At 36.7% G+C, this 72,089-nt stretch overlaps 1 protein-coding gene across 1 annotated transcript; it reads left to right on the top strand.

The window, feature by feature from the left end:
* The first annotated feature begins 23,723 nt into the window (after positions 1-23,723).
* On the top strand, positions 23,724-52,252 carry LOC140163935 (5-hydroxytryptamine receptor 1B-like). The gene is made up of 3 exons (XM_072187237.1): positions 23,724-23,924; positions 30,126-30,325; positions 51,740-52,252. Exons 1-3 carry the CDS (start codon positions 23,805-23,807, stop codon positions 52,017-52,019), a joined length of 600 nt encoding a protein of 199 aa, XP_072043338.1. The 5' UTR covers positions 23,724-23,804; the 3' UTR covers positions 52,020-52,252.
* The last annotated feature ends 19,837 nt before the right edge of the window (positions 52,253-72,089 follow it).

Consider the following 72,089-nt stretch of genomic DNA (forward strand, 5'->3'; position numbering starts at 1 on the left):
TTAAAATTGTATACAATTATACCATATTTTCTAATTGGCAGTCAAGGTTTTACTTTCGATGTTACACGAGTCAATAACATCAATTACATAAAATTATATACGCCCTGTATTAAACAATTTCATTTTCTTGAAGAACGTCCCACGGATGTGGTACGAAATATACATGAAGTCCAATTTAATCTTTGTTTTTCAATGTTTTCGAAAATTGTTAGGAAAGTAAAGCTTATGAGCCTGAGCTTTTACTAGCACGTGTGTCGAACTGTTTAAAAATGTGCAATTTATATGATCACTTGTAATTACTGTGCTTTAATGGCTTTTTATGCCGAGCGCACGTCAGAAATGTATAATAATTTATACGATATAAATTGTGTGAAATCATTTCACCTCAGTGTGCCAAAAAAGATGACTTGCACATATTTTTAACTAGATACAAATAACATGCAGTGTAAATATTTATTTTGTTACAACAGATCATTGACAGATAAAAAAAACAGGCAAGTAAACAAACAAACAAACGGTAGGATGTATGACGTGTATATGTTTTAAAATATTAGGTCAAAATGATAATAAATAAAGGTCAAATAACTGTATGTGATAAGGCGACGGAAAAACCTGTTCTGCGGGCGGGCGGACCTTTCATTTCAAGTAGGGTCGGTGGCTCGGACAGGTTTTTTTTTTCTGGAGGCTAAAATTACCCTAAAATTTCACCAAATCTAAAAAACAATCAATCTGAAGATTTTTTTAACATGTTTTATGAACATTTTCAGCCAAAATTAGTCAATTTTGGCCCCAAAACGGCTGATTTTAAATGATTTTAGCGAAAGTTAAAAAAAATCTCCAAAACGCAAATTCTGGGTCGGTCGGGCCTGTAGAACATGTTTTTTTAATTGTCTTACAGATAAGTTAAACTAATTCACAGAAGCAAAGTTTAAAAAAGAACATATTTAGCATAAAAAGTGTCTAAAAAGTGTCTAAATTTATATACAAAGAACATACAATGCAGAATATATGTTTCGTAAAGAATATTGAGGAAAATAAGGGAAAAGAGAATCCCTCTAGGGAGAAAGGCTTTAAAAAGACTGTACTATTTGAGATTTCGGTCAAGACAGCTAGATTTCATTGCATTCATTTCATTCCCCAAGCGTCTCTCGGCGTTTCTAAGAAATCATCCACATTTTAAGGATACGGACGGACGGAGATTGGAGAGATTGCGATTTCCAAACGTAGCATCGAACGTATGTCGAATCTATTCAAAATCCCGTCACAGGGGAGTGGTTTTGAATAGATTCCACGTACTTTCGATACGTACGTTTTGAAATCGCAATCTCTCTATTATTTTCATAAATACAAATCAGGAACTACTTATCATGTTAACAGTAATTGTTTTCTAATAAAATTATGTTGACGACCTATATCCAAAATCCCATGTCGATGCAAAGTAAGCTTTCCAAAATGAAGTGAATTTGAAAAAAAAAGACCAGAGTTGTAAAATATAACACATTTGCAAGAAAGGTGTCCCTTTGGCTCAGAATAAACTAAACATCACAAAAAAGTACCCCCCCCCCGCTTAAATAATGACCATTATTCAAAAACGGGAGATTCTATTACAACTCTATAAAATGCGTTTGAAGCAGAATTTATGTCTGCACATTTTTCATTTGTTGCAATTGACTAAATATTGACGTCACAGCGTACATTTAAATCATTGTAACCCAAGATTTGAAAGTTGGAGTAATTATTGTATTGATTTTGTATACAGTATAATTGAAGGAAATCTGTGTAATGATATCTCAGTGTTTTTGTATTGTATGCAAGTGCAACTTTCAAATCTGGACCTCGCTACATTAAACTGGCTGGTGTTTGATTGTTTTCTGGGCTGTCGTATCAAATGAGGTGTCAAAATGCGCAGAAATAAATTCTGCTTCCAACGCATTTTACAGATTTGTAATACAACAGCCCGTTTTTGAATAATGGCCATTATTTAAGGGGGTAGTTACTTTTTTGAGGTGTTTGTTATTAATATTACTGAAATAAGAATCCTTTACATTGTAGATGCACTATGAATTTTCTTCCTGGGATATTCATTTTCAGAAAAAAATCATAAATTTGAAGGTGGCTATATACCTGCATCCAATTGAGGACAGATGTTGACAAAATATCCCGTGGCCTTAAATATAGGACATTTGATAGAATTTACTGAACATGCTCAAAAGGGATTGTAATGCGAAGCCGTGTCACAGCTACAGGCGTGCAACAGTTATTAAACAACGCGAGTTGTAGGACTTCATAACCGTACGTATTGGATATTCTTGATACCTCATTGAAGCAGCTTGAAGCGTTGAATGATCTATTTTCTTTCCCTTAACAGTACACTGAAAAATACCGTATAGATTCTTTTTCTGAATCCCTTGAACTTGATGAACAATTTGCATCAATTTTTACGAAAACCGAAGCATCTTTAATTTTCACCCCTGTATACACCAATCCGAGAAGCGTTTACTGTATTTGGCCCTCTATTGACGAAACCACAATTGTACCAGTGCGGGAGATTTAATTTGTTCAATCAATTCATGATCGTGTATTGAAAATCACTGATATGTACAATTCTGTATAGCACAGTAAGAAGTAAATGATGGAACCCCGACCTTGGGACACCGCAGTTTTACGTCGGGGACACCGCAGGAATGGCCTAGTAGGATTGGTGTATAACATGCAAATTAACTTTGAACTGTTGAGCATAGTAATTTGGTAGCTGTCTTACGCGCAAATATATATTATATTTTTGTAATCCTTACACCCAGACGAATATTTTGTCATGTTTTTTTAGTGAATTTTGAACGGTTTTTGCGGGGTCGTGTTCCAAGAGTACCGGAGTTCCAATATAGCTTGGCAGACACATTTTTGAATTTAGCATACCCGAATTAACCAAAATAATTTGGTTGACAGCTTTTAGGCGAACTTGCCGCTTGCCAAAATAGAACCATTCTAGTATGGCAAAACAATATAAACCAACAATTGAAAAGATAAAAAAAAACACAATATAAACCAACAAGTTATTGCATATTTTTGAATATTACTTGTTTTTTGTTAACTATTTCTTTAATTTTTATATGGAAAAATATATTACCAAACAGTAATTGGTTTACGCTTACATTTTGTCATTACATTTTGTTCAATAATTTTTATGCCTGTTGATATTTTAATCAACAATGGGCATTGACGTTGTTGCAGTTATTCCCCAATACATGAAAGGAGACGGTGAAGGGTAGCCTATAGTGAAGAGAACAAGACGTGCTATTCGAGACATAAAGACAAGGATAATAACTTAAAATGAAAGCACTTTAAAAGTTTGGAATATACAATAATAGAGTGGGTGTTTATTTGTGAGGTATGGTTGTAAAACGTGCGGCCAAGATGAAAGTAAGAATGGCATTTGATGTACAATGCCTATTGTTTGAAAAATAAAATGAAACGTCTCTTTTTGAAGAGACGTTATCTTATTTTTAAAGCGACGTTTCATCTTATTGTTCTTTTAAGAACAATAAGATGAAACGTTAAAGAACTTATTTTCACATCTAAATAATTATACAAACACTCTTATTTAAAAATTATTATTCTAAGCATGTCACGATACGGGAGCCATATTAGTAGCTGTTAGTTTTGTTACAACAAGGTGACCTATTATAAGTTAAAATTGAAGAAAACGTAAATAGAAGATTTAGAATGAAAACTGCTGAATGCGTTTCTACTGCTGAATGCGTTTCTATTATGGGGAAGTGCTTACCCTGTTGTCAAACTAAATTCCGAAAAATGCACAAATCGTTAAGTTTTGGTGTATATTGTTCTTTAACATAAAATCCGTCAATAAATACCGTGTAACTGATTTATTGTATACTTGAAACCAGTCGTTACTTCCCAGCAAACACAAAACGTTTTACCGAAAACGTTTAATGTGTGGTTATATAAAGTGTATAAAAACGTTCAAAAACATTCAAAAACATAATTAAACAGCATTCTGTTGAGAAAATATTTTGCAAACATGTTTGCCCAAAATATTTTACAATAACGTTTTAAAATATAACCTGACATTTAAATGTTATTAAAACGTTTTGAAAAAGCATTTTAAGAACATTTCTGTGTTTACTGGCTTATTTGTGCTTACATGTATTTGTCATTGTATTTTGTAAAAGTAATATATATCCCTCTACGAATCAGTCTGGATTGTTAGTAAAATGTGCCCTAGCCGGCCTTCCTTGTCAATCTCTGAACACTCTCGTCATAATAATCATAATATATCAGTGATTTTGTAAGCGGAGACAGGCACCGCCTTTTAATAAAACTCGATTTAGCCATATAGAAAGCTAGTCGATGTTTAGCTTTTGCGCGATGCTTATTCGCCTGGCTGATGCAACATAGCATATTCCAGACTCTTGATGCTTTATTGCTTGTTTGTCAAGCAGAACTCGGTCGGCTATACATTCGAGTAGCAAGTACCCTATAGATAGAATTTCGTGAACGGAATAAATACACACTTTTGAATCCGTATTGGATGTGTAATAAACGGTTTGCAGTTCTTCATCAACATCTTGTGTTTCAATGACTATGATCTAATTGATTGGATACAACTTGGCGCGAAACTCTATACGTCAATCTACTCTATCTTGGTCAAGATTTAATTGAACAGATAAATGGGGATTCAACCTGATTGAATGTCACGACTTTTCTGACAAATTGGTGATTTTCTAGGCCTATATCTGTAATGAGGTGTCATTTTTTATTCTATTAGAGAACCTTGCCTAGCTAAAGCTACACCGGATTTTATTGGCTACACGAGATTTGCCAATTGACATCTAACTTAACACCTCGGCTTATCATTAAATGCCGTACATTACAGTGTGTTTGTAACAGGAAAAACATATCTGTCATTGCGTCGTGAAATTGGTTTATCATCGTGTGAAATCCTCGCAAGTGAATTGCGTATCCAGCATGAAAGTGGTTGAGCATTGCAGTTGTGACTTTTTATTTATATATTTCCAGATGACCTTTGAAAATTTACGCATTGCAATGCAAAATTGAAGTGATCTGTGTGAGGAGGAAATGCAAATCATGGTACTTCGCTTGTTATTGCTTTGTTTGAATTATTAAAGTAAATATTTCTTCTGCATTTTGATTATTTGATCGTCTGGATGATATGAGTGACTGGCAATCACTTGTGTAGTTTAAAGATCCTGTTCCATTAAATTGCTTCTCTTCTGCTGCTGAATTAAGCATTAATTCGTTTTAAATGCTTAATTGTAAGTTTGATCTTTTGAAAAACATTCATTAATACGGACGTTATACGATTTTGAAAATACAATCAAATATTTTATTGCTTACATTGTCGAAAGTGAATTGGCGGAATAAAACTTGATCCATAAGCCATATTTGTTTTTATCTTTGTGTTGTATAAACAAGAACCAATATTTCGTCGTATTCAAAGTGGATACGGGCCTTCGGACAATGTATCAGAGACAGTCAAGCTTTCAGCCCAAATAGTTCGTTCAGACTTCATCAAGACAGATTGTTAGGATTAATACTGTCTTGATATTATATACTGGAAATGGATTTGAATAGGGCCATGTTAAATAGAATGACTTAACTGCTGCTTTTTAAGCAGGTTGAATACTGTGACGAATAAAATAATAAAGTCGGTTGGAGTGCGTTCTTCAGTTTTTGGAATGTGTTGACAGTATTTCCTCATTGTGGCTCACCCCTACAGCAGGTTCTTAAGGATTCTGTTCTTTAGGATCTGGTTCAACAGATTACCATTGGACAATTCGTTAACCACAAATCCTCTTGATCTATGATCGTCTATTTACATCATACACGTGACTCATCACGTGATGTAAAAGAGATTGTCCTTCGTCTCTGTTTATAGTAAACTTACACGACGATTACAATATTCCTTTTGGACTTCGAATTGTGTATTTGAAATGTGAAATTACGTTTGAACACACTCATATAAACACAATAGCGAGACTTGTTGACAAGGAAAAGATATTATTATTCACAATTAAGACTTGTTCTACCGGGATCACCAACAATGAGTTAAGTGGCCTGATGCCCTCAGGGTTTGACGTAGCGCTCATCACGAATACGCCAACGTGTGCGTATTTATATTAAGAACAAAATTGCACTGAGAAATCAACGTGTTGACTATTAAAAATCCATCCGGCAACTTGTGTTTTAAAAGAGAATTTAGAAACATCCAATAAACCATATAGATAACACGCTCTATACAGAAACACAGACAAAATGCAGGAGATATCGGACTTTCGGAATTGCAGTAACGGCGTCATCGTTGATCCTTCTCCTGTTGTACTTGCAATCTGGGGAACTATTCTCTCCATTTTAACGGTCATTGCAATCCTTTGCAATGGCGTCGTTATTGGGACTTTACTGCGGACTTGGAACACAGCAGGTACCAAACCTGGGAATCTACTCGCCTTTGTTTTAGCATGTTGCGATCTGCTCCATTCAACCATCAATACAGTGTTCATCCTGGCTGTTGCAGCAAATCCGTGCGTACACCCAATTGTGGTGAAAATCCAGTTTGGTCTGCTGGTACTTCTTGGTGGCGGATCCAACATGAGTCTCTGTGTGATATCATTAAATCGGTACTACGTCGTTGCTAAACCAAGTACAAATGATAAAACATCAAGGCTACGAGTGAAGAAGTTTCTCATCCTCGCTTGGGGATTGGTGTTCTGTTCAGCATTTCTTTGCATGGTCTTGTTTGATGTGGGTAGAATGCACTCCGATCTCCCATCCAAGATACCAACAGGTGTGAGCATGATGGTAGCTCTTTGTCTCTTGGTCATCCTACCTATTTTAATCATGACGGTCACTTATCTTCGACTCTTTCGACTGGTCAAGATGAGGTGTCAACCTGCTGCTATTGGAGCAAGATCGGTAGGTTTTCAGAATTTGTTCACTAATATTAGATTTTAATATTTTTTGTATCTGCCAGAGTGTGTGTTGTGCGGTGGTTATGTGGGGGTGGCGGCGTGAGGGTGTGTGCTGGGTAGTTGTTGGAATTGGGATGTTATTCTATGGTATTCCAAGAGATGGAAAAACTACATTACTTTGTGATGTTGCTTGTCCTTGAAACTTATTAATATTATTCTGGTTTGTTTTGGATATTTATATATTAGTCATTTGTGTGTATGGGGTGGGTAGGGATGGATTGGGTGTATTAGTTTTGTTTTTCGTGATACACAATAATTTTATCTACGGTACTCAATAAACCAAAAACTACAGTACTTTAGAATGTGCCTGTGTTCATTTGTGTGGTACAGTGTCTGGCAAAACGTCTGGGTGGCTGGATGTTTGGGCAGCGTGGTGTGTGTGCTGAATGGGTGTTAGGGTTGGGTGTGTATTGTCAGGTAGTGTCTGGGTTGGCCAGGTTAGGATGTTTGGGCAGCGTGAGTGTCACTAATGGTTGGGTGATGGGGTTGGGTGGGTGTGTATCGTGTGGTAGTGTCTGGGTTGGCTAGGTGGGGATGTTTGGGCAGCGTGAGTGTGTACTGATTGGGTGTTGGGGTTGGGTGTGTATCGTGTGGTAGTGTCTGGGTTTGATAGGTGGGGATGTTTGGGCAGCGTGAGTGTCATTGCTGGTTGGGTGATGGGGTTGGTTGGGTGCGTATCGACTGGTAGTGTCTGGGGTGGCTATGGAAGTTTGAACATCGTGAAGTGTGTGCTGATTGGGTTGTGTATTTTGTTGATAGGCTACAAGATCATAATAGTGACTCTATGATATTCCAACAGATGGAAAAACTACATTACTTTATGATATTAGATGCATATGTCCTTGAAATATTGAACGTAGGTAGTTTTTGTATGTGGGATGTGGGGTTTGTACGTTCCGTGACACAAAATAATGATATATATAGATCGAACAAATACAGTATTTTGTGATGTTCCTAGTAAATTTAGCCTTTTATACGCCAAGAAAACAATACAAAGCGACAAGTCCAGAAGCATGGCACATATCAAAAGTACAGTTTCTGATATTTAAAGAAGATCACGTGATATATTGAGCTATGTATAAGCAATCTGGTAATTCTTTAAATCGCTCCAATGTTTTATTAAGCCACGTAACCGGATACAAACAGAATTCGCAATAAAAATGTTCTCGTTTTTTACATGGATGCATCAAGGGGACGATGTTCGTATGACATTGCATGTAAGTTTGAAGATATTCCATATCCTTTTTTCAAAATTGTCTAGTCACTTTAAAATGTAGCTATTTTTATTTTATTTTGTACATTTGCTATTATATAAAGAAGCTGAAAGGCTGCAATAGCCATTGACTTAAAGACAAATACCACATTGAAATTCACAAAGCATTTGAATTGTCCTTGTAACTGTCAGCGCGCGTTCAGGAAATTCAACAAACTAGGAAATACCGATTTGAACAACATCGCACAAAATGTGTTCAACTCCATCGAGCATGTGTTTACCTTTACTGCCTGGCTTTAAGTAGCAGCCATTTGTATAACTACTGGGAAATGTTAAAGAACTTCTGTCTTTGAAAGAAATAAGAAATATATATTTAGAAAGCTTCTTTGAATATGTTTCTGTAATAATTTATATTAAAATGTAAAAGCACTCAACAAACGAGCTCGCACATGTGGACTGTAACAAGACTGATGACGCATGGGTCTGGAAGTATAAGCGTCATATGTTTGTATATTTGATTGTTTGTTTGGTTGTATGAGACATAAGCGATACATGATGATGGAGATGATTTGATTATGAATTATTTATTGTCCCGGAAATCACAACCCATACCTTCCCTCTTACCTAGACTTCCTTCTCCACTCACCTATATTACCTCCTATTCCCCTATTCCCTCTCCTCCTCTCCCCAGTGTCTCCTCTCCATTTCGCTTCTCCCCCTACACTCGATATCACCTCTCCCCTACACACTATTCCATTCCACTCTCGAGCTCTACTCTCCCCCCATCTTTCCCTTCCCTCTTCCGATCCTCTCTCCCCTCTGTTTCTTTTTCTCTCTCCCCTACCTCCCCCAACCCACACACCCCCATCTCTCCTTTAATTTCTTTCGAGCAATAAATAACTTGAATAAAAGTCAACTAGCATATATATTGGAAATAATATAGCTTCAGTTGTTCCTCATGCATGCGATATGTATATGAATAGACAGAGTTTCTACTCTTTTGTAAACTTGGTGGAAATATTTCGATGGTCTGTATTTTTTCACTGGGAAATGACCCTGGGATTATTCGGCGATCTAAACCACGCTTTCAACTGTAGATTTGGTTGTACGACTTTTCTGCTCGTGAATTTTACACCACGCCGCGAAATTTAAAAAACTTCTTTTGACAGGTAACTTCAAACGATTATGTAACAAACTGAAATGAACACCGAAACTGCTTTCTACAAGTTTTAAGTTTCTAACAAAGGGCACAGACAAAGGTATCGGTAATGACGTCAGTCAAGAGCTTAGGGACCGTTCACAAACACTTGTTAGGGTATGGCTGATGCCAAAAGGGGGGGGATGACATTTTTGACCTTCCTAAGGGGGGCCTAAAAATGACCACACATTTTCCTGTGAAAATTGAGTTTATATGCTTTTATATGGGGTTGACCCATAATTTTCATGTCAAAAAGGGGGGCCCTGAAATTTTTGAGGTCTGTAAAGGGTGGGGGGGGGGGCGAAAAACATTCGCGATGAAATCGTTTTGCATCAGCCCCCCTCCCCTAACAAGTGTTTGTTAACGGTCCCTTAGGTATGATAATAGGAAACCAAACCAATCCTGAAACTCATAACTTAAAACGACCAATTGAAGGCTTTTGGACACTTCAGTTTTTATGCATAAAATGTTGCTTGATTGGCGTAACATGCCAAAGAACTTTACATCGGTTGGTCGGTCGTTATTTTTTATTGCTGTTCGCTAAAGGAATCAATGTCTCGGCTGTGCATGTGTTTTTAAAGAATAATACAAACACTATGGACTGTATAATCCTCACAAAAAGTACGCACAATCTACAAATGCAATGAAATAACACCATATAAAATCATGCTCAAATAAAAATATCTTATTAAAAAACAAAATCAATTTTTCTCTTGAAAAGTAATAAAAAATATTTAGGTTGCGTGTTTTTTCTATGGTCGGTCGGGTTATGGCAAGCAAACAATTTTTTACGCCTTATAAGAGTTATCCTCAACAGTCCGACTGACAGGCATGAGCTATTTTAGCGCACACGTAAACCACGTTATTTGTTTGGAAATTGATCATATTGAGTGAAGTTCAACAATATTTTCTTGCAAAATCAGACTGAAATGCTATCTGACAATGAAGTCACCACTCAATATACATGTCTTTCATATTGTCACATTGATTCATTGGTCAATGACTTAACTGCTGCTTTTTAAGCAGGTTGAATGATGTGACGAATAAAATAATAAAGTCGGTTGGAGTGCGTTCTTCAGTTTTTGGAATGTGTTGACAGTATTTCCTCATTGTGGCTCATCCATACAGGAGGTTCTTAAGGATTCTGTTCTTTAGGATCTGGTTCAACAGATTACCATTGGACAATTCGTTAACCACAAATCCGTCTATTTACATCATAAGGTCGGGTAACTGCGTTGCACTGTGAGAGCATATGGTCGTAGAGATTAAAGTTAGAAACAGTGCAAAATATATATACCAAGAGGTATAGATAAACACGACGTTTCGGGTTGGACCCTTTGACAAGTGTGAGGCCAACCAGAGAAAAAACTTACACTACAATGCATCACAAACTAAAGTACAATTACACAACAATAAGAAAAATCATACACGTGACTCATCACGTGATGTAAAAGAGATTGTCCTTCGTCTCTGTTTATAGTATACTTACACGACGATTACAATATTCCTTTTGTACTTCGAATTGTATATTTGAAATGAGAATTTTTTTACGTTTGAACACACTCATAAACATACAATAGCGAGACTTGTTGACAACGGAAAGATATTATTATTATTCACAATTAAGACTTGTTCCACCGGGATTACCAACAATGAGTTAAGTGTCCTGATGCCTTCAGGGTTTGACGTAGTGCTCATCACTGATACGCCAACGTGTGCGTATTTATATTAAGAACAAAATTGCACTGAGAAATCAACGTGTTGACTATTAAAAAATACATCCGGCAACTTGTGTTTTAAAAGAGAATTTTTAAATTAGAAACATCCAATAAACCATATAGATAACACGCTCTATACGGAGACACAGAAAATGCAGGAGATATCTGACTTTCGAAATTGCAGTAACGGCGTCATCGTTGATCCTTCTCCTGTTGTACTGGCAATCTGGGGAACTATTCTCTCCATTTTAACGGTCATTGCAATCCTTTGCAATGGCGTCGTTATTGGGACTTTACTGCGGACTTGGAACACAGCAGGTACTAAACCTGGGAATCTACTCGCCTTTGTTTTAGCATGTTGCGATCTGCTCCATTCGACCATCAATACTGTGTTCATCCTGGCTGTTGCAGCAACTCCGTGCGTACACCCAGTTGTGGTGAGAATCCAGTTTGGTTTGCTGGTACTTCTTGGTGGCGGATCCAATATGAGTCTCTGTGTGATATCATTAAATCGGTACTACGTCGTTGCTAAACCCAGTACAAATGATAAAACATCAAGGCTACGAGTGAAGAAGTTTCTCATCCTAGCATGGGGTTTGGTGTTCTGTTCAGCATTTCTTTGCATGGTCTTGTTTGATGTGGGTAGAATGCACTCCGATCTCCCTTCCAAGATACCAACAGGTGTGAGCATGATGGTAGCGCTTTGTCTCTTGGTCATCCTACCTATTTTAATCATGACGGTCACTTATCTTCGACTCTTTCGACTGGTCAAGATGAGATGTCAACCTGCTGCTATTGGAGCAAGATCGGTAGGTTTTCAGAATTTGTTCACCAATATTTAACAATTAAATTTTTGTTTCTGTCTGAGTGTGTTGTGTGGTTATGTGAGGGTATTATGACGGCGTGGGTGTGTGTGCGGGGTAGTCGTTGGGTTGGAATGTTACTCTATGGCATTCCAAGAGATGGAAAAACTACATTACTTTGTGATGTTGCTTGTCCTTGAAACCTTTGATTTAAACTGTTATTATTCTGGTCCTGGGTTGGATATTTATATCAGGTCATTTGTGTATATGGGGTGAGTAGGGATGGATGGGGTGTCTGGGTTGGCTAGGTGGGGATGTTTGGGCAGCGTGAGTGTGTACTGATTGGGTGTTGGGGTTGGGTGTGTATCGTGTGGTAGTGTCTGGGTTTGATAGGTGGGGATGTTTGGGCAGCGTGAGTGTCATTGCTGGTTGGGTGATGGGGTTGGTTGGGTGCGTATCGACTGGTAGTGTCTGGGGTGGCTATGGAAGTTTGAAGATCGTGAAGTGTGTGCTGATTGGGTATTGGGTTGTGTAGTTTGTTGATAGGCTACAAGATTATAATTTGATTCTATGATATTCCAACAGATGGAAAAACTACTTTACTTTGTGATATTAGATGTCCTTGAAATATTGAACGTAGGTAGTTTTTGTATGTGGAATGGGGTGGGTGGTGTGTGGGGTTTGTACGTTCCGTGACACAAAATAATGATATAGATCGAACAAATACAGTATTTTGTGATGTTCCTAGTAAATTTAATCTTTTATACGCCAAGAAAACAAGACGCAGCAACAAGTCCAGAAGCATGGCACATATCAAAAGTACCTGATATTTAAAGAAGATCATGTGACTTATTGAACTGTGTATAAGCAATCTGGTAATTCTTTAAATCGCTCCAATGTTTTATTAAGTCACGTAACCGGATACAAACAGAATTCGCAATAAAAACGATGTACGTATGACATTGTATGTAAGTTTGAAGATATTCCATATCCTTTTTTTTTTTCAAAATTGTCTATTCACTTTAAGATGTAGCTATTTTTATTATATAAAGAGGCTTACAAAGGCTGCAATAGCCATTGACTTAAAGACAAATACCACATTGAAATTCACAAAGCATTTGAATTGTCCTTGTAACCGTCAGTGCGCGTTCAGGAAATTCAACAAACTGGGAAATACCGATTTGAACAAGATCGCACAAAATGTGTTCAACTCCATCGAGCATGTATTTACCTTTACTGCCTGGCTTAAGTAGCAGCCATTTGTATGACATATTAAAGTAACTACTGGGAAATGTTAAAGAACTTCTGTCTTTGAAAGAAATAAGAAATATATATTTAGAAAGCTTCTTTGAATATCCTTCTGTAATAAATTATAATTTATATTAAAATGTAAAATCACTCAACAAACGAGCTTGCATTATGCTATAATTAGCTTTTTATCTATGTGCATGTACTTTCTTTTAAAGAACCTTTCAACGTGTTCATTATAATTCCAACTCCGACCAATATAAATCAAAACGTCTAAATTTGGTTCAATTTTTATTTTAGCCGTTGATTCCTATATACGGTGTCTAATAAAAAGCGGGTTCCAACGAACATGGAGCAGTTGGGTTTCCACCGAATGCGGAGCAGTTTGAGTGTCAAAAACGTTCTCTAAAACCGACGCAAAATGAAATACAAAATATGCAAAAAACACGACACACCTTGATAGTCGCCATTGATGACGCTAAGCCCGTCAATTTGAGCAGAAACGCATTTTTTGTTGCGCACCGGATTGTATAAATGTCAGGCAAAAGAAAAATAAAGATATATATAGCTTCAATCGATCCTCATGCATGCGATATTCATATGAATAGATTTTGCAGTGTCTATTCTTTTATAATCTCGGTGGTCTGTATTTTTTACTGGGAAATAACCCTTAGATTATTCGGCGATCTAAACCACGCTTTCAAATGTAGATTGGGTTGTACGACTTTTCTGCTCGTGAATTTTACACCGCAAAATTTAAAAACTTCTTTTGACAGGTAACTTCAAACCTGGTATTCTGCGGTCACACGATTATGTAACAAACTGAAATGAAAACCGAAACTACTTTCTGCAAGTTTGAAGTTTCTAACAGAGGGCACAGACAAAGGTATCGGTAATGACGTCAGTCAAGAGCTTAGGCAGGATAATAGGAAACCAAAACTAATCCTGAAACTCATAACTTAAAACGACCGATTGAAGGCTTTTGGACACTTCAGTTTTATTTATACATAGAAATATTGCTTAATTGGCGTAACATGCCAAAGAACTTTAGATCGGTTGGTCGGTCGTTATCTCTGTTCGCTAAAGGAATCAATGTCTCGGCTGTGCATTTGTTTTGTAAAGAATAATACACATAGCGCGTATGTATGAACTGTGCAATAGTATATCTTTTTATGTAATTGCCCCAATGGGTTGGAGGAGTCACACCTTTTGGTGACAGTGTCTTGATGCTTCTGACTCTTCCTGGCTAGCCCATTGGGTCTATTTTTACTTTTGTTTCCTTTTGTATGTATTGCGTAATTTTACTTTGCTTTTTGATGTATTTTTAGCCGAATTTGTAAAATAAAATAAAATAAAATACTATGGACTGTATAACACTCGCAAAAGGTACTCACAATCTACAAATGCAATGAAATAACACAATATAAAATCATGCTCAAATAAAAATATCTTATTGAAAAAAAAATCAATTTTTCTCTTGAAAAGTAATAAAAAAATTTAGGTTGCGTGTTTTTTCTATGGTCGGTCGGGTTATGGCAAGCAAACATTTTTTACGCCTTATAAACAGTCCGACTGACAGGCATGAGATAATTTAGCGCACACGTAAACCACATTATTTGTTTGGAAATTGATCGTATTGAGTGAAGTTCAAAAATATTTTCTTTCAAAATCAGACTGAAATGCTATCTGACAATGAAGTCACCATGCAATACACTCATATACGTGTCTTTCATATTGTCACATTGATTCATTGGTTCATTTATTCATTGGATTTCATGGCCGTGTCTAATGTTTGTTTATGAACAATAAACGTATGGGGGATAAAGTACATAATCAGCGCTTTAAGAAAAATCCTTTTATATGACATGACAAAACTATTTTCACTTCTGAATAAATTTATTCTCATTTGAGAGACTTTCTCAAATCTTATCTAGAGCAAAGTTGCTAACAATGTGATATAAATTCGAGACCAACTAGTTTCTTGAAACAAATGTATATTTAATACTGTACGCTTTAAGGGTTGACTAGGTATAGTTGGTAGAAGCAGTAACAAAAGAAAAATCTATTTTCATTATCTAAATCAATATATTATTGAAAAATAACACTTTGTAAAATTTCATTCTACAAATCATATGCTTGAAAACGAAAACTTGCTTGATTTATTGTTGTTAATGAAATATGTACGTTTTAGAAAAGTGTTGTTGCTTCAGCCCTCTTTACAACATTAGACGCTTCATGTGCTGATGATGCGCATTGATTAGCACAGATCATCAATTGCTCTACATTTAAATCCGTGGAAAGGTTTGAAAATGAGGGAGTTTCGTAAAATTCTTAAGAACGGGTGGTTAATTGTCAAAATTCAAAAGGTATGTGAATACTGATTTATTCCTGTTATACCTGTAATTTAGTTACGTTTAGTTGTGGCGTTAAAATACCTTCCTATAGTGAAGAGAACAAGGCGTGCCATTCGAGACATAAAGACAAGGATAATAACTTAAAATGAAAGCACTTGAAAAGTTTGGAATATACAATAATAGAGTGGGTGTTTACTTGTGATGTATGGTTGTAAAACGTGCGGCCAAGATCAAGAGGGAAGTAAGAATAGCATTTGATGTACAATGCCTATTGTTTGAAAAATAAGATGAAACGTCTCTTTTAAAGAGACGTTTCATCTTGTTGTTCTTAAAAGAACTTATTTTCACATCTAAATAATTATACAAACACTCTTATTTAAAAATTATTATTCTAAGCATGTCAAGTTGCGGGAGCCATATTAGTAGCTGTTAGTTTTGTTACAACAAGGAGACCTATTATAAGTTAAAATTGAAGAAAACGTAAATAGAAGATTTAGAATGAAAACAGAATACAAAATACAAGAAAAACACACGATGAAGACATTGATCAACTATTTCAATGTTTTTGTTTCAAAAGTACAATCACTTGAAAACCGCTTAAAAAGAAATGGTAGAATCAGAGTCAACTTTAAAAAATGCTAAAATACTCAACCATTTGTAATGTCAAGTGTCTCTAAGATGTCACGACGTCCCACACGATGCCACATTGTGTGGCACATTATAGTCAAGTGTCTCTAAGATGTCACGACGTCGCACACGATGCCACATTGTGTGGCACATTATAGTCAAGTGTCTCTAAGATGTCACGACGTCGCACACGATGCCACATTGTGTGGCACATTATAGTCAAGTGTCTCTAAGATATCACGACGTCCCACACGATGTCACATTGTGTGGCACATTATAGTCAAGTGTCTCTAAGATATCACGACGTCCCACACGATGCCACATTGTGTGGCACATTATAGTCAAGTGTCTCTAAGATGTCACGACGTCGCACACGATGCCACATTGTGTGGCACATTATAGTCAAGTGTCTCTAAGATGTCACGACGTCGCACACGATGCCACATTGTGTGGCACATTATAGTCAAGTGTCTCTAAGATATCACGACGTCGCACACGATGCCACATTGTGTGGCACATTATAGTCAAGTGTCTCTAAGATATCACGACGTCCACACGATGCCACATTGTGTGGCACATTATAGTCAAGTGTCTCTAAGATGTCACGACGTCGCACACGATGCCACATTGTGTGGCACATTATAGTCAAGTGTCTCTAAGATGTCACGACGTCCCACACGATGCCACATTGTGTGGCACATTATAGTCAAGTGTCTCTAAGATATCATGACGTCCCACACGATGCCACATTGTGTGGCACATTATAGTCAAGTGTCTCTAAGATGTCACGACGTCCCACACGATGCCACATTGTGTGGCACATTATAGTCAAGTGTCTCTAAGATGTCACGACGTCCCACACGATGCCACATTGTATGGCACATTATAGTCAAGTGTCTCTAAGATATCACGACGTCCCACACGATGCCACATTGTGTGGCACATTATAGTCAAGTGTCTCTAAGATGTCACGACGTCCCACACGATGCCACATTGTGTGGCACATTATAGTCAAGTGTCTCTAAGATATCACGACGTCCCACACGATGCCACATTGTGTGGCACATTATAGTCAAGTGTCTCTAAGATATCACGACGTCCCACACGATGCCACATTGTGTGGCACATTATAGTCAAGTGTCTCTAAGATATCACGACGTCCACACGATGCCACATTGTGTGGCACATTATAGTCAAGTGTCTCTAAGATATCACGACGTCCCACACGATGCCACATTGTGTGGCACATTATAGTCAAGTGTCTCTAAGATATCACGACGTCCTACACGATGCCACATTGTGTGGCACATTATAGTCAAGTGTCTCTAAGATATCACGACGTCCCACACGATGCCACATTGTGTGGCACATTATAGTCAAGTGTCTCTAAGATATCACGACGTCCCACACGATGCCACATTGTGTGGCACATTATAGTCAAGTGTCTCTAAGATATCACGACGTCCCACACGATGCCACATTGTGTGGCACATTATAGTCAAGTGTCTCTAAGATATCACGACGTCCCACACGATGCCACATTGTGTGGCACATTATAGTCAAGTGTCTCTAAGATATCACGACGTCCTACACGATGCCACATTGTGTGGCACATTATAGTCAAGTGTCTCTAAGATATCACGACGTCCTACACGATGCCACATTGTGTGGCACATTATAGTCAAGTGTCTCTAAGATATCACGACGTCCCACACGATGCCACATTGTGTGGCACATTATAGTCAAGTGTCTCTAAGATATCACGACGTCCCACACGATGCCACATTGTGTGGCACATTATAGTCAAGTGTCTCTAAGATATCACGACGTCCTACACGATGCCACATTGTGTGGCACATTATAGTCAAGTGTCTCTAAGATATCACGACGTCCCACACGATGCCACATTGTGTGGCACATTATAGTCAAGTGTCTCTAAGATATCACGACGTCCCACACGATGCCACATTGTGTGGCACATTATAGTCAAGTGTCTCTAAGATATCACGACGTCCCACACGATGCCACATTGTGTGGCACATTATAGTCAAGTGTCTCTAAGATATCACGACGTCCGACACGATGCCACATTGTGTGGCACATTATAGTCAAGTGTCTCTAAGATATCACGACGTCCTACACGATGCCACATTGTGTGGCACATTATAGTCAAGTGTCTCTAAGATATCACGACGTCCCACACGATGCCACATTGTGTGGCACATTATAGTCAAGTGTCTCTAAGATATCACGACGTCCTACACGATGCCACATTGTATGGCACATTATAGTCAAGTGTCTCTAAGATATCACGACGTCCCACACGATGCCACATTGTGTGGCACATTATAGTCAAGTGTCTCTAAGATGTCACGACGTCCCACACGATGCCACATTGTGTGGCACATTATAGTCAAGTGTCTCTAAGATATCACGACGTCCCACACGATGCCACATTGTGTGGCACATTATAGTCAAGTGTCTCTAAGATATCACGACGTCCCACACGATGCCACATTGTGTGGCACATTATAGTCAAGTGTCTCTAAGATATCACGACGTCCACACGATGCCACATTGTGTGGCACATTATAGTCAAGTGTCTCTAAGATATCACGACGTCCCACACGATGCCACATTGTGTGGCACATTATAGTCAAGTGTCTCTAAGATATCACGACGTCCTACACGATGCCACATTGTGTGGCACATTATAGTCAAGTGTCTCTAAGATATCACGACGTCCCACACGATGCCACATTGTGTGGCACATTATAGTCAAGTGTCTCTAAGATATCACGACGTCCCACACGATGCCACATTGTGTGGCACATTATAGTCAAGTGTCTCTAAGATATCACGACGTCCCACACGATGCCACATTGTGTGGCACATTATAGTCAAGTGTCTCTAAGATATCACGACGTCCACACGATGCCACATTGTGTGGCACATTATAGTCAAGTGTCTCTAAGATATCACGACGTCCTACACGATGCCACATTGTGTGGCACATTATAGTCAAGTGTCTCTAAGATATCACGACGTCCTACACGATGCCACATTGTGTGGCACATTATAGTCAAGTGTCTCTAAGATATCACGACGTCCCACACGATGCCACATTGTGTGGCACATTATAGTCAAGTGTCTCTAAGATATCACGACGTCCCACACGATGCCACATTGTGTGGCACATTATAGTCAAGTGTCTCTAAGATATCACGACGTCCTACACGATGCCACATTGTGTGGCACATTATAGTCAAGTGTCTCTAAGATATCACGACGTCCCACACGATGCCACATTGTGTGGCACATTATAGTCAAGTGTCTCTAAGATATCACGACGTCCCACACGATGCCACATTGTGTGGCACATTATAGTCAAGTGTCTCTAAGATATCACGACGTCCCACACGATGCCACATTGTGTGGCACATTATAGTCAAGTGTCTCTAAGATATCACGACGTCCACACGATGCCACATTGTGTGGCACATTATAGTCAAGTGTCTCTAAGATATCACGACGTCCTACACGATGCCACATTGTGTGGCACATTATAGTCAAGTGTCTCTAAGATATCACGACGTCCCACACGATGACACATTGTGTGGCACATTCAACCACTCAATCCATTTTGATATGCGCATATTAAACTTCCTTTACCATTCTACTGCTGAATGGGTTTCTATTATGAGGGGAAGTGCTCACCCATTTATTCTGGACTGATTGAGAATTCAGTGGTGACCAAAGCGTTCAGGATGAAATATTCAATAGTCTCATGGAATATGACATGACTATTGAATTTTTAGAATCATGATGCGCATATCTCCAAAAGAATCCAGAAAGTCAATTTATTAAGAGGGGAAAACTGCTTCTCGTGTGTTTCCCTAGAACTCTGAACGGACACGTGCTCAGCCGTGTGAATTTTACCACAGATTATAGAAGTATAATCTGTGATTTTACTAACTCGGAAAGTACTATAAAAGTTGGTTTCAATCCTTATCATTATTATAATGTGTGTTACTTCAAGCTCTGTTGTAATACCGAAATTCTGATCAATGCAAAAATCATTAAAGAAAACTAAAGTTTTGGTGTATGCTGTTCTTTCATGTCTTTATATTGGAAAGCAGTCATTACTTCCCAGCAAACACAAACGTTTTACAAAAAACGTTTAAATGCCTGGATATATAAAGGGTATAAAAACGTTTTAGTAACATTTTTAGACACTTTTGACAAATTGATGGAAGTGCATTCTAAACAGAATTAAACAACATTATGTTGACAAAATATACTTGGAAACATGTTTGCCCAAAATATTTTACAATAACGTTTTAAAAACGTTTAATGACCTTTATATAACCTGACATTTAAATGTTATTAAAACGTTTTGAATAAGCATTTTAAGAACATTTCTGTGTTTGCTGGCTTATTTGTGCTTACATATATTTGTCATTGTATTTTGTAAAAGGAATATAAATCCCTCTATGAATTAGTCTGGATTATTAGTAAAATGTCCCCTAGCCGGCCTTCCTTGTCAATCTCTGAACACTCTCGTCATAATAATCATAATATATCAGTGATTTTGTAAGCGGAGACAGGCACCGCCTTTTAATAAAACTCGATTTAGCCATAATAGAAAGCTAGTCGGTGTTTAGCTTGTGTACGATGCTTATTCGCCTGGCTGGTGGAACATAGCATATTCCAGACTCTTGATGCTTTATTACTTGTTTGTCAAGCAGAACTCGGTCGGCTATACATTCGAGTAGGAAGTACCCTAGATAGAATTTCGTGAACGGAATAAATACACACTTTTAAATCCGTATTGGACGCGTAATAAACGGTTCGCAGTTCTTCATCAACATCGTGTGTTTCAATGACTATGATCTAATTGATTGGATACAACTTGGCGCGAAACTCTACACGTCAATCTACACTCTATCTTGGTCAAGATTTAATTGAACAGATATATGAGGATTTAAACAGATTGAATCTCACGACTTTTCTGACAAATTGATGATTTTCTACGCCTATATATCTGTAATGAAGTGTCATTTTTGATTCTATTAGAGAACCTTGCCTAGCTAAAGCTACACCGGATTTTATTGGCTACACGAGATTTGCCAATTGACATCTAACTTAACACCTCGGCTTATCATTAAATGCCGTGCATTACAGTGTGTTTGTAACTGAAAAACATATCTGTCATTGCATCGTGCAATTGGTTTATCATCTTGTGAAATCCTCGCAAGTGAATTGCGTATCCAGCATGAAAGTGGTTGAGCATTGCAGTTGTGACTTGTTTATATATATATTTCCAGATGACCTTTGAAAATTTACACATTGCAATGCAAAATTGAAGTGATATGTGTGAAGAGGAAATGCAAATCTTAGTACTTCGCTTGTTATTGCTTTGTTTGAATTATTAAAGTAAATATTTCTTCTGCATTTTGATTATTTGATTGTCTGGATGATATGAGTGACTGATAGATAGATGATAGATAGATAAATGGTTTATTAATATGCACTCGCAGTAAAAACTGAATTGCCACATATTTACAAAATATAATAAACATATTAACACATTATTCATTAAAATTGACATAAAAGATAGCATTTTAACAACACTCATGTACTCACGCTTCGAACAGTAAACTCACCACACTACTACGACTCACGACTCCTAACACATTCACAGCGCCCGTCTTCACACACACCCAACACATCCCCTTTACAAACACTCACACACCCCACACACCATCGCCAACACCCCGATCCACACCCACGACACTAAACGCACAACCACCAAACTCACTCAATCACACACCCACTCACACACCCACACTTAAACCATTTACTCCATAAATTCAAGGTGAAAAACATCAAAATACATATTTGAAACGAGTACCACAAATTGATGAGAACACATTTGCATCAAAATTGTTCATAATATTGCACATGATAACAATGATAAAAGATCACATTAGCTGGTCATTATACAGTAATCACTTATGTAGTTTAAAGAGCCCGTTTTGTTGAATTGCTTCTGCTCTTCTGCTGCTGAATTAAGCATTAAGTTGTTTAAGTGCTTAATTGTAAGTTTGATCTTTTGAAAAACATTCATTAATACGGACGTTATACGATTTTGAAAATACAATCAAATATTTATTGCTTACATTGTCGAAAGTGAATTGGCGGAATAAAACTTGATCCATAAGCCATATTTGTTTTTATCTTTGTGTTGTATAACCAAGAACCAATATTTCGTCGTATTCAAAGTGGATACGGGCCTTCGGACAATGTATCAGAGACAGTCAAGCTTTCAGCCCAATTCGTTCAGACTTCATCAAGACAGATTCTTTGGATTAATACTGTCTTGTTATTATATACTGGAAATGGATTTGAATAGGGCCATGCTAAATAGAATGACTTAACTGCTGCTTTTTAAGCAGGTTGAATGCTGTGACGAATAAAATAATAAAGTCGGTTGGCGTGCGTTCTTCAGTTTTTGGAATGTGTTGACAGTATTTCCTCATTGTGGCTCACCCCTACAGCAGGTTCTTACGGATTCTGTTCTTTAGGATCTGGTTCAACAGATTACCATTGGACAATTCGTTAACCACAAATCCTCTTGATCTATGATCGTCTATTTACATCATACATGTGACTCATCACGTGATGTAAAAGAGATTGTCCTTCGTCTCTGTTTATAGTAAACTTACACGACGATTACAATATTCCTTTTGGACTTCGAATTGTGTATTTGAAATGTGAAATTACGTTTGAACACACTCATATAAACACAATAGCGATACTTGTTGACAAGGAAAGATATTATTATTCACAATTAAGACTTGTTCCACCGGGATCACCAACAATGAGTTAAGTGGCCTGATGCCCTCAGGGTTTGACGTAGTGCTCATCACTGATACGCCAACGTGTGCGTATTTATATTAAGAACAAAATTGCACAGAGAAATCAACGTGTTGACTATTAAAAATACATCCAGCAATTGTGTTTTAAAAGAGAATTTTTAAATTAGAAACATCCAATAAACCATATAGATAACACGCTCTATACGGAGACACAGAAAAATGCAGGAGATATCGGACTTTCGAAATTGCAGTGACGGCGTCATCGTTGATCCTTCTCCTGTTGTACTGGCAATCTGGGGAACTATTCTCTCCATTTTAACGGTCATTGCAATCCTTTGCAATGGCGTCGTTATTGGGACTTTACTGCGGACTTGGAACACAGCAGGTACCAAACCTGGGAATCTACTCGCCTTTGTCTTAGCATGTTGCGATCTGCTCCATTCAATCATCAATACAGTGTTCATCCTGGCTGTTGCAGCAACTCCGTGCGTACACCCAATTGTGGTGAAAATCCAGTTTGGTCTGCTGGTACTTCTTGGTGGCGGATCCAACATGAGTCTCTGTGTGATATCATTAAATCGATATTACGTTGTTGCTAAACCAAGTACAAATGATAAAACATCAAGGCTACGAGTGAAGAAGTTTCTCATCCTCGCATGGGGATTGGTGTTCTGTTCCGCTTTTCTTTGCATGGTTTTGTTTGATGTGGGTAGAATGCACTCCGATCTCCTTCCAAGATACCGACAGGTGTGAGCATGATGGTAGCGCTTTGTCTCTTGGTTATCCTACCTATTTTAATCATGACGGTCACTTATCTTCGACTCTTTCGACTGGTCAAGATGAGGTGTCAACCTGCTGCTATTGGAGCAAGATCGGTAGGTTTTCAGAATTTGTTCACTTATATTAGATTTTAATATTTTTTGTATCTGCCAGAGTGTGTGTTGTGCGGTGGTTATGTGGGGGTATTGTGGCGGCGTGAGGGTGTGTGCTGGGTAGTTGTTGGAATTGGGATGTTATTATATGGTATTCCAAGAGATGGAAAAACTACATTACTTTGTGATATTGCTTGTCCTTGAAACCTTGACGTTAACTGTTATTAATATTATTCTGGTTTGTTTTGGATATTTATATATTAGTCATTTGTGTGTATGGGGTGGGTAGGGATGGAAGGGGTGTTTTAGTTTTGTTTTTCGTGATACAAAATAATTTTATCTACGGTACTACAGTACTTTAGAATGTGCCTGTGTTCATTTGTGTGGTACAGTGTCTGGCAAAATGTCTGGGTGACTGGATGTTTGGGTAGCGTGGTGTGTGTGCTGAATGGGTGTTAGGGTTGGGTGTGTTGTCTGGTAGCGTCTGGGTTGGCTAGTTAGGATGTTTGGGCAGGGTGAGTGTCACTGCTGGTTGGGTAGGTGTGTATCGTGTGGTAGTGTCTGGGTTGGCTAGGTGGTGATGTTTGGGCAGCGTGAGTGTGTACTGATTGGGTGTTAGGGTTGGGTGTGTATCGTGTGGTAGTGTCTGGGTTTGATAGGTGGGGATGTTTGGGCAGCGTGAGTGTCATTGCTGGCTGGGTGATGGGGTTGGTTGGGTGCGTATCGACTGGTAGTGTCTGGGGTGGCTATGGAAGTTTGAACATCGTGAAGTGTGTGCTGATTGGGTTGTGTATTTTGTTGATAGGCTACAAGATCATAATAGTGACTCTATGATATTCCAACAGATGGAAAAACTACATTACTTTATGATATTAGATGCATATGTCCTTGAAATATTGAACGTGGGTAGTTTTTGTATGTGGGATGTGGGGTTTGTACGTTCCGTGACACAAAATAATGATATATATAGATCGAACAAATACAGTATTTTGTGATGTTCCTAGTAAATTTAGCCTTTTATACGTCAAGAAAACAATACAAAGCGACAAGTCCAGAAGCATGGCACATATCAAAAGTACAGTTTCTGATATTTAAAGAAGATCACGTGATATATTGAGCTATGTATAAGCAATCTGGTAATTCTTTAAATCGCTCCAATGTTTTATTAAGCCACGTAACCGGATACAAACAGAATTCGCAATAAAAATGTTCTCGTTTTTTACATGGATGCATCAAGGGGACGATGTTCGTATGACATTGCATGTAAGTTTGAAGATATTCCATATCCTTTTTTCAAAATTGTCTAGTCACTTTAAAATGTAGCTATTTTTATTTTATTTTGTACATTTGCTATTATATAAAGAAGCTGAAAGGCTGCAATAGCCATTGACTTAAAGACAAATACCACATTGAAATTCACAAAGCATTTGAATTGTCCTTGTAACTGTCGGCGCGTTCAGGAAATTCAACAAACTAGGAAATACCGATTTGAACAACATCGCACAAAATGTGTTCAACTCCATCGAGCATGTGTTTACCTTTACTGCCTGGCTTAAGTAGCAGCCATTTGTATGACATATTAAAGTAACTACTGGGAAATGTTAAAGAACTTCTGTCTTTGAAAGAAATAAGAAATATATATTTAGAAAGCTTCTTTGAATATGTTTCTGTAATAATTTATATTAAAATGTAAAAGCACTCAACAAACGATCTCGCACATGTGGACTGTAACAAGACTGATGACGCATGGGTCTGGAAGTATAAGCGTCATGTGTTTGTATATTTGATTGTTTGTTTGGTTGTATGAGACATAAGCAATACATGATGATGGAGATGATTTGATTATGAATTACTTATTGTCCCGGAAAGCACAACCCATACCTTCCCTCTTACCTAGACTTCCTTCTCCACTCATCTATATTACCTCGTATTCCCCTATTCCCTCTCCTCCTCTCCCCAGTGTCTCCTCTCCATTTCGCTTCTCCCCCTACACTCGATATCACCTCTCCCCTACACACTATTCCACTCCACTCTCGAGCTCTACTCTCCCCCTTCATTCCCGTCCCTATTCCGACCCTCTCCCCCCTCTGTTTCTTTTTGTCTCTCCCCTACCTCCCCACCCATACACACCCCATCTCTCCTCTAATTTCTTTCGAGCAATGCATAACTTAAATAAATGTCAACTAGTATATATATTGGAAGTAATATAGCTTCGATCGATCCTCATGCATGCGATATGCATATGAATAGACATTGGAGTGTCTAATCTTTGTACATGTAATCTCGGTGGAAATATTTCGATGGCCTGTATTTTTTCATTGGGAAATGACCCTAGGATTATTCGGCGATCTAAACCACGCTTTCAAATGTAGATTGGGTTGTACGACTTTTCTACTCGTGAATTTTACACCGCGAAATTTAAAAACTTCTTTTGACAGGTAACTTCAAACCTAGTATTCTGCGGTCACATAATTATGTAACAAACTGAAATGAAAACCGAAACTGCTTTCTACAGGTTTTAAGTTTCTAACAAAGGGCAGAGACAAAGGTATCGGTAATGACGTCAGTCAAGAGCTTAGGCAGGATAATAGGAAACCAAAAGCAATCCTGAACCCCATGACTTGAAACGACCGATTGAAGGCTTTTGGGCATTTTTATACATAAAAATATTGCTTAATCGGCGTTACATGCCAAAGAACTTAAGGTCGGTTGGTTGGTCGTTATTTTCAGCTGTCTTTTGACTATAAAAGGAATCAATGTCTCGACTGTGCATGTGTTTTATAAAGAATGATACACACAATATGGACTGCACCATCACAAAAAGTACACACAATTTACAAATGCAAAGAAATCACACCATGTGCATATTTTTCTTCAGAATATTACTCAAATAAAAATATCTTATTGCGTTATGATTAAAAAAAAATTTCTCTTGAAAAGTAATAAAAATGTTTAGGTTGCGGGTTTTTATGGTCGGTCGGATTACGCCAATCAAACCATTTTTTACGCCTTATATGACTTTCCTCAACGGTCCGACTGACAGGCATGAGCTATTTTAGCGCACACGTAGACCGCGTTATTTGTTTGGAAATTGAGCGTATTGAGTGAAGTTCAACAATATTTTCTTTCGAAATCAGACTCAAATGCTATGTGACAATGAAGTCACCATACAATATACTTAATATACGTGCCTTTCATATTGTCACATTGATTCATTGGTTCATGTATTCATTGGTTTTCATAGCGGTGTCTAATGTTTGTTTATGAACAATAAACGTATAGGAGATAAAGTACATAATCAGCGCTTTAAGAAAAATCCTTTTATATGACATGACAAAACTCTTTTCATTTCTGAATAATAGTTTCTCGAAATAAATGTATACTTAAGGGATCCAAAAGAGCGTTTATTGCGTTTCGACAGTATTTTTTGTGGGACATGAGAACACCTCAGACCTATCAAATTGCATTCTGAATACGAAGCATGTCTTTCTGATATCAAATAATTTTCATTTTTTTAAAATCACAATATAACACAAATTTTATGACAAATTATAAAAATTTGATATTTTTCAAATTGTTGATATATAACATTCCTCGAAGTAAATTATATAAATCTAATGATATATTCTTAAAGTGTATGTAGCAGGAGGAAAAGCCGACGGTCAATTGAAAATTTTGACCTTTCATATTGAAGATATGAATTTTTTCCCAAAAAAAGACCTAATTGTTTTTGGTGTTTTGGGAAAAAAATCCATATCTTCAATACGAAAGGTCAAAATTTTCAATTGATCGTCGGCTTTTCATCCCACCTACATGCACTTTAAGTATAAATCATCAGATTTATAAAGTTTACTTCAAGTACTGTTAAATATCAAAATATCAATTTTAATGATTTGCCATAAAATGTGTATTAAATTGCGAATTTCAAAAATCAAAATTATTTGATACCAGAATGACATTCTTCGTATTCAGAATGCAATTCGATATGTCTGATGTGCTCTAATGTCCCACAATAAATACTGTCCAAACGTTCATACCCCAGCCCTTAATACTATACGCTTTAAGGGTAGACTAGGTGTTGTTGGTCGAAGCAGGTTTTCATTATCTAATACTGTATTATTGAAAATAACACTTTGATGATTTGTAAAAGTTCATTCTACATATCATATGCTTTGGAAACTTCGGCTTGATTTATTGTTGTTAATGAGTTATGTACGTTTTACAAAAGTGTTGTTGTTTCAGCCCTCTTTACAACATAAATCAAGAACCTACAAAAGTATATATGTGATCTTTGAATTTTTCTACACACTCGAAAAAGATCAATGCAATTTTTAACCTTAATGAAGACTATTACGAGTCGTACTTGACTCAAGGCCAAAATCATATTTTACCCGAACTCACACGAATGCACAACACAAATACACTGTTTGATTAAGCTAACAAATTCTAAGTCTTTAATTGAAAGCAAGTTATGATTGGTGCAATATATGACAACAAATGCACATACACAATAATCAATTATAATCACTCTTTAACTATTTAGTACTTAGCCAGCATTCTTCTTCTTGGTGATCATAAAGAGTTCTTGCAATGTTCTGTACGGCTGATGTATATCCTTATTCTCTTGCCCTGCGAAAATCAGCGAAGTCTTTTTTACACTTGCATTGATAAATATCCTTGCGAATAAAATCCTCACACAAACATGGCATTGCGTTCTCCAAACCGTTATCTCATTGCGCTGCTTTCTCCAAACTTAACTCCTTGCGCTGCTTTCTCCAAAACTGGTGCTATTTCCACCTTTCACACAATATCTCCAGGAAGCAGGATTGCGATGCAGTTGTCCCCACTTATATTGACAGTTGTGTTGGATCAAAAACTATAGATCATCACATTTAGATAATATATGCATAAACCAGACTTCAGCAAGTCGATAGCAAGATTCCTTTTTTGGAAGATGTACGTTCTTTGACGTATTCTAGATCTTCTCCGACAACACTGGCAAGCAGTAGTACATTAACTACAAAATATACTTCTGGTTTGCAATTTCCTTTCTTTGAAAGAATTGGACTGTAAGCGTATTAGCTATAGCTAGCCCAGATCAACACTATCAACTGTGAATAATAATAAAGGCTATTGCAGCCTGTCAGATCTGTATCCAGATGATAATAATTGTAACCTTTTCCATAAAGTCCGACACAATTAGCAGTAGACCCTCTGTCTTACTTTGGTCCATTTTCGTAGCTCCAAAATAATAACCATAATTTCAGCATGTCGTTGAGGACAAAACAATTGCCGTGTGGGCAAACAACGGTATCCGCACTTGACAAGATCCATCTACATAATCTTCACCGCTCAAAGGCTGAACTTGTAGCACTGTAGGAATCCTCCATGACCACACTTTGTAATACTCTCTGAGAATCCAGAATAACTGGTTAACATTAAATACTCTCTCTTTGAGAGCTATAGCTACATCCATTCACATTACAATCATATCGATACAGGTTTGCCAAGAATTACTACCAACATGATGTTTTGTAGCAAATATTGGAATGTCCCAATGTTCTAATAATATACATTCACCTTTAACATTACATCACTTCCTGTGGGTTTTTCCAACAATGCCATTTCACTTTACAGTCTCAGGGATTTCCCCCTTCCTTGACATGAATAGTCTTGATTAATGATGTTGTTATTACAATCATAGGGGGTTTCCAGAAAAGTCATAATAAACAAACAATGATTATAAAGGTAACTTTCCCTATTTCATGACATAGGATTATACAGGGTACATCATAAGACCTATCTATAGACGAATCCAATTTCACGCATTCTTAACCTGAATGGCAGTCATGTAGCTGGGTCCCTATCGGGTCCATACCACCTGAAATGTGAAATGAAGAGGTCTTGGCGGGGATTTTAAACTGCATTCCATCACCCGTGCTATACGTAGATAAAAGAATGATGAAAGTGCACAACACACTACCATATAAAATCAATTTTTAAGCGGCTTTAATTCACCCAATTGGGTAGTCACAACACCAGTTTGGTGCGTAGGGGACTATAATGGCTGAATGAATTCTGACCATCACCTGGCTGGTTGGAATCGTCTAATAATAGTTGACCGAACACAACACTCTTTGCGAAAAAAAACTGGTCTTTATTTTGCAATGAAAAACTTATATTTCTGCTTACTGTTATTTTCAGGGTCATTGTGGTGCAACTGAAATGTCCAACGCTACTGGTTCTCAACAGACAGGGGGTGCCCATCCCAATGGCCGAGTCGGGCCAAGTGGGTCAACTGCACCCCAATCTAATGGAGACGGCAAAGCTATTGTACCTGATGCACCGAGTGTGTTTGGAGCAACTACGGCACCAAACAAAATATTGGTGCGACAACAAAGACTGTAAGTTTCTTTCTTTCTTTCTTTAAATGAAAACAAACAAGCAACAAAAATTAAATTAAATAGTAGCCCACCTATTAGTCTTGCCAGCAAGACTTCAGTCTTTATCATAAACATAATGACATCTACGGACCTGAAGTCTTGCAGCGGTTCATAGGGATGCACTGTACGTTTAAGAAATCCAAACTTCAAGCATCAAGAAATATACCCTGCATTTGTCAGTTTTACCTCAGGGATGTTGTAGACCCTCTCTACACAGTGCAGAAACATCACAAGGAGAATGCTGCTCAATATGATAAATCCAAATCATGAAAATAAAGCAATTTTGCAATATTTTGACCACTTTTGCACTAAGTAAATTACTCCATGAAGATTGCAGGTTTTGCCAACTCAGGGAATGTTGAACCCACCCAAAAGATAAGATCAATGTAGATCAATTATCTCAACTTTGGTACGTTAGTATAGTACAATGGGATTAAAATCATCCATGCAGGCCAAAACTGTCCTTGAGAGAGTTCCGCGGCTACATCCTTGGAGCCCAAAATGAGCCCACATATTGTGATGTTTCTTATTTGTGGAACAGATATCAATAGAGTGCACTGTAACCATAGAGTCTATGGTTACAGTTACTGGAACTAGCCCACCTTTAGGCAAACAATTTAAATAAGCAGCAACAACAACGACTATGGTAGATATATTATACCATGTACAATATTGGGCACCCGGGTTTAGGAAAAACAACACTAGTTTGTGGTGTTGTACATGTACATTATTAATTGGGTACCCAGGTATGGGGAAACAGACTAGTTTGTGCCTTACGTTGTACAGGTATAGGAAAAACAACACTCTATATTATGGTGTCTCAATCAAAATAGGCCCTGTGTGGATTGGGTGACTTAACTTAAAAAATCGGCAGTAAAATTAAAAGTCTCTTTTAAAAATTTAAAAATATTCAAAACCCATTAGTTGTCTTCATTCAAATGGTACCAAAATCATCCAAATCCGTTCACGTGTCACTGAGATAATTGGGATTGTACAAATAAACTCATATATTTACTTATCGAAATAAATCTAGGATCGTCTTAAAGTGGTTCTTAAGCTGTCCTGTATGTGGAACCTTTGATTCCATAAATAGAAGAAAATGGTTCTGGAAATGTTAGAAAGAACCATTTTAGACCTGAAAGTGTTCTGGAAAGAAAGGACCATTTGGAAGTTCTTTCGATTTTCAAGTACCGTTTTCTCTTAAGGGTTCTACATGGACAGTCAAGAACCTTTTTCTAAGAGTGTATAAATGATTTTCAACGCTGAATAATTTCGGGCCCTTGTTTTCTTATTGTCTGACTAATAAAAATATTATCATAACACAAGGGGTTTAACCGCGAGCTGTAAACCTCGGACACCCCCCATCTCCACCCCCAATTAGAAGCTGGTATCCAATTCTTCGTATCTTATTACATCTAGAAAAATTGTGTATCTTGCATTATCTAAGGAAAGCCTTGTTTTAGAATATTTTATATTAAAGCAGAGGGATAATAGATGCTCATAGTACTGAACTATCGTCGCACAGTGTCAACACCCTGTAATATAAATATTTTTTCCATACAGCTCAATACTCCGTTGAAATCAATATTCTATTATTGACACAGATAAAGAAAGTTTACACATGCATTGTGTTATAGGACTTGCACCGGGAACTTAAGGGGTGGGGTATGAACGTTTGGGCAGTATTTATTGTGGGACATTAGAGCACATCAGACATATCGAATTGCATTCTGAACACGAAGAATATCCTTCTGATATCAAATAATTTTGATTTTTTGAAATTCGCAATGTACTACACATTTTATGGCAAATGATTAAAAATTGATATTTTTGATATTTAACAGTAGGCCTACTCGAAGTAAATTTTATAAATCTGATGATTTATACTTAAAGTGTATGTAGGTGTGATGAAAAGCCGACGATCAATTGAACATTTTGACCTTTCGTATTGAAGATATCGATTTTTATTCCCAAAAGACCAAAAAAATTAGGTCTTTTTGGGAAAAAAATCCATATCTTCAATATGAAAGGTCAAAATTTTCAATTGATCGTCGGCTTTTCCTCCCAGATACATACACTTTAAGAATATGTCATTAGATTTATACAATTTACTTTGAGGACTGCTATATATCAAAAAAGTGAAAAAATATCAATTTTAATAATTTGTCATAAAATTTGTGTTATATCGTGAATTTCAAAAAATGAAAATTATTTGATATCAGAAAGACATTCTTCGTATTCAGAATGAAATTCGATATGTCTGATGTGCTCTCATGTCCCACAAAAAATACTGTCGAAACGTTCAAAACGCTCATTCCAGATCCCTTAACTGAATGGGCTAAACATGTTCCTTTATACCTATAAAGTAGAATTGTAATTCTCAAAATTAAATATATCACAATTTTTACATTTGGATTTCAAAATCTTTACTTTTAAAATGCAGTAAAAGATATCCACAGCAAGCTGCAAGGCCCCGCTAATTAGTGTACTGCTTTTCGAATGAGTGTACTGGAAACAAAAACCCTAGTTTTACCTGAAAACAAATCGATTTTCTTGTAATAGAAACATCATATGGGGTACTAGAGCATGCACAAATCGTAATAATGTGTAGAATATAGAAACTCTGTGTGTATCTCATATCATACTGCAGTTACTGTCCGTTTTCCTATACACAATACACAGTGCTCTTTCCCATTGACGCGTGACCTTTACAAATAGCCCTACGTTAACAGTATGGGGATATGACTAGTTAACGTCGCTGTGTGAAAAATAACCGGCCAATATTAAAAGTACTCTTCTAAAGTTCTAGAAAATATAGTTTTTAACATGTCCTAAATTTTTAGCTAATTTAGATGTTTGGAAATATTCGTACTTTGGTGTTTTAGTTAATGTTATAGGTAATAGTACATTGCCTAGTTAACGTCGCTGTGTGAAAAATAACCGGCCAATATTAAAAGTACTCTTCTAAAATTCTAGACAATATAGTTTTGTAACATGTCCTAAATTTTTAGCTAATTTAGGTGTTTGGAGAGGGTCGTACTTTTGTGTTTTAGGAAGGACATGTAAACGACAGATAACACCAAAAATATGAAGAAATTATTTCCAAACCGTGTTAAGTCAAAAATCATTATGTTGCTCATTTTCAAGAATGCTGGTTTACAAAAAGCACGACATTGTCTGATTTCGTGAACAAAGCCACACATAACATTGTTTCCTTTCGTTTCCTTTATAATCGGTTACTCAACTGAAGCTATGAATACCAGCTTTATTGCGATATCGCACATGAAAACAGTCACTTGTGCACAACCAGAGAAGATCCGATTTAATCAGTTGAGCTGTTTCAATGAGTGTTATCTTGGTTTAATAGCTTTTAATGGGGTTAAGTCCTGCAAAGGTCGAGATGAATTCTACTGCAGACATGACTGCATCATGTATGATAGTCATGGTATGCTTAGCCTGAGTCGCTTGGCCTATCTCGAACAAAATCACGATGCGTAGCTGTTGAAAAACGAGAGGAGTGGCTGTACTATCACGGCAATTTTTGACACGAAGATATAGGGATGATGACGATGTGCGTCGTCAAACGACAGTATGCCTAAATTAATACACGTATATCAATTCACAAAAGTTAGTCCAATTTATAACAACTATCACTGAATGCTTGTATTTATTACATCAAAAGATGCATTGTCGGAGATACCGACTCTAACGCTGGTAGCTCAATAGAATGCAATCAAATGCGTAATAAATGGGTACTATATGATATACTATATAGCTTATACTGTTTGTTATTAAGTTAATTTGCGTGCAGATAGACTTTAGGGTTCAGTTATGACGTACAGATTGCATTAAGCGAATTTAAAGGAGGATAGTCTGATCACATCACATGCTATATTATCCACCGTGGATGAATGACCGTGACCCCAATTCCAGTTTTCATCATTCTCATATGATATGAAGCTATATGAATGAGAGCCACAAAATGTACACTCTCAGATAAAAGGTTTAGGCTTTTACCTGCAGTTTGGGTTTTAAGGAAATGGAAGAACTCCAAAATGGCACAGGGAGCTTGGCTAGTGGTCAGAATTCTTAAGCCACCAGGTACCCTGTCTACCCTTAAAGAACCGTTAATAAAGAACGCTTCAAAAGAAATAGATTCTATAGTAAGAAAATGGTTATAGAATTAAAATATTTGCTATGGTCTGCATATGACTTGTAATGTTGGAACCACCACTACGCTTTCCTCGTCTGCAATGCTGCCAATAGCGCATATCATTTCCAATCAAAAGACATATGAAACCCATACCTATGGGTGTATCAGCGCTAATAAATGCGTAAATTCGTTCAAAACCATTCATATTTCGTTTCAAGGTAGAAACTCTTAATTACATTATGGGAGAACCGAAACCAATTTTAAAAAAAAGCTCCCGTTACTTTAGATCAATCAATAGGTTCTTGCGTTCTGAACAAAACGCTTTATTGCTCTTATCATTTTCAACGATTTCTATTGTTCAAGAGCGTTACCATCAAACGGAAATAAAAATTGAAGTCGAATGGTTATTGTTTTATTAAAATTTTTGAAATTCTATTCAACACTTCACAACCTTTTAATTTTACATCTATGCTGATATTTTCTCGAAGCGCGACGGAAGTAAAAAGAATACTTTATCTTTATGGATGCAATAAAATGTATAATGTAACGCCATTGTCAATTATTTATTATGTTGTGTTGCTATGGATACAGTGACATATACATAACTGATCATATCGGTCTTTACGCAGTAAGATTATTTATTTATTAAGGCATTATAATAGTATAATACCATAATTTCAATAATATGAACGAAATTCTAAACTAATTGTGTGTGACGGAGTGACGTGTAGTCCATGCGTATAGCTATACAGGGTGGTCCCAAAAGAACTTTACCCAATATGAAAGGTTAATTTCTCGGAGTAATGGAGCAGCTTTTCCCAATGTTGTCACATATTCGAAATATATTATCTTTCTAAGAATACGTGGAGAAAAAATGAGAGAAAAAGAAGCTAAAGTAACAAAATGGCAGTAGTTTTATACGCCAGTGGGTCAGTGTGTAGGCCTACCTTTTTCAGCACATATTCTTAGAAAGATATAGGCCTATATATTTCGAATGTGTAACAATATTGGGAATAGCTGCTCGAAACTCTGAGATATTAAGCTATCAAATTGAGTAAAGTTCTTTTTGGATCACCCTGTATTATAACAGTATCTGGAAACTCACCATTAATTTTTCCGATGCAGTGGCGGATCCAGGAATTTGGGAAAGGGGCACACTGTTATTGTGGCCAAGCGCCATTGCGTCGCGCGACGCAGTGGGTGTCTCAGCATATGCCATTATTGGAAACTTGCTGAAAATAAAGGTCTAATTGAAGACATTTCGGGGACCAGTTTTACATAATTGTTGTTTATGTCAATGTTTGTACGGGAAACAAAAAGCTGACTTGACCAACTTGATAAATTGTAGTCACTTGAACTCACACCTACTCATATTAATAACATTTTCATTTCGCGCGAATCTCACTATACTCGTACATGTATTGCAGCTCCTCACTTCAAACATTCATGAAAAATCCACGGGCATGGTTTATTGATGTGAAATACAAAAAGATAATCTGTTCTTAACATTCATTAAACACCTTGGGCAAGCATCCAAATCAATTGGAAAGCTATTAATATTATATCAATGCGCAAATATATATTCAATTTTGCAGACGAAATCTATACTATAGAGACTTTAAAAACATGCTCAAATTGTTCTTTGATTTTATCTTTCTTTTACGGTATCTAAAGCTACGGGGTTGTATCATAAAAAACACAAAGTTTTATGATTTGGAAATATGCGATGAAAATCATCTTGATTAAAAATTGTCAGCGTACTCTTATGCTATGATTAGAAGCAATATTACCATGTGCATGGTTTACAACGAAAAAAACCCAAACAAAAACCCACACCCACACACACCCCGTCAATCGTTTTATCTGATAGGGATGTAAGGGCGGGTCCGCGTGTATGGGCGCGAGGAGCGGGGGTGCGTGCGTGAGTGTTGCATATTTAAAGAGTGGAAATTGTGTTACAGCAGGTGCGCTAAATGAGATGACTATAAAAATTGTAATCCATAATGAGATTTCTATCAATGTGTAAATCCATAACGCTATAGATTGTAAACGTGATACGATCTGATAACCTTATTCCTTAAAAGGAAGAGCAACACACGAGTAAGAAAGACGTAACCTGGTTAGAAGAGCAGCACACGGTTTAGACATTACGCGTGTGTAGGGGTGCTCTCACTACTGGCGCCTGTTGTTGTATGGGTGTTGAGGTTCTTGACCAGACCCAGGTGAAGCTGATGTTGCAGGCTGTGTTGGCATGGTTGGCGGTCGTGTTATTTGGTCAACCTGTTCTACTACCTGATACGAAATGGGGCAGCGATTTGCCACAATTCTGCCGGATTATAATGGCACTTCCCTGATAATACTATATAGTGAATAAAATTATTCGTAACTTATATATAAACTGAACTGAACTGCTTGTCCCGCCGTACTTTATGATCGATCACTGCGCATGGTATCTGTAATAGGATCTTCTAGTAGTCTCCCAAGGTGCTTTTGCGAGCTATCAGATTGGTGATACCGTCCATCACTACAATCACCAATCTTATGCGGCCCATACACATTCAATCTTATTAGCTCTTATTGATCAATATCAAAGACCCTAGATACAAGAGTGCATACAAAATCTACCATTGAACACGCACAATGGTGGATTTTGTATCCACTCCTGCATCTAGGGTCCCCAATGTTGATCAATATTTTGATCGTGTCGCATAAGACGTGTAAGAAATCTTAGGCGTGTAAAATCTTAGGCGTCTAAGATTGTATTGGTCAATAATAACTGAATACGCTTAAGATGATTTCTGGTCCTGTGATTCGTTGATTTAAGTCTACCGCGAATTTCTTAGACGTCTAAGATTGAATCTTAGTCTAAGACGAGCAACACACGTGTTAGAAAGGCGTATCCTGATTAGACGAGCAACACACATGTTTATGGATGGCGGAAAGCTTCAAAATACGCCTAAGAATACGCCTAAGAATGCATCTTAGACGTCTAAGATTGCATCTTAGACGTCTAAGGTTAGGCGTATTCTTAGGCGTATTCTTAGGCGTGTTTTGAAGGTTTCCGCCATCCATACATGTTAGACATAATACGTGTATCCTGATTAGACGAGCAACACCCTGTTTAGAAAGGCGTATCCTGATTAGAAGAGCAAAACACGGTTTAGACATTACGCGTATCCTGATAGAAGAGCAACACAGGCGTATCCTGATTAGAAGAGAAACACACGGGTTAAAAAAGGTGTTCCTTATTGGAAGAGCAACACACAAAAATGTTCTTAAAACGTTTATTCAAAACGTATTAATAACGTTTAAATATCGGGTTATATAAAAGTGATGAAAACGTTTATAAAACGTTAATGTAAATTATTTTGTGCAAACATTTTTGCAAAATATATTTCAACACATAAATAACACTGTTTAGAATGTTTTATGAATGTTATTAAAACGTTTTATACCTTCATATTATATAACCCGACATTTAAACGTTTCGTGTAAAACGTTTTATTTTGCTGAGAGGTTTCGTGATTGGAATCTTGACAGAGAAAGGAAATAATTTGTAAATGGCATGATTCCATGCATGCAATAATTGTTGCAGAACATGTTACATGCGTCAATCATGTCAATTGCAATTGACCACTGAGCTTTATGGGTCAATCGTCAATACCACGATGCGTAGCTTTTTCTTCTTTCGCCTCAACTAATTAACTGCAGAAGATCATTACAGGTTGATCTCGATAACTTTTCAGTCTTTGCGGACTTAGCATTTTTTCCTATCTTCTGATACACTTCTGATCCCCGGTTTTGGTGATACATGAAATTGTGATATAGCCCTCAGTCGCCGCAACAGCTTGTAAAGATATACATACTGCAGTTACTGTCCGTTTTCCTATACACAATACACAGTGCTCTCACCATTGAGCTGTGACCTGTACAAATCGTGCCATGTTAGAAGAATAGGCATTTGTCTAGTTAACGTCAATGTGTGAAAAATAACCGGCCAATATTAAAAGTACTCTCAAAACTTCTAGCAAATATATTCCTCTAACATGACCTAAAATTACAGCTAGGTTAGATGCTCAGAAATATTCGTACTTTGGTAAAATAGTGAGTGAGGGCAAGACATAGCTAGCCAACGTCCCGTGTTAATTGAATGGAGATTTGACCGAAAATTTTGGTAAACGGACCGCTCACTTCTGAAGAATGCCACACGAAAACGGTACAAGCTACATTTAAAGTACTCTCTGTTCGATCATCATGATGAGTTTCTTACATAGTATGCCGAAATTGGGTACTGTAGGTGGTTGACAAAGGGTCGTACTTCGCTGATGAGTAAGTGACAGTGAACATGAAATTCAGCGCCCATAACCCAAGTTAGTAGCTAGTTAGTGGAGGCCGTCACGGGTCTGATTATTGATTATTGAAGTGCCTTATTAATAGATACGCACGATTTAGGGCAAGAAAAAAACCCGGGACACTTTTGGAGACATCATCATCATCATCATCATCATCATCATCATCATCATCATCATCATCATCACTTTCTACATTTTTTCTAAACAACATACTGTTTTAATAAGATTTTTTTCTTAAAATGCATTTAACTATAATTATTGTTTAGAGCGTGGTGAAATAAAACATCACGATTTTCATCACAAAACAAATATAATGCATAAGAAATCGTTTGTTTTAGAGCGTGATGATGAAATAAAACATCACGATTTTCATCACGAAACAAAGTAATACATAAGAAATCAATTTTTCGTGAGTGATGAAATAAAACATCATGATTTTCATCACGAAACAAAGTAATACATAAGAAATCGTTTGTTTTTAGAGGGTGATGAAATAAAACATCACGATTTTCATCACAAAACAAAGTAATAGGCCTACAAAAGAAATACTTTTTTCGAGAGTGATTAAATAAAACATCACGATTTTCATCACGGAACAAAGTAATACATAAGACATCGTTTGTTTGATTGCAATCAACCGCGACAGTTCGTCTCACACACATAACAATGCACTGCGATCAAATAGGTTGATGACAACATTTGATTGAATGGACTGCACTGCGACATGATTACGGTGCACCGGTTCAAATCCTTTGTTTGGAGCCAATCAATAATTTCACGTACAGCCTCTATGCAAATTAGAGTTTACACACGCTGCAGCTGGGGTAATCGACCGAAGCTGGTTGTCGTTAGTGATCGAATGCATGAGCTTATTTGCTTTACTGAATCGATTTACTGGATTAATATCCTGTTAACTGGGTTTAATGCCACAAAGGTCGAATCGGGCTTGCCATGGACCATAAGTGCATCATGATCTATATAGGAGGCCTTACGATCCCTCCGTTTTGGAACTGTAACCATGGTAGGTCTAACTCTTATTTCAAATCCTAACCCCAAAACATATTTCTAACTCTAATAGAAAATCCTAACCCTAATACGTATACCCTATTTTGTAACCCCAAATCAAAATTCTAAATTATATACCTAAAGACCTCTAAAAACGTATGGGTAGCCATGTTAACGCTTGCTCTACAGAGTAGTATTTATAAATGAAATTCTATCGAGAACGCCCATTAAAGTAATTTCTAATCCCACCGATTGATCAAAAAAAAAAAAAAATATGAATCCATAAATTCCACAGTCTTAGGTGTCATCTGAAATTTATAAAAGGGATACAGAGCAGAATTTAAAAAAAAAAAAATCGGCAATAACGAGACACGAACTCTAGACCTCGTGATCACAAGTCAGTAACCTAACCACTACACTGTAGCAGAACTGTTGGTAGTCATGCAAATTTATTTATAATAAGGATAACAATAATTAATGACGCAATAACGGTCTACCAACATAATATAACTTCAAAAGGTAATATCTATTTATTTTACACCATGGTAGACCGTACTAATTTGGCTTATGGAGAAATAATTACCTATATACATATCGCAGACACAAAGATGTGTAATGTAACCGTGCATATTTTTAAAAAAAGTGAGATAAATGCAGCAAAATAGGAAAAAAACATGGGTTTTAACACAATACAGTAGCATGGACAGAGCATTAAATACACTGAAATCGATTGCGATTATAAGCTTCCCCAGTGGCTCATGGTTAGTTCACCCGCTTCTCACACGAAGATCATAAGTTCGAATCCATGTAATGCTGTTATTTTTTTCTTTCTTTTTTCTCTTTTATTTCTTTTTCTTACTCCGTAACTTCAATTGAGGTAGACCGCATTCTTTAAAATTATAAAACAAAACAAGTATGCACGGGTTTATTTTTTTTTGTTTTCTAATCAAGAGATGTTGCGTTTACTTTTATTTTCTTCTATGGAGTAATTGTTGGTGAAAACAATAATTCACACATTTCCAATTTACCTTTTTGACAGTTACAGTCATGAATAGTAAACTTAAACAGGGCACAAAATATGGTTTTAAGATTTTAAAGTGACCAGTCTCTAAATTTCGAAATTAATGATAGAAACTTCCACGGTTTCAAATTTGGTATCAATTATTCCTTCCTTCATTCATTCATTCATTTATTTATTTATTTATCTATTTATTTATTTTTCACTCATTATAACAAAAATTATCTTATTTACTTTGTGTGTACAAATGTGTTAGAACACTTATGGAAAACGTACACTATGTTATGGCCTTATTTCCGTAATTTTTAACGTGATGAAATGAAGGTTTCTTTGGTGTCAAGTCTATATTTTTTTCCAAACACTCAATCCTCCCCCTTCCCCACCAATCAATGTTGATGTCACTATACTAGGCGCGCGTGACCAAAAAAGTAGGACTCAACATTGATCGGGGGAGGGGGACTCAACATTGATCGGGGGAGGGGGGGGGGGCTTATCTTGGCACTCACATAACATTATTTGATTTTCCACCACATTATATAAGGGTATGGCCACTTCATGTATTCTACAGTGCGTTATGTGCATAGCATAGTCTATAAGTTGCTTAAAATGACGCTGTATTTCCAAAGAGTAGTGATTTAGTCGTCAGAAATACATGACATTTGTTTGAAATGATTTGTTTGAACATATTTACAGCATTATTCCCAAACCTTAACCATAATACGTATACCGTATTTTGTAACCCAAATCAAATTCTAAGACTTCTCCAAACGTATACCGGCCCATTTCATCGGCTGCCGAATTTGGCACCTTACTTGGTCCGGAGACGAAGTCCCAGACCCCAGGCTGCTTGGGTAGCAATGTTAACGCTTGCTCCATGGAGTCTAAGTTTTAAAGACTGAAATTCTATCGTGATCGACCAGTAATGAGGAGTACAAAATGCTTTGTTGTAGCATCATGGGGCTTGCATTTGTCAGCACAATTTCCTTGTGTGTGTGTGTGGGGCAGGGAGGAGTTAGGGGAATTGATAATCGATTATCAATAATCGATAATCGATCAATCAAGTATCAATATTAATCGATGTTGATAACTTAAATGCAACGACATACTGGAAAATGAAATGGCTAATAGCTAGGTTGGTTGTATATGGGGAGGGGTAGAGGAGGATCAAATGATTATTGATTATTGATAAAGAATTGGTTATCGATTATCAAAATCAATATCGAAAATCAATAGGCCAAAAAAACACGTTAATATATATGCCAAAGAGAAATCGGTTAGGCCTATATATATGCCAAAATGAAATCGGTCAGAAATGATGACCGCGTGTAGGCCTATTCGTAGGTAGGGAGGGGGAGATTGGCATTCAAATAATTATTAATAGATGATAATAGTTATTAGGCAATAAACCAAAAATCACTTGTCAAAGAATGGTCATAGAATGTAATATTTGGATTCCTATATATTATACGAACCATACAGTAAGTAGTTTTGAAATATTATTTTCTTAGAAGTGCTGGAAAGCGACTTTTTCGAACGTTTCTATGCATATTATATCTTATTATATATTATATCTTATGTATATACTCGAACGAAAATAAGTTGTTTCCATTTGTGATTTCAACAGCTTAAAATTCGCATTTGTTTAAAATTCAATTGAAATATTTTGTTCCGAATTGCAAAATCTGACTTCGTATAAAACACTATGGCCCACAAGAGCCTCATCCCAATGACATAGTCCAATAACCTCAATTACATAATCATAGTGCAAAATTTGACCTCAAGTTGCAGAATATGAGTTTTTGTACCCAAATCTTTTAAGGTCATTCAATGAATGTACAAATGTGTTGGGGTTTAAGAACTGTTCCCCTGATAGATGAGCATGCTGTGGATCCTAGTATGGCGATTTTGATCATGGTCATTGTCAAACTTTATTAACTCAGTCAACATACTCAGGGACATTCCTGATCTCCTATTATGAAAGTCATAAGAGTTTCAAATTTCACAAACGAATCAAAACAAAATATCTTTAAAAAATGGTCGTTTTTGCAATAAAAATCACAAAACTGCATTTTTCTCAAATTTCTTAAAAATCGTTTTTCAAATTCCTATAATATGCTTGATAAGATTTAAAAAAAAAATAAAACAAAAAATAAAAGCGGAAACAGATCACACAAAATGTATGAATGTAGGCAAATAGGCTGTCACCGTCAGGAGTACAAAATGCTTTGTTGTAGCATCATGGGGCTTGCATTTGTCAGCACAATTTCCTTGTGTGTGTGTGTGTGGGGGGGGGGGGGCAGGGAGGGAGTTAGGGGAATTGATAATCGATTATCAATAATCGATAATCGATCAATCAAGTATCAATATTAATCGATGTTGATAACTTAAATGCAACGACATACTGGAAAATGAAATGGCTAATAGCTAGGTTGGTTGTATATGGGGGAGGGGTAGAGGAGGATCAAATGATTATTGATTATTGATAAAGAATTGGTTATCGATTATCAAAAATCAATATCGAAAATCAATAGGCCAAAAAAACACGTTAATATATATGGCAAAGAGAAATCGGTTAGGCCTATATATATGCCAAAATGAAATCGGTCAGAAATGATGACCGCGTGTAGGCCTATTCGTAGGTAGGGAGGGGAGAGATTGGCATTCAAATAATTATTAATAGATGATAATAGTTATTAGGCAATAAACCAAAAATCACTTGTCAAAGAATGGTCATAGAATGTAATATTTGGATTCCTATATATTATACGAACCATACAGTAAGTAGTTTTGAAATATTATTTTCTTAGAAGTGCTGGAAAGCGACTTTTTCGAACGTTTCTATGCATATTATATCTTATTATATATTATATCTTATGTATATACTCGAACGAAAATAAGTTGTTTCCATTTGTGATTTCAACAGCTTAAAATTCGCATTTGTTTAAAATTCAATTGAAATATTTTGTTCCGAATTGCAAAATCTGACTTCGTATAAAACACTATGGCCCACAAGAGCCTCATCCCAATGACATAGTCCAATAACCTCAATTACATAATCATAGTGCAAAATTTGACCTCAAGTTGCAGAATATGAGTTTTTGTACCCAAATCTTTTAAGGTCATTCAATGAATGTACAAATGTGTTGGGGTTTAAGAACTGTTCCCCTGATAGATGAGCATGCTGTGGATCCTAGTATGGCGATTTTGATCATGGTCATTGTCAAACTTTATTAACTCAGTCAACATACTCAGGGACATTCCTGATCTCCTATTATGAAAGTCATAAGAGTTTCAAATTTCACAAACGAATCAAAACAAAATATCTTTAAAAAATGGTCGTTTTTGCAATAAAAATCACAAAACTGCATTTTTCTCAAATTTCTTAAAAATCGTTTTTCAAATTCCCTATAATATGCTTGATAAGATTTAAAAAAAAAATAAAACAAAAAAATAAAAGCGGAAACAGATCACACAAAATGTATGAATGTAGGCAAATAGGCTGTCACCGTCACTTGAAGAAGAAAATATCATTCTTCCTTGTTCATAATCATAATGATATAGCATCGAATAAGCCGTCATTATAGTCTTTAGCAATAACTACATCAGATACGTATTATTTCTTCGACGTTAAGAGCCGTTAAGGTCAAGTATATTCAAATAGGCCTAAGCGCGCTTCAGACTCCGAGTATTGTACGTACAATATTGTATGTACAATATGTACGTTATTTAATCTATTGCCATTCTATTTCCAGTAATGTTTAAGTTCTAACGAATGTTTGATGACGAAAAATCGATAATATGTTACATACAATACCTAGCAGAAATATATTATCGATTTTACGTCATCAAACATTCGTTAGAACTTAAACAGTACTGGAAATAGAATGGCAATAGATTAAATAACGTACATTATTGTACATACAATATTGTACGTACAATAAAAAGTCTGTATACTGCTTAATGCATGCTATTTTTCAAAGTTATCAGCAACTTAGTTTTTTCTGTGCGCGGTGTACCGTGCATCCTGAATCGTTTAAATTGTAAATTATATAGCACGGCAGCATTATTACAATGTGAATGCAATAATTTGACTATAAATAATAATAATAATAATAAGAATAAGAATAAGAATAAGAATAAGAATAAGAATAAGAATAAGAATAAGAATAAGAATAAGAATAAGAATAAGAATAAGAAGAATAAGAATAAGACGGTTTAGACATTACGCGTATCCAGATAGAAGAGCAACACACGGGTTAGACAGGCGTATCCTGATTAGAAGAGAAACACACGGGTTAAAGAAGAAGAAGAAGAAGAAGAAGAAGAAGAAGAAGAAGAAGAAGAAGAAGAAGAAGAAGAAGAAGAAGAAGAAGAAGAAGAAGAGGAAGAGGAAGAAGAGGAGGAGGAGGAGGAGGAGGAGGAAGTTGAAGAAGAGGAAGTTGAAGAAGGAGAAGGAGGAGAAGAAAAAACAGAAGATAAGATATATATATTATATAAAACACGGCAATAAGGAGACATAAATGACTATAATTTCCAATATATAAATGCTGCTAGCCTAAACGTGACTCCCTTTGTAGATACAATAATCAAACGTTGCTAAATTACATTAAAATCAAACTAGGTACTAAACACTGATAATGGATGTATACGAGAAATCCAGGCCCAGCAACTGACATCTGATGGATAATACGCATTCATTTCGTGATAGATGTATAAATTGACTGATTCTATAAAATGAAGATACGTGAATTTAATCAGTGTTGATCGACAGAGCACTAAATGACCGCAGGATGTCGTGGTTTCTATTCCAAGATATAGTTTTTTGTCTCCTCAAACACGATTGAAAACATTAGCCTAATCGTTCTAATTGATGACAAGAACAGGTCCATGTTTGTTTGTTTTGTTGTTGTTTTTTTGCCCGGTTTTTTTGGTTAAAAAAAAATTTAGGTGGTGGCGGATGGGGGTGAGGGGGTTGGCTCAAGTGCGTAATAGATTTTGTTCTTTAAAAATTAGCGTTGTTTAATTTATACACAATAGGCCTACTATGGATAAAAAAAAGTGCGCGCCATTATGTTATTTTCAAGGAAAGCTAAACGTGCTGTTAGATTTACAAAATTTTCTGATCAATTATCTCGCTGGCGCATTATATTTTGCTTACCGTAACTCATCTTTGAACTGATTTCTACGTGACCACGTGCTGGAAAATGAGGTAGCCTATAGATGAGGTGACCTATGATGTCACATGTTTACATTCAGACCGCCCTCTGTTGTTTCAAGTCAGGCAAAATAACACAGAAGTGTCTATGACAGACCACATAAATCTCTTTAAAACTCAACTTTTAAAAACCTTTGAAGTTTTGTGTGATATTATGTATATAGCTTGATGCATTTATAAACAAGATTGATACCATTTTTTGTATTATTTGCTTTGAAACCAAAGTTAATGAATAAAAATTAACTTCTTCCATGTAAACTATAGTGTTTTTTGCCTGACAGTTTTGATCACAGACCAACAGAGGGCGTATCAAATGTAAACACATGTCACCTCATCTATATATATGGTCGAATCCAACGAAAAGTGTACACGGCATGTTCAGGGCCATAACTTAAAAGTATTAATCAATTGACATTCGTTTTTATATTGTGTTTATTCGCCTTGATCATACGCTTCGTGCCATATATAATAAGACCCCCTTCTGTGAAAATTTTAGACACAGAGACCCCAAAACATGCTATTTTTACCCATTTTTTCAAAATATTTCTTAAGGTATTTTTAAAAACATCGAAATCAGTTATGAAAAGAAGTCATTGGATTGAATCTAAATTGATTTCCTGAAAGGTGTGTATTCAAAGATTGCCTGTTCAATTTTTCACATATTTGTACATAATTATGAATTTTTGTGATCATTTTTTGAGTGGTATTTTTTTACATTACCTTCGAATACAATTTTTCATAGCACTAGATATATCTTTAAAAAATGGAAATCACATGCGCAATTGATACAAGCTTTGATATGTCCAATACTGAAATGCATTGTATTCGGACATCTTTATTATTGTGTTTAGCTGCCAGAAATTCTAAATGGCACAAAGGTAGGTTTGGTAAAAATATGCATTACCTCCGAATACATGTTAAAAGCTGTGTCATTTCCACAAAGTGAGAGAATAGTAAACAATAGTTAAGGAATAGGTGCATGGTAATACACTCTTTATTTCTACCAAGTTTCAATATCCTGCGTTTAAATATTTCTGAGATGTCAACAATAAAAGCAAGTATTCGTAGGTAAATTTCGGTAACCGAATATTACCTACGAATACAATTTGACATCATGACAGTATTGTGAAACACCGCCATTCATGCCAATGCCCATATTGGTACATAACGAAGGCCTGTATGTTTGCTATCAAATCATATGTCAATGAAAGTTGCGAATTCACATACATGCCCACCATGCAAAACCGAATACGGCTTAATTGTTGAGAAATATGTACTGAAATAGACGACGGTCTGCTCATTTGAAAGAAAAATCAGATTCAAAGAAGATTAGAAGGGATAAATACTTGGATTTGTCAACTGTCATGTGTGCTTCATTTTAAATGTTTACCGACCTTCTGGTTTCTGAGTAATTTGTGTCCAAATTCATTTATTCGAAGGTAACTTTTGACGTTTTCGCTAAGGTTACCTACGAATACCATGGAAAAACGACTGTTCTCATTGTCTCATGATCTAGACAACACAGTGATGGACCCTGGTATAAAGCTAATTGTAGTTGCCCTCAAAAGAAAGGCCACAAGACGTAACTGACTCCAAGATGGACTTCACAAGTCTGCAATAACGGTTTTAAGCGATTTGTGGGCAATTAATCAAATTAAAGTCACTTTAGTGCCTTTGTTTCTTACTTCAATCCTCTTTCAACCGCTGTGAACCGACATTATTAATACATGATAGGGTCTTAAGTATCAATAAACGCACATAAAGAAAATATTACATTCAAAGTGCTTTATAAAATGAAGTTTTGATTGCGATATCCATCAAAAGTCTAATTCTTACCTACAAATACTGAAATGTTACTTACGAATACAGCATAATACATGACATGTGTAATGAAGTGTCCCTACCAATGGAAATTAATTGTCAAAAACTTTAAGCGGTACCCCAGGACACTATTATTACCCATATACGGATTCATTCAACAATTATTTATTATGTAAAATTGCTCATTAACTACTTGTATATCAAAATGAAGTGGTCAAAATCTTGCTAAAAGCATCAAAAATTTTTGATCTAAGGTAATAGCATTTATTCATTTGGACGTACCATCTGAAAGAGATCTAAAAACTACCATTTTATTAATTCATTACCATAATAGCCAAATTTAAACCTCTAAACTCAATATAGATATTGTTAAATCGCTCATGTTACCTACGAATACCCGGGTTTCTTCACCTTTTATTGTATAAAGCGTTAGGTGTATGCGTATAATTCCTAATATTCTTGAAAACATATATCCTACTCGTTCTTATACAATGTGTAAATTGATTCATACTCATTTGATAAATAAAATACAGAAACTGACCTAAACTTCATTTTCAAAAATAAACTAGCATAAATTGACAAAGATCATATTGATCGCGTTATAAAAATAAAAACAAATATTTTCTGGTTGAGCTAGCATTTTCCTGACACCCTTTCATTTCATTTCATTTCATTTCATATTTATTGAAAATAACATCGTGGCAAATAGCCAAATTGCGTTACCTTTTACAATATTAAAACATCAAAAAATTATTTACTATCATTACACATAAAAGTTATTAAAATACATATTACAAGAAATAAGCATAAGAAAAACATATAATATTCAGAATTATATTGCACATAATTATAAAAGCTTATCTCCACACTCACCCATCACACCCCACTCACACACACACCCACTTGACACCTAAGCACACCTCTTACTCCCTCCCAAACACAGTGACCACAAATAATACGCGCCACACATTAAATCAAATAAGCATCAAAAAAGCATAAGAGAAACACAAAAATTATATTGCACATAATTATGAAAGCAAACCCTTTAACTAATCTTATCTCCTCACTTATCCTCACAAATACACCCCCTCACTCACTCTTGAGCACACCTCTTACATGTACTTCCAAACGCAGTCACCCTAAATAATATGCATACACATCAAGTCACTCAATACACTCATATTCACTGTCATACCCATACCATAAAAATTGTCACATCAAAATAATTAAATTAAATTGCATCAAATTGTTAAACTGCATCAATGGATGAAACAAAACATCAATTTTAAGCATTAAGTATTTAAGTTGATGAAGTGTGGAATTGGACTCTTTCTGAACCGCTCAGTTCTACAAGGTAAACGAGTGATGGAATTTAAATTGCGCAAATGTGGTCTACATTACACAAAAAAAGCGTTAATGTGAATATTCCATTTGTTTTAGGTTGATTAGTATTGCGATAGTGAAAGCATCCTAGTAGTATTCGAAGGTAACATTGGGTTTTGATATCACATTTACTATCACACGTCCTGGATTTATTTTTCAAGATTAGTAATGGCACTTTTGGTTCCTATAAGGCCAATATGTCATCAATCAATGGGCAAAAGGAAAAAATTGTGGAGACATTTTTATTTCGGACTTTTATTTTTGGCCCGTGGACACTTTTGGTTGGATTCGACCATATACGTGACTCGAGAGGATGATGTGAGTTGGAAAATCGTGATTTGTCGCGACTCGCCAGATAATTCAGTGAATGTGCGTGACTTGCACTGTTTCTGGTAAATTCGCGATTTCTTCACGCACGACCGTGAACATCTTTTTTAAAGAATTACTTATTTCTTCATCCGCTAGAGCGGAGCTCCATGTTTATACCTTGACATTTGATGGAATACAAAGGATATGATATACTGCGCACAACACACTTAGAACAAAAGCAATATCTTAACATGCTTAAAGACACTAAATATAATTCGCAAAATAAAGTATCAATAGATGGACAATTTCATTCTGCACGATGCGATTTTATTCCACTAAGCTACACTAATTTGAATGACAAATTATGGTCAAGTTTCGAAAGTGACAAATTTAGGCATTTCTTCCAGGAGATTTCTGCTACCTTTTGTTACGGGTTCAATAAACAATTAGTAAGTTTTTTAGCGAGTTCGCCGTCGGATAAGTTTAGAACAGACAAGCTTTTAAAGTACTTAAGGGGTCGAGCAGTCTTGTTTCAAATATCTCCGAAATGAGAGAAATTTGCCATGTTTGCTGTGAATTTTTGCCTAGCAATATTAATCATAGGTTCAAAATTGATGGTGCATATCAATGACCAAACTCTCTAGTTTTATATTTGAGCCTGATCACTTGTGTAAGGTCTTAGGAAATTATGTAAATAGGCGTGTATATTTGATGTTACATTATTGCTCACGCACTTTCTAGTGGCAACGAAGATTTCATGAATTTGCTTTGCGTCGATTTCGCCAGAAGTTCGCCTTAATATGTTGGGCACTCTATATAAATAATTACGGTACTTACTTTCAACTTGAGGGTATAAGGCACGTGCCTTAATTGGTATCGTTTGTGCACACAATTCATCGTGATTTTGCAAGCATGGAAACGCCTATTGCTTATTGCAATTCACTGAAGACTGTCCCTTGTCAACAGAGAACAAGCAGATCTCACCTACCTGTTAATGTCAAAGGTTTGGTGGCTCTGAAAAGAGCTGTTCACTGAAGACTGCTCTTGTTATAGGGGCATTCTTTTTCATTTCTTTAAAATTATATATAAACATAAAATCTATTTAGTTTGCTATACAGAAATTTTACATCAATTACAAAATGTAATGAATGTCTGATTTACACAACTCGATTTTATATTGGCATTTTTTCAAACCCGATTTTCTCGAAAGGTTGTTTATTCAAGATGTCGCACTATTTTACATTTACAGGCATTTATGGCGCCATTCACAAATATACCATGGAATACACTATGGAATATACAGTCGACGAATTTATTGGTTTTTCTATATGCGTTGCCATTCGCCTTTTAATAATAACAGGCGGATATGTAAAACTAAGCGTAATTTCCGGGGTAATTTCCCTTCAGGATTTCGCATGTACAACATTCTTTTGATGACAGAATACATAATGGTTGTCCATTCACAGAAACGGAGACTTTATCGGGTCCGTGAAATACTGAGTCTGTGAGTCTTTCTGTCAGTCTGAGACGTCTGTCCACCCTTTTTCTCGGAACTGACGGGTCACAAGGCCCTCAAACTTTGTAGGTAGGTGCGACTTGGTCCGAGCCAGAGCAAGTTTTCGTTTGTAGGTCATCCGAGGTCAAAGGTCAAGTCAAATTTAAAATGGCTCCAATCGGGCTGTAACTCGGGGATAAGGTTCCTTGACACGTGGGGTATGAAACTATAAAGGTCATGTCAAATTTAAAGTTGCTCCGCCTAGGCCTATAAACACGGGGATAATAATGTTGGTGAGTATGAAACAGCAAAGGTCATCCAAGATCAAAGCTCAGGTCCAATTCAAAGTTGCTCTAATTGGGCTGATTTCACTAACACGTCCCAGCTAGGCTTGTGGTCTGTGCCCGGGGTCTGTGACCACAGTTTGGGTCTAGTATATCCTGCCTTCGCTTGATTTCCCGGTTGTATCATAATGGAAAGGTTTTAGGCTAATATATTGAATCGGCCGCATTACATAATAATGCATAAAAATGTCCTATATTTAAATTGATTGATGCAGTAGTCATATTATGTCATACTCACTGTCATAATTATTTTAACATTTTCTTATTGTCTACAATACAGAATGCAAGGACCACCAGACCTTCGGATTGCCATCACACTCCTGATTCTCCTTGGTGTCTTCATTCTTTGCTGGACCCCTGCCATCATATTATCTATAGCAGGAGCTACAGGACGCCGAGAACTTTTTCATCCAATCACCTTCGTTGTTGTCACAATTTGTTTTATGATCGTGCCGGCATGTAATCCCGTGGTTTACTCGCTTAGGAATAGTCAGTTCAGGGCTGCTGCTAACGAATTTTTGGAAAGTATTGGTGCTATGTGTGGAAAGAAGAATACATGAACAAGTTCAACACAAAATTTTAACATATAGTGTTTGTCAGAGATATAGATAGAGCCTATGGCCTAATGTGTGATGACGATGAACTCTCTTCTGGTCCTTTCCACGGTTGACCCCTGTTGACATGAGGTCATGCTATGAAGGAGGGGTAAAGATGCGTGCGAGTCAACAGGTGAAGTGGATCGGATGCTCAGATCTGATGAAGTCACTGGGATGAAGTCCTCCGATCATACATGGACAAACAGGGCGGCGCCATTAGGGGGGCAGGGGGGCAATTGCCCCCTATGATTTCCAAAAAAAGTGGTAAAAGGAAGGAAAAGAGAAAGAAAAAAGAAGGAGAGAGAAAGGAGGGAGAGAAAGGAGAAGGAGAAGAAGAAAAGGAACCATTCCCCTTCCTGGCCATAAACTCCCCCTTCGGACATCTTGCCCCTTGTGGAATGCTGACCTACGCGGTTTTAAAGTTGTTGGTTTTTTAGGCCCATTTTCGGCAAATTTCCCCCCCATAAAAGTTACATGGTCTCTTTTGCCTTTTCTCCCAAATATTTTGAAAAAAACCTGGCTACATCACTGTCCTGACGCGACACACGCAAGTCGTGTGTCATCAGTGCCAGCAATTAGGCCTAATCATTATAAATAAGTTTACTTTCAGTCCGATATCACACATTTTACGGCTTTCATCACATTGCATATCCAAAACCTATACTAGAACGACTCTCTCAGATAGTGTAAAAATTATGCACCAATATAAATAAGCAATTGGCTTCTTAATACGGCCAGGGGAGTAGCCAGGATTCATTGGGGCTGATTTTGAAAAGGAGGACCTGTTTTGGACTTTTCCCTAAAATTTTGACCAAGAAAGCATAAAGAACCCAATTTTTTCGCTCCCTACGCTCGCGAGTGGGCAAATTTTGGCCTTTTCTGACTGAAAAAGCATAAAAAACCTGCTTTTTTTTTTCGCTCGCTACGCTCGCAAAGTGGACCTTTTCGCGCGAGTTTATTTAACTTTTCCATGCCATATTTCACCAGTATAATCTTCAATATCGCAAATTTTCGCGCACTTCGTGCACATTTGTACCATGAACTTATTCTGTTGCCAAAAGGTGTTGGATTTACTACGTAATTGAGTAGGTCCATGCCTAAAACCAGCGGGCCGAAAGGGGCCGAAAGTCGGGCCAGTGCCGAATGAAATCGATAAAAATATGCGGTTGGAAAATAAATAAATAACCCCCAAAAGGGTGAAAATGTTGCATCAAATGGCTTCATTTGTGCTTTCATTTGGAAAATTTCCCAAATTCTGAGGGGGCACATCCCCCCTCAGACACCCCCCTGCGTCGCGCAAGCGCGACGGGCAGTGCTTGCGCGCCGCATAACAAATTTCAACAAAATGTTTGCCCCCCCCTATCAAAATACCCTGGCGCCGCCCCTGTGGACAAATATTAGCATACTGGTTTTTGTCAAGCCAAAATTGCCATTTGATTTGAAGTACAAACCTGATGAATCTATTCACTGAATTTAAAAGATTTTTGTAAATATTTTGATAAAAACGAACATATATATATTTGATAAGGGCAGAACCTTGAACACTTGATAGAGGTTTCACCAATGCCAATTGTTGCGACCATTATACTCCGCAAGCTTTTCGTCACTTGCTCTGTTACCTGGTACCTTTCAGTTATTCTATGTAGCGCGCAGATCAAAGGCCCATATATGTCCAGAAGATTTGGCAGTTAACACGTATCCGAAGTTTAAAACGATTGGTTGTGCAGAAAAGGTGACAAATGCACCAGCTATCGGTATTATTCACGTGAGGAAGCTTGAGGATTATGTTGTAATTTTTCTTGTTAAGTTACTTATGTCACACTTTCCTTAGGTGAAGGTCACATGACATTTGACAAACATGCACATTGACTTTATAAAAGACACTTACACTCAGAGTGATTTTCTAAATCAGAAATAACTTTGAAAATCAATAAAAATCACAGATGTTTTGCATTTTTTGTCAAGAGAATGGATGTGCTGTTAAACATACCATATACATAATACCGATATACGGGTAAAATGTCTTATTATGGATGAAGTTGGTAATGGTTGGAGATATTTTTTCGATATGGTTACCGGGTGGGGTTGGGGCACTAAACATAAATTACCATACGGGTATGCTCCCTGGAAAGTTTTTGGTCAGTTCCCAAAGACCCCTGTATTTTGACCCGAAAACAGAGCACTAACAGACCTTTGGTTTTGATAATGTACGCTCTAGACCCCTCATAGTGCAAACCCGCTTAGTGAAAGATTTAACCGAATATGCAGTACTAAACCATTAATCGATTGTCCAATGTAAATTTCTTACCACGTGATAATATTAATCCAATGAGCGATCGAATTGTCCGCTACGGTCGACTAATCCAATCGATAATGACGCTATTGACATGTACGGGCGGAGCTCCACTGACTGAGTTTTGGGATATTTTTCACTGGTTTGCTATCATTTACTTATCAAGGCGGTCCCCCGTTATTATAAGGACTATGCTAATAATTTAAAGATTGACATGTAGAGAATTAACCATACTTGATTGGCAGAAAGTACTAAATTTGTACCTATTACGGTTTCGTGGCTCCCCTCTTGCAAATGCGACCAAGTCAGGGCGGCCCGGTGAAGCAAAATGTGCATCGGATTAACACGGGAGTTTGGATAAGATGTAGATTTCCTTTCTCTATTAATGTATGGTCCCCCGTTATTAAAGCTTGTACATGTAGTTTACAATAACTGCATGATGTAAATTGCTTATTCCTCACATTTCTGTGTTGTTGTTTTTTCAGGCGATTGTCAACCGGAAAGCCAAGAAAGACCCTTGATTGTGACTGTTCGCAGTTCCTAAAGACCTTAATATTATGCTCGCAGCTCAAAAAGACCATCTTTTACCGGTATACGCCTTCAGCTCCCAAAGATCCATCCCTCACAATTCCGGGAGCATTATAATGTATGATGCTCCCCCTCCTGACCTGCAGTTACATGTATAATTATGATAGTTTATATTTCAATGGAACTATAGTCAGCTTTTTGATACTATACATTATAAATGCAGAGTGCCCACTAATGGAAAGTGTTTTACAATTTTCATATCACAGAATCTATTATTGCATTGTGTCACAGGGATAATGGATATTGAAACATTTTTACTTGCTATTCATAATTTGTCATGTGCTATTCACCATTTTAAAGATTCACATTTTATTTTTATATTACATGTAAGGAGTACTATACACTGTAAAAATATTTTACTCAACACCGAGTAAAAAGGTCACAGCTCAACAGTTGAGTAAAAAATTACTCAACATTGAGCCCATATAGGTCAGAACTCAACAAATGAGTAAAACATTACTCAATGTTAAGTAATTTTTTACTCAACGGTTGAGTTGTGACCTATTATGAGCTCAATGTTGAGTAATCTTTTACTCAACTGTTGAGCTGTGACCTTTTTACTCAGTGTTGAGTAAAATATTTTTACAGTGTACGGACATAACGATATGTTGATTGATTGTTTAATGTACGTGGTAGGCTAATGTATATGTGATGTTAAAAGAGTTAAAGAGGTGCTATTAAAATGAACAAAATTAATGTACATGCACATGTAATATATTATGTAATTAATGCAGGATATGTGAATAGTGGGAAACTGTACATTTGTAAAAAATTTCACCATCAAGATTTTCAAATTGAGCCAATAAAATATAATTCTTTTAATTGGTGGGCATTAAAAAGATATATTTACTTTAAAAACATTCCTATTCACTTTTACCAAATGATTTTAGAGGTGGGGAGCCGACAATCATGGCGGTAGTTTCGAGTCATGCCCCGAAAACGGTATATTTTTTCCCTAATGACTGGGACTTTCAATTTAATTCTAATTCAGATTAAGCTGCAGTTTAAATTAACTTAAATGCAGAGGTTGTGATGTGTTATGTAATGACTCAAGGCCAGAATCACATTTTCCCAATTCTCACACGAATGCACAACAAGAACACACTGTTTTGGTTAAGTTAACAATATCTGAATCTTTAATGAAAAGTAAAATAAAATTATGATTAATAACGATTTTCACATGAACAATACATGTAGATGCATATACAGGGTGTCCCAGAAAAAATTACCGAGCAAATAAAATTGAACGTAAGTCGAGAAATAGACATCAGAATCAAAAAAATTAAAGTGTAGCACATAGTTTATTTTCTTGTGCATTACATACGAAAATTTTATTTGATTCGGTTGACTGGTTACGAAGAAATGAACGATTACATAATGCGTGCATCAAGTCAGTTCATTCCAAGTTTGCTCAACAGGCGCTTTTTACATACTCGCTCACCGCTTCCTAAAGTTTGTTTATCTCATTCAATTTAGTCCACATTATCTATTTTGTAACTGTCATTCATGCTTTCACTGAAGATAAATAACAGTTTGTCCAAGAAAAATTTGATTTCTGCATTTGGAAACTTTCCAACTTCAATTCTTTATGTTGTGCAAATATGTTATATTTTGACTTTCCAACGAATAACAATGATCAAGTGCTTACAGCTTTACGTGTGATTTTTGATTGATATACCATGCAACATTAATGTTGAAGTTTTAAGAGATTTAAACTTTGCATTACAATTTCTTGGAAATATTACAAAAACATTAATGTGTGTGAGAATTTTTTTCAGCCATCTGGAATTCTTTATGCAATAATTCTTTATGCAACATTTTTATCATAATTAACGAAAAAATATATTTACAAGTACCGAGCATCGTCTTACATGCTAGCTTTAATTGTCAATATCCTGCAGGTTTTCAAATTTGAACAGAACCTAATTAAATGTTTTGCAAGAAACAGATTGTAAAAAAAAAACCAAAAAGGATTTCATAGAACAAAATATAAAGCCCATTGACAGTTACCTACTAGTACGGTATACATTGAGTTGAATGATCTTTCTTTCAAACTTGGAATGAAGTGAATTGACGCATGCGTTATGTAATCGCTCATTTCTTCGCGATCAGTCAACCGATTCCAGTAAAATTGGCGTATAAGATGCAGAATAAGATGGGCTACACGCTGATGTTTAGATTTTTGGATTCTAATGTATATTTTTCGACTTACGTCCAAATTCATTCGCTTGGTATTTTTTTCTGGGACACCCTGTATACATGTCAGTAGGCCTATTATACTAATAATACTTTCCGGCAGTCTTCTTGTTGATTACGAAGTTCTGTTGCACTCAATGTTCCGGACGACTGATGTATATCCTGATTCACTTGTCCTGCGTCCTGCGAAGATCTCTGTTCAGCGAAGTTCATACAATCCTTGCACAGATGACAATTTCCAAAATGGAGATCTATATGTTTTCACCCATCATTCACTTTAACAAATCCTGGAGTCTATTCAATCTCTGTTCGACTTTCTGTCCATTGGCCTATCAGGCCTATCAAAGACACAATTCACATGTTGAATACTTAGTGTGGATGTCTGAATGAACATGGAGTGTCAGTTAATTTTGCAACGGATGTTTAAAGACATTCCCATGACCCAATGGGGTTTCTGACCTTGGTATGTCTGGTTCTTGTACACATGTGGCAAGTTGACCATACTTTGCATTGGGATTGTGTGCAAATATCTGATGTTTTCATCCTATTATTTAACATTGCAAACATCGAGACTTAGGAATAAAATTAATGCAGTGGGACAATATGAATGTTTCCTGTACGAAAATCAAATATCAGTCATTAAGTCTCAACTATTAGCTCGTTGGCTGCAGTTTTAAATGACCATTTTGTGTGTGTGGCAATGGGGACTTTGCCTCTAAAATTAGGTTATATTGGTCAAATTTCCCAATCATAGTGCATTGTAGGAATGCCTTTAAGCCTCCTCTGCAACGTCGCGGTATAACTATAAGCTGATAAGCAGATAAATTGTGCTAGTTCCTCCGTTGGCTATAAAAGTAATATTTTTGAAGCCTAAGGACCGTGCGGACTAGGAATGTCCCCCGGGGAATGTCCCTCCTCACATTCAGCCTGATTGGTGCTTATGCACGAAGTATATGTACGTACATTGGCTGACTTTCATGGTCTAGCCAAACTGACCACATGGGAAGATAATAGAGAGCTTGCGATTTCCAAACTTAAGTTTCAAACACCCGTGCATCTATTTAAATTAACTCTCATGTGATGGGATTTTGAATAGATGCATGGGCGTTTGAAACCGGGTTTGAAACGTACGTTTGGAAATCGCAATCCCTCTAATGACGTCGATATTATTAACGCAATATGCAATACTCGCAGTATTCCATATTTGGCACTCTCCTGAACGTGGCATTTTTTCCGTACATCATTTTTGCTATTCCGTGTTAAGTTTTGAAAAAAAAATGTACAAAAATGATGTACTAAAAAAAAATACCGCCTCCTAGACTGTATTTAATATAGATCCGTTTGAATCTATATACTGCACACAAAGAGTATCCGAATCCGGGATCCGAACACTTAAAACAAAAGCCATTTCTTGAATACATTGAAACTAAATTACAAAATAAAGTAGTGGATAGATAGAGAATTTTGTTCTGCGTTTGGATGTCTCATTCGATACGATACGACTTTATTTTCCTAACTTATAGCAATTTTAATAAAAAGAGAACTTTTCAGAAGTGACCAAACTTTGCAATGACTTTTCCCTGGAAGCGCACAGATGTGCATTTTGAGTGTTCGGATACTTTTTATACGCAGTATAATGTGTAGACTGTAGTAGAGCAGAAAATCGTATTACTGATGTAAATGCAATTCTGCAGTCAGGCGGCTAAAACGCAGTGTAGCGTCTGCGTTTGTTTAGTATTGGTAACTGGCGTGCTGGTTCTATGTTAAGACACCAAGATATATTTTTTATTTATTAAATTTGGATGCTTTTGTGCAACAGGTCCATGCAATATGAATGGCACGATGCACAACATTGATGTTGTCGTAATAAAATTGTAACACTTAAAATAATATAAATGCGTAGTATTCATGGCTATTCAATGCTTCTTCGTCGTTTTTCTTCTTCTATGTTCATGCCCATATCAGTACGACAGCAACTTAGCTCACTTCCGGTAATTTTTACCGGCGTGACCTCTGCTGTTACGTAACGCAATGTTGAAAATCAGGTGGCAAATACGGTTTTTTAGAAAACATCAAAAAAATGGAATACACGAGTCGTTTCTCCCTTCAAAATAAAATATCTTGTATCTTGTATCTTGTATCTTGTATCTTCATTTCCATATTGAGCCCATAGATAAGATATGAAACATGAGTATAAGGCAAAGAATAACGTGTAAAAGTTGAATTATTGTGGAAAAAATGAATGCTTTTGGTGCGCGAAGTAGCCTAAAAAATGAGAGAAAATGCATGTCACGATCACTAAAATGGTTATATCTGCAGCTTTGAGGACTGAAACGCCGGTCTAATGCTTTTCTATTGTGATAAACATTAATTAACCACAGCTTGTATTAAAATTTCAGCGAAAATGAGCGGTGGAACAACCTAGTCGTAGGTTGAAAAGTTGCGTTCTTTGAGTCCTCGTGCCGGAAGCGCACGTTGCAAGTGTCACGATGCTTCACGAAATGGATCCCAGCCGGCGCTGTTATTATACATGTTATATTGATTAATATAGCAATTAAAAACGTCTATTGTTATATATTTTATAAATGCAAAATACTCTATAGAGGTTATCCACTTGACTCATGCGTGACTTCTATCAAAAGACGCCGATTCCCGTAGTATTCCTCATTCAAACCAATTCAATGCACGACCTCGGAGTTACCTGCATGACTTTGGAGGGCTGTTTTGAAACAGTCATGGTTGCACATGCAGGTACTTCTTTTGAAAGTCCTAAACAAGGTATAGCAGTCGCTGATAGGATATGCAGCTTATAGAACACGGATAACCTCTATTGTGTAACAAAATATTGTAGTCGTCAAAGAAGGTAGTATCATCTCATTTAACTGAAGTACAAGCAGTTTTGAAAATATTATTGTTGAGTGAGATCCTTGAACACGTTGAACGAGAAATAAGATAGCAAAATAATACCCTTTGCCCGAACAAGTTGCGATGGCTTAGTGGACAGAGCGAAGGTGTGCAGTGCCGAAGGTTGAGAGTTCGATTCCCATGTTATCTTATCGATGATGTGGAATTTTTCAGTTCGTTTTTCTTTTCTTTTTTCCTCTCCCGTTTGTCTTTAATAATATAGGCCTAATGAATGTCGGTTTGAAGGCCCACTTTTTCATGATTTATTTCTTGTTCATGTTTAAGCCTAATCCTACATTCGAGTTCATATCTTTAAAAAAAAATGCATTTAAGTTCAGTAGCTTTCAATATGATATAATCAAATAAAGCATGTCAAACTTAAAAGTTCAAGAATATACTGACCGGTATAGGTATAGGCCTATCAAATAAAGCTTAGTCAACACAGATTTTCACGATTTTTTAATTGGACTAGACCCCTCCCATATCGGCAACATATTTTATGAGCTTTTATGCATACATATCAAATCATGAGATGCACGAATTTCAAACCTAATATTTTGGCATATTTGTAATTTTTACACAATGTTCAACTTACACCTCGGATTACACCTAATATAATTGGAATCAGCCAAGTTCGTTGTCTAGACCAATCCCCACAGAACACCACAGTTAAGCGGTCAAGATATTAAGTGTTTTCTTTCATTTTTATCTCGCTACTTCTGCTTCAAATGTAACGTGAAAACCTTCCTGACAGTTATTTACTAATAGGCTATTATAAATATTGTTATAATTTTTGGAATAACAAAACTTCAAATTTGCCCGAAATCGTATATTATGGCTTTCAAAAATATGAAAACTAGGATTTAAAAATATGAGTTAAAATCAAATAAAAAATCAAAGAGAGGTGCTTGCGGGGTTCGAACCAAGATCGAACTTCCCAATACATGTATTTACCACTAAGCCATACCAGAGATATGATTAATTCGGTGACAATAATAGCAATGTTATTCCCACTCAGTGCCTCACTCGTGTATTCTATTTCTGGAATGAATTAACACCGTCCAAATAATGTAACACAAACCTTTATGCTGACTTTTAAAATTGTTTGAACGTTGGGAGTATTATTTTCAAGTTAAATAACCAACAATGGACAATTTACAATGAAAGTTTCTTTGCAGGAAAAACATCGGCCGTACAATATATGGCGTGACAGTAGTCACGCACAAAGATAAACATTTCAACATGTTCAATATACGAGTTTATACGACTACGAATATACCCCATCCAAAATTCACGAAATTTTCAGGCAAGCTAACTTAAGTTATTCTATAACATGACACCCATTTTTGATTCCGGCGCTTTTTCTTGCTTGATGATATGAACATTTTTGTGTTCGTGACATGCAATTTTTCTCATTTTCCGAGCTACTTTGGACATGTTCAAGCTTCTTTTTTCCCATTTAATTCGACTTTTACACGTTATTTGTTGCTTTACACAAATGTTTGATGTCTTATCTGTGGTCAGGGTACATGAATGATGCAATATACGACCCGTGTCTTCCATTTCTGGAGCTATTTTGATCAAAAGCGTTTGCCGGCTAACATTGTGCTACGTAACCCGTGTTCACCAACCCGTATGAATTTTCTGTCGAACAAAAGAGGTCACGAAGTTGCTGTCGTACTGATATCACACTGGTCAAAATCAAATCCGTAGAAGTAATGATGTAACAGGATTATTACCATAGCAATAGGTGAAAACAATTTTTTGAATGTATTGCATTCCCTGCACATAAGAAGGCTGCACTCTTCACTTGTCATGCCTGTGTGCAATCATAGATTGAATACAATTCGCCGTAGAAGTAGTGTAAAAACAGGTGCATAAAAATGTTGGTATTCGATAAGTCAACATTTAGCTAAGTGCCTCTTATCAGTGTTTTAACTCAACACAATACTATATATGAATATTAATGAAATATATCAAAGTTAAAAGATAAAGTTATCATCATTGTAAAAACATAATGTTATGTAAAAGTTATCTGATTTGCAGCGGGCTAGAGGTGACATGTGTGCGTGCGAATAGTAGAGGTGACATGTGTGCGTGCGAATAGTAGAGGTGACATGTGTGCGTGCGAATAGTAGAGGTGACATGTGTGCGTGCGAATAGTATTAATAGACGGATTTTCAAAATTCTATAAAACTAGACTTATAATTATGTCTTATCACACTGAACATAGGTTACAGTGGCCATAGGTGGCCATTAAACTTTTTGAGTACGTAGGCCTATACCACTTCTTAGTTTTAGAGTCTTTTTTCAAAATCTTTTTCCACATTCACAACTGTATTACAAGTGCATTTCAGTTCTGATCAGCACTTACTGGTTTAGGTTCAGTACATATCACCTCAAACTTCGATAAATTTGAAAATATCAGAACAATGTTCAAAAATTCAAACATTTTAACCCAAACAAAACCCAACACATGGTTACATTAAGTAAAATAAAACCATGATGAAGTCTTAAAACAATATACAAAAAATAAAGAAAAAATAAAACATTAATTTTGAAAACGCATTTACCACAAAATCATTTAAGCATATTCAAGTAAAAAGATTTACATTCAGACTTATATACAACAAGGTTATTAACATGATGCAATTCAGAGGGAATTCCATTCCAAAGACATGAAGGGAAACAAACACTGAATTAAAGAAAGATGAAGTTTTGGCAATTTGGTGCAAAAGCCTAGAATTATCCAAAATAATTTATTGAACCAAAAAAGAAACAGGCCCAATCTCATTGATTAAATCCAAAGACTAATCTTTGAAACTTGAAAACATCTTCAAGCTTAATCAATTTCAGGTCTACACAGTGGTTTATAGCGTCATAGGGGCACGGGCCGGGGGGGAGGGCCCCCCAATCGATCTCAAATTTTACCCCCCCCCCCCCCCGCCCCGCCAATCAGACCCGGTGCCCCCAATCATGGTCGGTGCCGCCCCCCCCAATATGATGACCCACGCTACGCCACTACACTGGGTTTACAAGCCTCTCATGAAGGACGATCTTCAAAATAAATCAACATCTTTGTACATGTTGTACAACAAAGGACGTGTGATTTTGCTCTGGATTTTTTCCAACCTATCAATATAATGATTCCTTTGGTGTGGACACAAGCACAATAAAAAATATGAGGCAAAATGACAGACTGTAAAGTTTAAAGGATGACTCCGGCAATCACATTAATTAAATTATGAAGCACGAATCACGTGATTTTATTTTAAACAAACTCATGTTGACCATAAAAACGAATTAAAACAGCCGTCTCTCAACACGCGATATTCAAAATTCCCGGGCGCCGAGTGCAATGACGTCCCAGTAATACAATGAAGGCTGACAACAATTGAGCACAAATAATTACGACGTCATTGCTCTGGACAATTTCGGTGCGGGAATTTTGAATATCGCGTGTTGAAAGCCGGCTGTTTTATTCATTTTATGGTAAATATGAGTTTGTTTCAAATAAATCCATGTAATTCGCGCTGTTATAATTATTTTTCTAACATATGAGATATAATGTTGTGATTGCCGGAGACATCCTTTAGGTGCCGTATATCAGAAGTCATATTTCTGGTATATCTATAACTTTAGTGTATACATGTTTAGGGGCCAAGTGGACTTACGGTCTTCTTGCGCTCAGGTCTTCATGAAACCAGCGAGCTTAGAAATATTATTACTGTCTACATACCAATATTGATTCTTGGTGGGTTGTCCTCTATAATGCCTATAGTATACCGCATGGGGTATTCTAACAGATGGTGGGGTCACAACAAATTGGGGGGGGGTAATGTTCTGTTTAAATATGTGATGCGATCAAGCCAAATCAGTCGGAACTCGGAAATATTGATTTTGAGATATAGCCAAACAAAGAAAGTTTTTCCTTTTGTTTCCTCTTGTTTTGGAAACTCTTAAATTGCTCATATCTTTGAAACTGGTTGTTCAATTTTAATGGGGTTTTCTGCAAAATCCAGCTGTGTAAATGCGTTTTACTATTCTATAGGAAACTGAAAATTTATTATGGCCGAGTTCCGACTGATTTTGCTTGATCGCATCACATATGGTCTTGGAAGGCTGGTTAGTGCAGTCTTGTTAAAAGTAGTTACACTGCCTGATAGTCCTGGGGAAGAATGAGTTGGTGAATGGGTCCAAGTTGGAGAATCAAAGGAAAGTGCCTTGCTGAATGCAACTCCAAACAGCAATTCATAAACTTCTTCAAGCTCATCCCTGCCGGAATAAAAGAACTACCGAATTTAGGAGATCATTTGGATCTAGTTGTGTGCATGGTCATGATGGTGGAGCACTTTAAAAGGTAATGTATATTCACCAATTGTCCTTGGATGTTTATTCCTATGTTGCTATATCGTGCGGAGATCTTTATAGTAATGTCAAAAAGCTGAGGTGAAATCACACATCCTTGGCGAAATCCAACCATGCAGGGTAATAAGACAATCTATTAGTTCCCCCCATTTACTCTGACAGTACATGCAGCTTGTTGAGGGCTTTCAGGAGACAGGTGATTTTGTTTGGGAACCAAAGAAGGCCAAGTTCCTTCCAAAGTCCTTCCTGCCACACTGAGTCAACTGCTTTTTCAAAGTCGATGTAGCAACAGAAACGGTCTTCCAATGTAAGTGCCACTAATTTCCTTCCTTCCGACCACGCAGCCGTCTTGTGCTCACTTGATATTGTTCGCCCTGAGACTACAAAAATGGAAATATGTATACGAAAACTTCGCGACATTGACTTGAATACTTTTCGCAATGATATTTTACAGTCATCTTTATATACTTCTCCTTCTCCTGATCTAGATAAGCTAATTGCTCAATATGAAAATGTGTTACTCAAACTCAAAGACAAACATGCTCCACTTATTACTCGCACGGTCAAATGTCGTCCAAATGCACCATGGTATAATGAGCAACTCCGTGACTTGAAACAAAAACTCCGTCGCCTTGAACGTCGCTGGCTCTCTTCTAAATTAGAAATTGACAAGCAATGCTTCAAAGAACTCAGCAATCAATACCATGAAATGGTCAATCAAGCTAAACTTGATTACCATAAGATGCAGTTTGAAAACTGCAATTCAAAGCAACTGTTTCAACAAGTTGAGAAATTAAGCAAACCAAAAACATCTAAAGTTTTGCCATCAGAAATTCCTAATGACCCTCTCGTTGAAAGATTCTCCAGCTTTTTTGCAGAAAAAATTCAACGTATTAAAGCTCATTTGGAAGAATCACCACCATCACATTTAAGTGTTCAAACAAGCTATTCTTGCACTTCGACACTTTCTGAATTAGCCATGGTGTCTGAGGAATCGGTAAAGGAAATCATCATGAAATCACCATCTTCTTCATGCACGCTGGATCCAATACCAACATGGCTCCTTAAAAATGTATAAATGAGCTTGTTCCTATCATCACAAAAATCATCAACTTATCATTCCAGCAAGGTAAATTTCCTGATGTTTTAAAATCTGCACTCATCACACCACTCATCAAAAAACCAAGCTTAGACTGTGAAACTCTGAAAAATTATCGTCCTGTGGCCAATCTCAAATTCCTCGCTAAAACTATTGAACGTGCATGTTCTTCACAAATACATAAGTATCTCACTTCACAACATCTTCGCGGTAAAATGCAGTCGGCCTATAGATCTGATCACAGTATTGAGACAGCGCTACTTCGTGTATATAATGACTTGTTGTTGTAGACAAAGGAAAGGAAGCTGTTTTAATACTTCTAGATTACTCTGCTGCATTTGACACTATCAACCATGATATTTTTATTGACCGCCTTACCCAGAGATATGGTATTACTGGATCTGTATTAAACTGGTTTTCATCATACTTCAACAACCGCTCACAATTTGTTTCAATCAATAACACTATTTCTAAAGCGCATGTGCCAAAGGAGGGTGTTCCACAAGGATCTGTGATTGGACCACTATCATTTACCATGTACACAGCCCCTCTGGAGGATGTTATTAATGCTCATGGCTTCAGTAAAATGATTTATGCCGATGACACTCAAATATATATTGTGCTCGATGAATGTGAACGTTCATATCTTCTTCCAAAGCTTGAAAGATGTATAAACGACATTAAAACCTGGTCAAACATGAACGATTTAAAACTAAATGAGGACAAAACGGAAGTAATCCATATCACATCTCGTTTTAGACACAATTCACCTTTACCACCTGTTCAAATTTGTGACTCATTTATCCAACCTGTAAATAATGCTCGCAATCTTGGTGTAATTGTCCAGAATGATCTGAGAATGGATTCTTTTGTTAATAACATTTGTCGCTCAGCATCTTTTGCTCTGTATAAAATTGGCCAGATCAGAAAATATCTTGATAAAAATTGTACTGAAATGCTTGTTCACGCTTTTATTACATGTCGCCTTGACCAATGCAATAGTCTTCTTTATGGTTTACCCGACTCACAGATCTCCAAACTCCAACGAATTCAAAACTCGGCTGCCAGATTAATTTCGCTTACTAAGAAACGTGATCACATTACTCCAATCCTTCATGATTTACATTGGCTACCTGTGAAATACCGCATTATATACAAAGTTCTCCTCCTCACTTATAAATGTATTAATGATCTTGCACCTGTCTATCTACAAGAACTCATACAGCATTACACGCCTCCACGTAGTCTTCGATCGTCAACACAATTTCGTCTAACTAGCTCATCATATTCTACTCAGTATGGTCATCGCTCATTTTCTATTGCTGCCTCTGAACTTTGGAACAGTTTACCATTACATGTGAAAAACTCGCAGACTGTTAATCAGTTTAAAACATCTCTGAAAACTTATTTATTTAAAATTGCATACTAATGTTTATTTGTTATGTTTTTGTCTATGTATAATTTGTTTAAGCGCTTAGGGACTTTGGTGTAAAGCGCTATATAAGCATGGTTTATTATTATTATTATTATTATTATTCAGTCCTCCTTTCAAGATGCTCCTCTATACTACCGGTATTTTTTGGGCGAGGCGTTGGTTTATAGTTGGTATACAATCCAATCAACATGAACATTAAAATCACCAACAAAAGAGAACACAATTAAAGGATCTGTTGGATGCCTGAATTTTACTTTAATATGTTTAAGGTTATCATCTAAAATATCCAAAACCCCCTCTTGTTTTCAGACGGGCCTATATAAACATTTTCTCTGTACTACAATTTCACGATCTTTGGACAAAAATTCAGGTCTCAAAACAGGATTTAGTTAGCTACCCAGGGCAACTCCCAATTTCTATACGGAAAACATTGTAGATTTGCCCACCATGAAAGGAATCATCAAGCCAAGATTCTGTTATGGCAATAATACAGGATGTCCCAAAAATATCGATACCATTTTGAACCATCATATCTTTCTGTTTCACCGCGTAGGTTAACGTTAGTGGGTTTATACGGTCAAAATAATTGCACGAGTTTTCTCTGTGCAACGATACCTTTAATTCTTATGTTGTCGCTTGCTGTTTGATAGCGTTATGAACGTTTAAAACGATATCGAGACTTTTGGGACATTACGTGCGTTCAGGACGGTACAAAACAGAAAAATTCAAATTCATCTCCCCGTGTTAAATCTAAATCCACCAAAATCGTTGACGTAAAAAAGCAGCACTGAAGAAGACCACATTCTCTGTTTGAAACTTGGACCCATTGGTAAAAGATGATTTATAAAGGGTGGTCTTAACCCTGGAATTATAGTACATTATCTAGAATGGCAGAGACTTGCGGATGAAAACATCTGTGAGGTCAAATTTGGGTAGCTCAGTTTGGAGGAAAAACAAAACTGTTTTACTCAAGATGTCTTGATACGTTTTCCAACAACCCCACTCCCCCCAAAAAAAACCCTTTATTTTGCATTTTCACAAATCAAGACTTTGCAAATACTTTTATATAGGCCTATACTTAGAACAATAATTGAGCAGTTATGGGTGGTGCAATGATTATGTACGCTGTACCCCCGGTCTGGTGACTTATAGCGGGGGGGGGAAAGATTTTTGGCAGGCCAAGGGCAAGCATTTTTGGCAGGTCGAAAGGGGGGTCAAGCGATTTTTGGCAGGTCAAAGGGGGGTGCCAAGCGATTTTTGGCACAGATATTTTGGGCCCCAATTCTATTAAACGCCCTAAAGAGGTGTAGGAAAACGTTAGGGCCTATAGGAACACATTCAAATATGCAAAATTTCCTGTTCGCTGCGCTCGCATTATAAATATGAAAAGACAATTTACGGTTTGAAATTCGGGTTCCCCAAAATCTTGCATGTGTAAAGGGGGGGGGGGGCAAAGAATTTTTGTCATGTCAAGATGTCAAGAGAGGGGGGGTTGGCACGTCAAAGGGGGGGTGGGGCAAACGATTTTGGCAGACCATTTTGAAAATTCACCACCCCGGGGTACACATAATTATTGCACAGCCCCTTATGTGGCCAAAAACGTTTCAGTCTTTCTTTCCAGTACTTTAACCTTAATCTTTTGAACCGTTATCATTTAGATATCAACTCAGATAGGAGCTTGCTGGTAACCATGGTAATAATGTTTACATCAATGCATGGAATCCCGGATGCGATATTTGTGTCCGTACATATGATTTATTATCATGGCCGTACTAAATAGTCTTATTTAGTACGTCCATGATTATTTATAAATTTTGCTTTTCATGATTTCGTTTTTACATAATTTAAGCCTAGACAAAATTTACTTTCAAAATGATTTATCTCAAAAAAGTTTCAGTCTTTCTTTTTTCTTATAGACTACTTTAACCTTAATCTTTTTTCAAAATCAACTGATTTTACAAAAATGATGTACGGTGAAAAAATCGCATCCTGGATAGGGGAGAGCGGGGAGTGTTCGCCCTATTTTTTTCTGACCAGCCTAGCGATGTCAATTTTAAGGTTAGGGATGACCTGATTAGCCCATGTGAAAGCCCTATGTCTTAGCTATATACGGCCACAATCCCAGAACTATAGGGCTTACAATAGCAACAGGATGGAGCAAACAAAAAAGTTTTGCAAAGTGGCGAACTTGCCCCATATTGGGGCAGGTTCGCCCATATGGTGGGGTAAGTTCACCCTAATCCCAAAAAAAGGTTTAAACATTGCATAACAATAACATATTCAATGCAAACATTTAGCAAGGGTATACAGGGCATTTATTCTCTTCTGGGGAGTCACTAAATTTGTTGCAGGGGTCGGGTTAGGGTAAAATGTAGGGGTCCAAAGTGAGTTTGAACGTATCATGTTTACAACTTCGAAGAGATTATGGATTAGGAAATAAACGGTGGTATGAGCAATACTGATACCACATAACTTTAAAAAAACATGCTTTTCAGTTGTTTTACCTTGTTTAATGGTATAATTATCAATATTTTGCATAATACGCGGATGGGGCAGGTCCGCCCTCCAGTTTGGGGTAAGTCCGCCTGGGGAAGATATAGGGCGAACATGCCCCATCCTCAAAAGGGCGAACGTGCCCCTTGTGCACATTTTTGTATTTTCTTAAGGGTATGCAAAATACAAATCGAATAAGAAGTTTATAACTGCATTTAATCTTTGACAAATCCCATATGTTCCCAACACAGATTTCCATTAAAACCATCTGTATTTATGTATCAATGATAATACAACATTATTAATGCAAGAAAAAGTTACGTTTTGGTGTAAATTTTTTGTTTTGGCTGCAGTTCGATGAACACGTCCCTATATATCACGTAGCTAATATGAGAAGTTTATAATGACCTCTGTCACCTAATTTTGCCATCACTAAATTCCCCGATAGCCGTAGTGCTGAGAAACAAGGGGTGGGCGAACCTACCCCTAGGGCGAACACTCCCCGCTCTCCCCTATGCCTGTAATAATCGCTATATGATATAGTCAAGATTTTCACAACTCTAGGTTTTATATCACATGTGAGGTTTATCAAGTGCCACAATACGACTTTGAACTACTATCAAATCAACCAACCAAGTCCAACTGAACTGCCAAGTAAATCCACGGGTAATCCAATAAAATATTACATCCCCCATAGAGTTGTTGTCCTTAGTTACCATACACACACTACGTCCCACTACTCATTCAATCAACAAACCGGTTGATCTTTGTGTCTATTTACTCTTTGTATATAAATTCGATAATACCTATTGTCATGTGTCTATAGACAGAAGTAATTCATTGATTTGTTGAAGTGGATTGCACATAAGTTAATATCAAAAACTACAAGTGTTCTTTTCGACACGAAGTTGTTGTTATCTGTGGTAATGTACACACGCAAAACAACCGTTTAAGAAACAATGTTGATATAAATCTACGACAAACGTCAAAAGTTTTATTTGTCAAGGGTTACCTAGGTTACGGGCTGATTTTGCAAGAACATGGCGATGGAACCAAATCAGAAAGGTAAGTTTCAGGTGTATTGTATAAATTGCGCGAGTTGTGAGAGGAGTCAGGCATGTGTATTTTACCTATTGTGTTATAATACATATCATTTTGATAGCGTTGTTTGAATCAGAAAAGATGATAGTCAAGGATGCGTATATTTGTCATGTATCAAACAAACATGAACAAGGCAATCCGTCATATAAACGATATCCGGGTTAAATGAAGGGTGGTATCCGAACGATGATGAGAGAACAGGATCATGTCAGAAATTAATATTTTATTCTGGGTCTGATTATTCGGACTAATGAGAGAATATATTTATATAAAGTGACTTCCATCATGTGTGAGTAAATTATAGTAAGAAAATTAAAGTTGGTAAATTAATGTAATTGTAAACCTGTAATTTTAGACACAATTCTGGGGCTAGTGATGTTGGGTTTAGGCCTAAAGTTAAAAAAAACCTCATTCTAGGCCCCTACTAAATAATATTTAATACTAGTACCGCGGTACTACTCACAGTCCGAACATAAGTTAAGCTTTACATAAAAAGATCAATCTCACTTTCTGGGAACAGTTCATAAAAATGAATTTTACAATGTTCTTCATATTAAATTTAAGTTTTTAACACTTTAGTAAAATTGTAATAAAACAAGTTTTTAGTCAACATGAATCTCTTCCAAGTGTTTTTGTGGAACTCTAAGGATATAAAAACCCATCTTAAAATAACTTGAAAAAAGGCCTCATCAACGTTTTCCTCGAAGATGCTGAATGCTGTGTCAATTTTAAGTGAAAGCTATAATTTAGTATATTACTAATGTCAATGTTCGCATTAAAATAATAAATAAATAAATAAATAAGTAAATAAATAAAATAAATAAATACATAAATATACATGAAGTTGCGTTCTTCTTTCGTGTAAAAGAGTGCTCAATCTATAGGCCTATGGCGCAGAGCATGTATACATAAAATTACGGGCGACTCCGATGCATGGAAATTTAATACGGAAGGCATACCGTAAAACCTCGTCTACAAGCATATAGAGTGCTTCTGATGAAAGCTAAATTATTCCAGGCGCCATAATGGTGTTTGAGCAAATAAGTTACAGATCAAGCATATAGGTGACCCCGGAGTGACGTCACAAGCCGTTGACCTCCGTTGACAACAAATCCGATTCAGAAGTCAAATTTGTAGTTTTCTGTGGGTTTTTTTTTGTCCCTTTTCAAATCGGCCAAATAGGCCTACTACCATTTCTATAACTTCTCGACATGGGGCCTCCAGCTAGCCAACAACAAAAATAAAGACTCTCCTCTACATGTTCATGTGTTCAGCTTCACATAAAATGCAATTTTCGACAAGTATTTAACCTTTATTTTACCGAAATCGGCCGAGATAATTTGCTCGATTCGAGGTCAAAACAGAACGTAAACAACCGAATGAGCTCTGCTACAAGTCTTCAAGTAGTCGCTCAGCTGCATGATCTATTGTGGGTTGAAAAGCGTAAGTGTAGCCGACTGTAGCGTCATGTAAAATAAGTACCCGGATGACCGGGGTGACCTATACAAACAAGTATTATTGTAAGACCAATCTATTGTATTGGCATATTTACGCTTG

The sequence above is a fragment of the Amphiura filiformis genome, chromosome 11, assembly GCF_039555335.1.
Source record: "Amphiura filiformis chromosome 11, Afil_fr2py, whole genome shotgun sequence".
Taxonomy (NCBI): domain Eukaryota; kingdom Metazoa; phylum Echinodermata; class Ophiuroidea; order Amphilepidida; family Amphiuridae; genus Amphiura; species Amphiura filiformis.

Coding starts and splice junctions, on each gene's coding strand:
- LOC140163935 (XM_072187237.1), top strand. CDS start 23,805: ATGATGGTAGCGCTTTGTCTCTTGGTTATCCTACCTATTTTAATCATG. Junction 23,925..30,125: donor CTGCTATTGGAGCAAGATCG/GTAGGTTTTCAG, acceptor TGTTATTTTCAG/GGTCATTGTGGTGCAACTGA. Junction 30,326..51,739: donor TTGGTGCGACAACAAAGACT/GTAAGTTTCTTT, acceptor TCTACAATACAG/AATGCAAGGACCACCAGACC.